Source organism: Puma concolor, chromosome B4 (assembly GCF_028749965.1).
Source record: "Puma concolor isolate L17-30 chromosome B4, mPumCon1.1.hap2, whole genome shotgun sequence".
Classification (NCBI taxonomy): Eukaryota; Metazoa; Chordata; class Mammalia; order Carnivora; family Felidae; genus Puma; species Puma concolor.
Genome location: NC_141673.1, coordinates 11185834 through 11254140, shown reverse-complemented (window position 1 = coordinate 11254140; position 68307 = coordinate 11185834). Strand labels below are relative to the sequence as shown.

The 68307-nt window shown below is 54.3% G+C and overlaps 3 protein-coding genes and 2 long non-coding RNA genes across 7 annotated transcripts; 2 read left to right on the top strand and 3 right to left on the bottom strand.

Annotated features, from left to right (window-relative positions):
• Positions 1-17531: 17531 nt before the first annotated feature.
• Positions 17532-23211, bottom strand: LOC147578912 (uncharacterized). The gene is made up of 2 exons (XR_015253329.1): positions 21867-23211; positions 17532-19255 (listed from the first exon to the last, which is right to left on the bottom strand). It is a non-coding gene; the product is annotated as an uncharacterized LOC147578912 (long non-coding RNA).
• A 501-nt stretch (positions 23212-23712) lies between these two features.
• CIMIP4 (ciliary microtubule inner protein 4) lies at positions 23713-37151 on the bottom strand. Its single transcript, XM_025926990.2, has 6 exons — positions 37039-37151; positions 33592-33651; positions 30098-30540; positions 28088-28232; positions 24084-24194; positions 23713-23882 (listed from the first exon to the last, which is right to left on the bottom strand). Exons 2-6 carry the CDS (start codon positions 33611-33613, stop codon positions 23785-23787), a joined length of 819 nt encoding a protein of 272 aa, XP_025782775.2. The 5' UTR covers positions 33614-33651; positions 37039-37151; the 3' UTR covers positions 23713-23784.
• A 3029-nt stretch (positions 37152-40180) lies between these two features.
• On the bottom strand, positions 40181-52721 carry TST (thiosulfate sulfurtransferase). 2 transcript variants are annotated; one of them, XM_086712361.1, is made up of 3 exons: positions 52573-52721; positions 51289-51904; positions 40181-40644 (listed from the first exon to the last, which is right to left on the bottom strand). In XM_086712361.1, exons 1-3 carry the CDS (start codon positions 52666-52668, stop codon positions 40346-40348), a joined length of 1011 nt encoding a protein of 336 aa, XP_086568487.1. In that variant the 5' UTR covers positions 52669-52721; the 3' UTR covers positions 40181-40345. The 2 variants fall into 2 exon arrangements, with proteins under 2 accessions (XP_086568487.1, XP_086568486.1); XM_086712360.1 differs by lacking the exon at positions 52573-52721 and having other exon boundaries at positions 51289-52570.
• A 213-nt stretch (positions 52722-52934) lies between these two features.
• Positions 52935-61517, top strand: MPST (mercaptopyruvate sulfurtransferase). 2 transcript variants are annotated; one of them, XM_086712362.1, is made up of 3 exons: positions 52935-53045; positions 56514-57141; positions 60947-61517. In XM_086712362.1, exons 1-3 carry the CDS (start codon positions 53010-53012, stop codon positions 61243-61245), a joined length of 963 nt encoding a protein of 320 aa, XP_086568488.1. In that variant the 5' UTR covers positions 52935-53009; the 3' UTR covers positions 61246-61517. The 2 variants fall into 2 exon arrangements, with proteins under 2 accessions (XP_086568488.1, XP_086568489.1); XM_086712363.1 differs by having other exon boundaries at positions 52955-53235.
• Positions 61518-64011: 2494 nt separating this feature from the next.
• LOC147578911 (uncharacterized) lies at positions 64012-67601 on the top strand. The gene is made up of 2 exons (XR_015253328.1): positions 64012-64845; positions 65731-67601. It is a non-coding gene; the product is annotated as an uncharacterized LOC147578911 (long non-coding RNA).
• Positions 67602-68307: the final 706 nt, after the last annotated feature.

Below are 68307 nucleotides of genomic sequence, written 5' to 3'. Positions count from 1 at the left end.
TCCTGGGTGCCGTGGGGCTGGCCGTGGTTGGGAACGCCTGCCCTCTCTGGACTTTGATTCTTGGTGATCTCCATGAACTTGCAGCAGTTACCCAACACCAAAAAACTGGGATCGAGCAAAGAATGTTCCTCCTCATTTCCCATTTGTTATGTTGCCAGGCATGATCCAGGCACCCCGGCGCCATTCCCAGTCTTCTGCTCGAAGGTGGGGTTCTCCAACCTCTGGGGAAGCCTGGCTTTACACCCCTTCTCCTGGGGATGGTGGCAGCACCAGTGGGATTCGCCCGTGTCCCGGGAGACCCCCTGCGACAGCCAGATGGAGCAGTTCTCGGGGCCCGTGTGACAGGCAATCACAAGCTCCTTTCGTCTCACTTGGGTAATGATGCAATCACTTTTCTCTAATTCTTAAGGGACACATATGCATATCTAATGAGCAAGCAGGCGGGATTCCAAGCACAGAGGGTTTTAAACATAATTTTGAGAGAGCAGCTCTGAACAGGGAACCCATAGATATGATGTCATGCCTCCTTATTAGAGATAAGCAAGCTTTCCTTGGAAGGATGTGGAGCCCTGGGCAGGGGCTGCTTAAGAAAAGCAGACAACAGTTGAAAGAAGGACAGAAGGACAAAAAGGAAGGGAGAGAGGGAGAGAGATTGGCCTCTTCCCACCAGAAGAGAATGTCTTGATACTTTGGTATCCTGAGGTCTTAGGTTCCATGTAGAGGTTTCCCAAGAGAACCTGATAATGACCCACCAGGGTGGAATGTTAATGTGGATAAAGTCATGGCTAGCACTCTTTTCGCTTCCAGATTAGAGAACTCTTCATCACTCCCCTCGTCTCGACTAAACCCTAGACCGGCTTCTTCTTGACTCTAGGCTCTCGCCTTCCTTTCCTTAGAGAGTTTTCTCTAGAAAACGTGGAAATTCTTTCTCTGCCCCTTTGAGATATATGTAGATCTTTTTAAAAAGACTCCAGTTTTTCAGCATAGAACTGTCTTTCTTAAGGGCCTGGGAGATTATGCCTTGAAGGGTAATCATCAAGGAAGATGGCGTCTCACTCTCACCATCTCTGTTGAAGGTAGGAGCCTACCTTGGGCGGGCGCCTTGCTCTGAGTTGTAATACCACTTCCTGCCATCAAGATAGAAGCAAGTCTGCTTTTCCTTTGGGTAAAGCCAATTGGCAAGCACAGATGACCTAATGGTCTCCCTCTCCCACCAGCACTAATACACAGCCCCCCCCCCCCCCCCATCTACCACCACTCTTGGTTCAATAGAGTCCAGTGCTGACTCAGTGTTAGTCCCTCCTCCCTATTACAACAATCTTGAATAAAGCCTCCCGTGTCTGTTTAACTTCGCCCGGTACAATTTTTGCTTTGACAATTCCCAGCTTGGTGACGTGGGAGCCACAGTGGGGTGGGACAGTCCCTCAGAACCCCAAACCCACCAGGGAGACGACGGCCCTGGATTAGGGGCTGACTTCTAGTGTCACAGGACTCACCTGGGTCCCTGCTTTAATTTTTCGTGCTGATTGATTTCTGATGGGCACTGTCAACTGCTTTATTGGAATGAATCCTGCTCGGTCAGATATTCCTTTAAAACATTTCTATACCTGATCTGCCGATATGTTATTGATGATTTTGTGTCTGCATTGATAAGTGAGGCTAATCTACAGATCTCTTTCTGTGCTGGCTTTATCAGAGTCCGGGGACATGGAAGAAAAAGTTTTAAAGGATAGTAATGAACAAGCATGGCTTTAAACTTTGGATTTCGGCATTTAAAAACGCTGTCAAATAGCACGTAGTTTAAAATTCTGTGGCAGGAGAAAGAGAATGGAGGGATGCCTCCCTTAATGCTGCAATCATCCTCTGAGGCTCCATAGTCTCTGCATCTCGTGCTTCTTTAAGAAATTTGCTGAGCCTGCAGTTGAATCCTTTATGCCTACCGACATAATTGTTGAATCACCATCAATTTTCAGGAATTATATAATTTAGCCTGAGCAATGTTTCACCAGCATCAGAAACAGTGAAATTATTCAGAGGGGCTGAATATGAAGAACAAAGAGTAAACGAACATGCTTCTTGGCATCAGAGGCTCTCGTTTGTTCCTGGGAGGCAGGACTGAGTTCAGGGAGAGCAAAAATGGCTTTGAGGGTTTTTCCTTGGTTTTAAACCCTGGCCTGTCAGCCTGTTCTTGATGAACGGTTAACAGACCTGCATTCTGAAACGGATCTTCCCCCATCTGAGGTGTGGTGTCCAAAGTGGGGCCTGTATGGTCTCTCCCCACATTTTAGGAATGTGATAGTTTCTCCGAATGAATGGGGATGCGTTCGTTCTATCTTTGCCCCTTTCTCCAGGATCAGCTAAATAATATAAGGATCAACCATTGCTTACAAGTGACTTGCCTTAAACGAACTTAAAAACGCAAATGAACTTGGGTGTTGAAGTGTCTGGGCTGATGGGTTTATACGTGGTTCATTATTAAGTGTGCTTTTCCCTTTTTTTCTACCATGATTCTGGTTTTTAGTACCTTACCATTTAAAAGGAGATGTTGGTTTTTGAAAAATACTTTTTTTTTGAGAGAGAGAGAGACAGAGAGACAGAGAGAGAGAGAGAGAGAGAGAATCTTAAGCAGGCTCCAACCTCAGCACTGAACCCAACACGGGGCTTGATCCCACAACCCTGAGATCATGACCTGAAGCGAAATCAAGAGCCGGACGCTCAAGGGGCGCCTGGGTGGCTCAGTCGGTTCAGCGTCTGACTTCGGCTCAGGTCATGATCTCACGGTTCATGGGTTCGAGCCCCACGCTGGCTCTGTGCCGACAGCTCAGAGCCTGGAGGCTGCTTCTGATTCTGTATCTCCCTCCCTCTGTCTGTCCCTCCCCTGCTTGTGTTCTCTCTCTCTCTCTCTCAAAAGTAAATACGTAAACATTAAAAAAAAAACTAAAAAAAAAAAAGAGAGAGTTGGATGTTCAATTGACAGAGCCACCCAGGTGCCTCAAAAATACGTTCTTTCCCTGAATGACACCTGGCATTCACGTCTCAAGTATCTGTGTCCAGAGCAAAAGCTGTGCCTGTCTTCTGTGGCAGAGTATTAACGTTTCCTGCTTCTGCAACAGAGTATGAATTCAAGCATCTAGTGAAAACAAGCATCAGAAAGATTTTTCTTTTCTCTTTTCTCTTTTCCACCAGCATTTCTATTTCTCCTTGAATTGGTTGTGGTATATTTTATTTTTCAAAAATTGTTTTTTTATGTTTATTTATTTTTGAGACAGAGAGAAACAGAGCATGAGTGGGGGAGGGGCAGAGAGAGAGGGAGACACAGAATCCAAAGCAGGCTCCAGGCTCTGGGCTGTCGGCACAGTGCCCGACACGGGGCTCGAACCCACGAACCGTGAGATCATGACCTGAGCCCAAAGTCGGACGCTTAACAGACTGAGCCACCCAAGCGCCCTTGGTTGTGGCATATTTTACACGATAGCTGTGTCTTTCGGCGAGATTTTCCAAACTATTGGCATAAATTTGCACATAATATTTCTTATAATTCTATTAATTTTCTCTCTATCTATCCCCATGATGACATCTACTTTTCTCATTTGGACATTAGATGCTGTTGTTTTCTCTTTTAAAAACGTGAAATGGGGGGCGCCTGGGTGGCGCAGTCAGTTAAGCGTCCGGCTTCAGCCAGGTCACGATCTTGCGGTCCGTGAGTTCGAGCCCCGTGTCAGGCTCTGGGCTGATGGCTCGGAGCCTGGAGCCTGTTTCCGATTCTGTGTCTCCCTCTCTCTCTGCCCCTCCCCCGTTCATGCTCTGTCTCTCTCTGTCCCAAAATAAATAAAAAACGTTGAAAAAAAAAAAAACGTGAAATGGGCAAGATCAGCACGAAAGCTCCTAAACACTCGGGATAAAATGATTGATATAATCTTTATGTAATACATGAAATCATTCATATCCTCAGTGCAAAATGTTGTCTAAGATGGAAGCCGAAAGAGTCCTAGTTACGACTTCATCCACATTAACATTCCATCTTGTGGATCATTTCCAGGTTTTCTTGGGAAAACTCTCTGCATAGAACCTAAGAAGACTTCATGATACCGAAGTATCAGGACTCTGTTCTTCTGGTGGGAAGAGGTGAATCCTTCTTCCTTCCAAGGCAAGACAGTTGGTTCCCGGACGTATTTTGAAACAGAACTATAGTTGTGTTGGTTGCATTATTAACCTACCTCCATGTTGTGTTTTGTTCCCTACTTATGTTTTTTTTTTAAGATTTTTTTATAGGTTATTTTTATAATCGGACGCTCAACTGACTGAGCCACCCAGGTGCCCCTTTCCCCAGTTTTCCCCAGTTTTAAGAAGATATAATTGACACACTTCACCGTGTAAGTTTAAGGTGAAAGACAGGATGGCTTGATTTACATATAGCGTGAAACGATCACCATGGTAGTAGGGTCGGGGAACACCCATTTCTTATACAGATACAATAAGAAGGAAGAAGGAAAGAAACAAGGGGGGAAATTCTCCTTGTGATGAGAACTCTTAGGATCTCCTCTCTTAACTTTCTTATACCGCTCATGGTTAGGAGAAGCATACACATATAGAAACAGCAAGTAAGCAGAATTCCAACCACAGAGAGTCTCTTGAAACATCATTTTGAGAAAACAACTGTGAGCAACTTGCAGACAGGATGTAACAACTCCTTCTTTGGAAATGAGCAAGCTTTTCCTGGAAGAACGCGAAGCCCGTGGCGTCGGCCGCTTAAGAAAAACAGACAACGGCTAAAGAAAGAAAAGCAAAGGAAGGAAGGGAAGGGAAGAAGGAAGGGTCACAGAACTCAGACGTGCAGGAAGCCAATAGCTGAGACACCTGTTTCGAAGCAAAGAAAGCTTTATTACCCGAAGGGCCGCCCAGTGAGAAGCTGCCTTGCCCTGTTGAACCGAGGGACAGCTTATGTATGTTTGGGGAGGGAGGTGACTACTCAAGAGGAGGGTTTCTTGAAACTCCGGTGGGGGGGCTTGAAATAGTCTGGATGTAAGTATTCTTCCAGACAGTGAGGCGCTATTGGGGACCTGCTAGGATCCAATAGATCAAGACAAATGTTACGGCCCTGTCCCCATTAGGTTTCTACCAGCAGTGGGCAAACAGAAAGTAAGGCTAAAAAGGCAAAGTTAATGATTGATCGTGCATGAGGGTAAGAGGGCACATAAAACATAATTAAGTAGGGGGGCGCCTGGGTGGCTCAGGCAGATGGGCATCCGACTTCGGCTCAGGTCATGATCTCACGGTTCGTGGGTTCGAGCCCCGCGTCGGGCTCTGTGCTGACAGTTCGGAGCCTGGAGGCCGCTTCTGATTCTGTATCTCCCTCTCTCTGCCCCTCCTTTGCTCATGCTCTGTCTCTTTCGCTCTCTCAAAAATAAATAAACTTAAAAAAAAATTTTTTTTTAAAAACTGGGGAAAAAAGCACAAGGGAAGTGCTGACGTTATTATCTCAAGTGAGATGGCAGAAACTTGTGATTGCCTGTCACATGGGGCCTGGGAACCGCGCCATCTGGCTGTCTCAGGGGGGTCTCCTGGGCCCACCCCAGGTGCTGCCATCATCCCAAGGAGAAGGGGTACAAAGTCAGGCTCTAAGACTGCCCCGGATATTGAAGAACCCCCCCCCTTAGAGCAGAGGACAGGGGACAGTCTGGGGATGTCTGGCTTATGACAGCGTTATTTGTTATCTCATGGTGTCGGAGTCAGACCAGATATGGCTCAGCCAGACTCTCCAGCTCAGGCAAGATCACAGTCAAGCGTCAGCTGGGGTCACAGTCACCTTAAGATTCAACCGAGCCAGGATTTCCTTCAAAGTCACTCAGTGGTTGCTGGTGGAATTCAGCTCCCCGCGGACTGTTGGACCCAGAGCCCCCGTTCCTGCCGGACTATTGGCCAGAACCCGGCCACCCGGCCACCTATTCGTTTCTTAGCCAGCTTCACCAAAGTTATCAAGTTGAGAGAGAACAAGAGAGAGCCGGTGGGAGGAAGTCGCAGACTTTTATCACCTAATCTCGGAAGGGACACCCTGTCCACTTGTGCAGTGTTCTGTGGGTGGGAAGCAAGTCCCCAGGCCCCGCCCAGCCTCCAGGGGAAGGGGTCACACAAGGGCAGGAACAGCAGGAGGCAGGCATCCCGGGGAACCGTTTTAGAAGGCCACCTCCCACCAGAGTCTGGAATAGAACCAGGCGTATGTGGGGAGTGACTATAAGACAATGAATGTCATTTCATATCCTAGTGAAAAGACCGATTGTACACACACACAAATTGTTGAGATGGTCAGCTCTCATTTGGAAGTTAGGTTTCCTACCTCAGCAGCCACAAAAATAATTTCCAAATCGGCTAAAAATCTAAAAATATGGAACCCCATGAAAATACTAGAAGAAAATACAGACAACTGTTTTTAATTTTTTTTTAATTTTTAATCTTTACTTATCTTTTAGAGAGAGAGCGCGTGCAAGAGCGTCAGAGAGAGAGGGAGACCCAGAATCGGAAGCAGGATCCAGGCTCCGAGCTGTCCGCCAGAAGCCCGACGCGGGGCTCGAACTCACGAACCCCGAGACCATGACCTGAGCTGAAGTCAGACGCTTCACCGACCGGGCCACCCAGGCGCCCCTGGGCAACTGTTTTTATAACCTCCGATTGGGGATGTCCTTCTAAATATGACTGGTGTGTCCAGTTCACGAGGGAAGGGAATCCGTGTGGGGGTGTTATATGATTGTATCCCAGTGCTAGAAACTCTCTCCGACATGTTGCGAATGGTTAAATAATGCTTGTTGAAAAAAGGCTGAAGGAAAAAAAAAAACCCAAACCCTAAGAGAAAATAGCTTTGGGCCAGATTTGCCCCAACGCGATCGTGTGTCGTGGGGGAGGACACTGAGAAGGAAGTTAAAACAAAACCAAAAAGCAAAGGCAGCATGCAGAACCCGGACAAGTGGAGAGCAAAACGTTAGCCTCGCGAAGGACCGGAAGCTGGTCAATAACGCAAATGGAAAAACTTCTGATGACACACTGTAGGTAGAAAGGGAGGTCTAGTCGTCTCTTTCCCTGAACCCGGACTCTGTACCGCGTGAACAGATCCCTGGGGGAGTTGGGGCTTCAGGTGTCCCCAGGGAACTGGAGGCCCCCGTGGGCTCCCCTGAACTTTGTGTCGTTTCTTCCCCAGGGAAAAAGAGCGAATGGAGGGAGATGATGGGGAGAGGGGTTAGGATTCCTCTCCTCCAGGGACATCAGGGAGTGTATATGTGTGAGCGAGATGTGTGTGAGACAGCGAGTGAGTGTGCGAGTGAGTGTGAGGGGACAAGAGCGAGTGTGTGAGCATGAGAGTGAATTAGAGTGTGCGAGAGAGTGACAGTAAGTGTGTGAATGAAGGTGAGTGTGCCTGAGTGGATGAGTGTGGGTGTGAGTGTGTCAGTGGATGAGAGCAGGTGTGTGAGAGGGTGGGTGTGCGTGTGTGTGTGTTGGGGGAGGGGGATCCCCCTTCCCGATGTTCCACGATAGATGTGGCCCACAAAAGATCACAATTACGTTATCGAAAGGATCCCCACAAAACAATAAAGGAGCAATATAAAATTAAAAAGGAAAAACATCAGGGAGCCCGAGTGGCTCCGTTGGTTAAGCGTCTGACTCCTGACTTCCTGCTCAGGTCACGATCTCACGGTTTCTGAGTTCGAGCCCTGCACCGGGCTCTGTATCGACAATGCGGAACTTGCTTGGGATTCTGTCTCCCTCTCTCTCTGCCCTTCCCTACCTCTCTCTCTCTCTCTCTCTCTCACTCTCTCAAAATAAATAAATAAGGTTAAAAATGTCTTAATAAAAGAACACAAAATAAATTTAAAAACAAAAGGGAAAAAAAATCTAGGAGCGCCCGGCTGGCTCAGTGGGTAGAGCGAATGACTCTTGATCTCAGGGATCTGAATTCGAGCCCTGAGTTGCGCGTAGAGATTACTTAAAAATAAAATCTTTTTTTTTTTAAGGGCAAAAATCTAAAAGACAATAGATGAGCAGGCAACTTACAGAAGAAATACAAAAGGCTGATAAAAACGTAGCAGATCGAGAGGTTTTTTGTTTTTTTTTCCCCTGCCTCCACCTTCTTTCCTTGACCACCTCACTGCTGGAGAGGAGAAGATTTGCAGCCAAAGAATATCTTTAGCAAAGGGGCACCTGGGTGGCTCAGTCGGTTAAGTATCAGACTTCGGCTCAGGTCACGGTCTCATAGTTCATGGGTTCGAGCCCCGCATCGGGCTCTGTGCTGATGGCTCGGAATGTGGAGCCTGCTTCTGAGTCTGTGTCTCCCTCTCTCTCTGCCCCTCCCCTGCTCTCACTCTGTCTCTTTCTCTCTCTCTCTCAAAAATAAATAAAACATTTAAAAAAAAACTTGAAAAAAAAAGATTATCTTTAGCATAAAAGCACACGAAGTTATGCTATAGTAGGTATTCAGTACGAGCAAGCTTTCCGGGGTCCAGTCAGGAAAATGGAACCCAAAATATGCATTTTGAGCGTGAAAGATTAAATACAAGAATTGGAGGCTTTTATACTTTATGCAAGAGCAGAGACAGCGATGGTCACAGAATCTATAACCGAAGATCCCAGCCTCAAACACCAAGGGGATGGCTTCTGAAGAGTTCTCCCGGAAACTGTGACTCACATCTGCTTCCAAAGAGCAAGGCCTTGTCTTCAATCTCGTGTGGCTCAGGGGCAAACGTTAATCCTGGACCCCGCCCCCCGAGAAAGGGATTCTGGGAGTTGTAGTTCCTGACCTCTCTAGCCAGAGCAAGACACCTCAGTGGCATTGGAGGTGACGCCAAGGTGATTCAGACGGCCGGGCACAGTCCGCCTGGTTCCACACATATCCTTTTTACCCGTGTTTCACTTCCAAAAACAGGCAGTGAGGACGTCATGCCTCCACGTACCAGGAGCCAACGGTCTGTCAATCCAACGGAGCCGCGCTCACTCTCTCCCCCAAAGTCCCATTTATCCCGGATCCTTTCTTAGCTCAGTCACAACTCCCTTAAATATCCAATCACATAAATGTGGGATCAAAAATACTTTGTGTTAGACAGAGGGGAGCGGAAAAAAGGAAAGTTTTTTTTTTTTTTTTTTTTTTTTTTAAGAGAAAAACACTTCCAACAGCAAGGCAACAGTGTTTTAAGAGCCGCCTCCCCCTGAACGAGGCAAGTGTTTCGTTGGAACTGAAGCTGTCTCTGGGGAATCCCTTAAAAAGAAATGCATGTCAATCAAAACTGACTTGCATTTGTGCCTGCAGGTGCGTCAGAACACTGTCTTAGTATTTCCATGAGCAATAAAATGAAGTATCGTTTCCTTTAAAAAGGGGGGAGGGGGGACTGAAAAACGGCTGCACAGTCCTCCTTTCTGCAACTGGCCATGTGAGCATAACGGGAATTAGTAATGTCTGTTTGCTTTTCCATCACCCATTCTGTGTTTTCCTTGCTCTCAGCCAGCCCTTTGGGCACACGGTTCTTCACCTAGCAGGGTGACCTCTTTTTTTAAAATTTTTTAACGTTTATTTATTATTGAGAGACAGAGAGAGACAGAGCGTGAGCAGGGAGGGGCAGAGAGAGAGGGAGACACAGAATCGGAAACAGGCTCCAGGCTCCGAGCCGTCAGCCCAGAGCCCGACGCGGGGCTCGAACTCACAGACCGTGAGATTGTGACCTGAGCCGAAGTCGGACACTTAACCGACTGAGCCACTCTGGGTGTGTAACATTGAGGGGCATTGCGGACAATACCCTGGGTCCCTCCCCTTCCGGTCTGCATTGTGTGATAACAATCTTCTTCCCCCTGATATCACCACCAATCACTCCGAAGGGACAGTGCCTGCCTTCTTGCCTGTGGGTTCAGTTGGTGTGAGAGTCCCCCCGAAAGGCCAGGTGGCAGTCTCCGCTTCCGGGTCGACAGAACCCCTGTTTGATTTCCCGTTAGAACCATTCTTCTCCTGGGAACTACGATCTCTAAGCCAGCAAAGCCCAACGTTGCAGGGACAGGAACGCAATTTTGGGGCCAGTACGACAGGGCAGCCCCAACTGTAGCCTTGTTTCTGGAGCAGGTAACCTTCAGAATGTTTGGGTACCTCTCTTTCCCCAGCACACAGTGCCTGTGGAGAAGGCAAGGAAAAGCTCTCACCATATGCATTTTTGGCAATGTGGCAGAGTCCTTGCTCGAGGGGCTCTGGGTCCGTGAGCTGGCTCGCTTCTAGGAACTGGTCAAAGGAGCAGGACCTCCTAGAGACGTGGCCCACGTGCCATCTCTGTCCGCTAAGAATTTTGTCACTTATGCAGACGAAAACCCTGAGAGTCGCCCAGTCCTAAGTGCACCATTAACTCCTGCTAAAGATCGCTTAGGCCACGCCTTGCTCTTTTCATGTTTCATCTCCGCTTCCCATCGTGCTGTTCTCTCGGCCTCCACTGCACCTGAGTCCCACCGTCCCTCCCCGCCCCCACCCCTACTGAATGCAGGGAGCGTATCTCCAAGACGGCATCTTCCACTGTGGTCCCCGGCCTGCAGAGAAGAACCACTGCGGAGCCTTTCAAGGAGGCTGGGGTCCCTCTCACCACCAAAGCAGGAATGACATTTCCAGGGGTCTCTACAGCACGTGCTTTGTTTGATGGAAAACGACAGAGACAGACGAAAGAGAACAAGGGGTTCTGGGGCTGCTGATGCCAAGCGTCTCGTAGCTTCTGTCCTCCAACGGTGAATTGCACCTGCCCCTGCCCCCCCCCCCCCAGCATCTCTACGGAGGTCGCGGGAGGTGGGGGGGGAGGGGTCACCTGAAAGCTCCAGCTGGTGTTGTCAGTTCCCAAGCGCGGCACATCATCGCAAATTACGTCCTGTTAGGAACTTGTTCTAAAGACGTCTCCTCTCTGAGCACTCTGCGTGCTCATGAGATAATATTTTCGTCTTGTGCAGCTGCACATCCGCGCTACAGCTCCGTGCCCCCAGATGACTGCCGGGAGCGGGCTTTTCCATCCTCAGGAAGCCTCGCCGCGTCTCATCACACCAACGTCTGCGTCCTGCCCCAGCTTTATTAACCTGTGACTGACAAATAAGAAACGCACCGCATCAGCTTGCACACGGTGGTCTTTAAGGTGTGCAAATACTGAGACTTCAATATGTGTGCCCATGATGGAATGATCACCACAATCGGGTTCGTTAACACATCCGTGGCCTCGTGTAGTTTCTGTGTGTGGGTGCGCCCACCTGTGGTGAGAACACTGTGATTTATGCTCTTAGCAAATTTCAGGTCTACAAGAAAGTGTTACTAACTACAATCACCATGCTATTCATTGGGTGCCCAGACCTTAGTCCTCTTCTAACTGAAAGTTTGTACTCTTTGACAAGTTTGTATCTCTCTTCGTTCCCCCCCCCCCCACTCCCCGCCCTGACCCCTCAGCTCCTGGCCACCGCTCTCCCCTCTGGTTCTAGAAGTTCCGCTCTTGTAGACTCCACGTATGAGCAAGATCATAGAATTCTTGTCTTTCTGCATCTTCTGGCTTATGTCGCATAGCATAATGTCCTCCTGGCAGCATAATCCCTGCTGTCAAAAATGGCAGAATTTCCTTCTTTTTGTTTCCTTCTTTTTCCTTTTCACACACACTCACATGTATAATTACTTATTGGAACATATATGGAGTGAAATCTATATATTGGTTTTTGTTATGTATATTGGGTTATTTGGGGGGGAGGGTGTTTTGGTTTTTTGTTTGTTTGACTTTGCTCCCGAGTTGTAACAGTTCCTTATATATGTTGGATATTAGTTCCCTATCAGCTACAAAATTTGCAAACATCCTCTCCCATTTGTGGGTTGTGTTTTCATTCTGTTGATGGTTTCCTTTGCTGTGCAGAAGCTTTTCGGTTTGATGTAGTCCCACCTGTTTATTTTTATTTATTTTATTTTGTATTTATTTTATTTTAGAGAGAGCGCACGAGAGGGGGAGAGGGAGAGAAGCAGAGAGAGAGAGAGAGAGAGAGAGAGGGAATCTGAAGCAGCCTCTATGCTCAGTGGGGTGAGATCGCCTCTATGCTCAGTGGGGTGACATCATGACCTGAGTCAGGCTCTCAACCAACTGAGACCCCCGGGCACCTCCCCCCCCCCCGTTTAGTTTTGCTTCTGTTTCCTGTGCTTCTGGTATCAGATCCAAAAAATGATCGCCACAACCGACGTCAAGCGCTTTTCCTTTATGTTTTCTTCCAGTTTTCTAATTTCAGGTCTCACGTTTAAATCTTCAGTCTGTTTCAAGTTGACTCTCGTATATGATCCCATCTCGTTCCCCCAAATGTAGACAGAGAGATATCAAGGACCCCACATCCGAAAAGAGTCACCAGCGATGGCGGCCAGATGTCCTCTCTGGGTTCTGCAACTCCTAATCATCCGCGACGCGACGCACTCTGGCATCCCCTCCCCCGCCTGCCGCTCTCATCCCAGAAACGCGGGGGGGGGGGGGGGGGGAGAGATGGAAAGATCATCATGGGGGGAGTGCTTGGCCACCTGGAAAAGCTGTGGTTCTTCCCCCGCTCTCCCTGTGGGGAAGGGGGGTTGCTCCCCACCACCGCAAGCCGGCTGAGGATGCCTCCAGGAGAGCCACTGATTGGCTGGGGGTGCCTGCGGGACAGGGAGACTGATGTGTCGCACCCCAGTTAGATGGTGGGGACCTTGCGGCTCTGCCTTCTGAACCGCCAACAAGGAGGAAAGAGAACCAGAGACGGTGGTGGGTGCAGTGGGGCTGTCTGTACCCCCCGTCTGGTGGATAACATCCACCTAGACTCTAGGAAGGGATTGAGGTGGCCACCCAGAACCCACCCATGGGGGCAGACCACTGGGTGAGGACGCCCCCAGCAGGCAGAGGCCCTGGGGTATTCTAAGAGAGAGGACGGGACCAGAGGTGGGATGGGGACTCACTGAGTCCCTTGTATCCTCTCGGCGGGACCCCGTGTCGTGGAGATGTACCCACAGAGCATGCACCCCTTCTCCAAGCGAGGGCCCCGACAGCGGGTCAGAGCCGGCCCGAAAAGCAGCCACGAGTCCCAGAGACCAACCATCCGTCTGTATACCCCAGACACCGGTAAAGAGGTACACCCTTCTCCGGCCCTCCCACCCTAAGAGGTCAGAGAAGCTAGAAGCATGAGGAGAGCGGTGAGGGGAACCAAGGGACCAAGACCCTCCCTGTCTGGTTCTCCCTGCAAGGGTTCGAGCCTTCAGGGAGCAAGAATAAGACTGGGCAGACGTGGCCTTTAAATAACAGACAGCGAGGGGCGCCTGGGTGGCTCAGTCGGCTGGGCGTCCGACTTCGGCTCAGGTCATGATCTCGCGGTCCGTGAGTTCAAGCCCCGCGTCGGGCCCTGTGCTGACAGCTCGGAGCCTGGAGCCTGTTTCAGATTCTGTGTCTCCCTCTCTCTCTGCCCCTCCCCTGCTCATGCTCTGTCTCTCTCTCTGTCTCAAAAATAAACGTTAAAAAATTTTTTTAAATGACAGAGGTCTAGAGAATTTGCCCAAGACATCGTTAAGGGATGTGAAAGGGAGAGACCACATAGCTCATGAGGATGCCACCATGGGAGAAAATAAATCCGCCTCATGGGGCCCCCCGGTAGCTCAGTGGGTTAAGGGTCCGACTAGTGCTTTCGGCTCAGGCCACGATCTCACAGGTTATGAGTTACTGTCACTTCCTTTCACAGCCTTAAAACAGGAAGAACCAAAGGGTTTCAGGCTATGCGTGATGTTTGCTTTTGCGTGTGTGTTATTTTCTGTAATAAAACGTGTTGCATTTGTAATCAGAAAGTTTTGAGGGACCACAAAAAAAGAAAAAAAAATCTTTACAATCAAGGGGAAGACGTGAATTGGATGAAAATATGGGTTGCTTCGGGAACTGTCCGTGCTCTCTGTAGAAGGGCAGATGTTGGGAGCGTCCCCAGGGACACCCCGCTCCCTTGCTGTCCCCACCACCCCCACGCAGACACCTCTTCCTTCCTGACAGCTCGGTGCTGCCACCCTGAGGCCAATGACGGACATCACCTCAACCCAGATCTGCGGGGACGGCCCCTCCAGCTTCAGTGTTCGGGTTTCATTTTATGACAACTGGTTTCGGGGCTGAGGATGGAACTTTGTGGGAAATTCCTGTGAAAAGACCAGACCGGAGGACGGAGCAAGACAGAACGCCTGTGTGTGCATTGGTAAAGCGTTTCAAAACCAGACCCGTGGAGCCCTACCCCAGGGGTAGGGCCCTTCCGATTCTAGGTTGTGTCCCCAAGAAGCTACCCCTGCTTGCACACTTGTATTTGGATGTGCGCATGTTAGCGATGCTTTCGTATGCCGTACATTTGCGTGTGTGTGTTCACAACTATGTGTATTTGCACTATGCGTCGTGTTGATGGGTACCTGCCTGTACAAGCGTGTGTGTGATGCGAGTATGCGTTTTCTTAGGTGATTCTGTGTATGTTTGAGCATGGTGTGTGTGTGTGTGTGTGTGACAGAGAGAGAGAGAGAGAGCAGGATTTTGTGTTCTGGGTCACGAGAGCCTCAGGTCTCCAGCTGAGGCTGCCGGGGCAATATGGCAAATGGCATCCATGACACGACCCCTAACAGGTGTTCTAGAACGGAAAGAACTCGCAGCATATAACAACTCCATCCAAACCCCTGCACTAGGAGACCTGACCAAGCTCTCACGTGGCTAATAGCAGCATCAGTCCGTGTCCCCAGGATGAGCCCAGGCTCCCACCGAAATGCCAGCCCGGGCAGGCTCAGGGCCGTCAGAACTTACTGTTCTAGCCAACACCTGACCACAGGGCCCTCCGCTCATTTTCTCGGGGCATTCACTAAAAAGAACTTGGACTTGTAGATCTTTCTGTGGCCCCTTGGATACCTCTCTGGATCTCTTATGGCCCAAGAGTGTTTTTCTCTGGGACCTGAAAGCCATTCCTTTGAAATGCAGTCATCTGGAAGGAGAAGCCTCTGTCCCCCGAGTCTCTGTGGGAGGACCGGATCCCATCTTCCCAGCAGACAAGCTGGCCTGGTGGCATTTACGCTGACCAGCCCTTTGTAACTTGTCACTTGAGCTCTTCCCCTACACCCCGATCTCCCTTTCAAAGTCTGTGTTTTCCCCTGTTAACCGATGTCTGGCTTTGTTCACCTCTGATGCCACACCCCCACCCCCTTCCCCATTCCGGGCCCTTGACCCGACTTCCGCCCCCAGGTCTTCGTGGCCTCCCAGGGACCTGCTGAAGGCTGCAAGTGCCAGGGAGCCTGCGCCCTGGGAGGGACTCCCATCCCACGACCTCTGGTGGGATGATTCTGACGTCTGGGGTCCACACGGCATCCAGAGCTCCTTGGGGAGAACGAAGCTCCTTCCAGTCGTCGGAGCCGTAACTTACCAGATAACATACACTTCGTTCACTGGCTTCCTTCTCTCTCCCTTCCCCACCGGCCTCTCCCGGGAAGGGGCTTCGTAGGATCCTCGCCCCAAACTCTGAGGCCACCTCCAAGGCTCATGCCCGCCATCAGGGCTCTGCTCCCAGGGACTGTTCTTGAGGTGTTTTGTGCTGGGTTTTTTGTTTGTTTCAATGTCTCTCTGCTCGGCCAGCTGACGACGGACGAGGACTGCCCGGTATGTGGGTAATGTGTTTATGTGTCTCCTGCAGGCAAAGCCTGGCTCACACTCCAGGGAAAGGGGGCCTGGGGATCCGATTTCTGACCCTACGGGCATCCTTCCCGTCCTCTCTCTCGGCTTTTTTGCTTCCCAACTGAAAGGGTTTCTTCCTTTTCTCCTTTCTTTGCTTCTTTCTTTTTTTAAAAAAAAAATTTTTTAATGTTTCTTTATTTTTGAGAGAGAGACAGAGACAGAGGGTGAGCAGGGGAGGGGCAGAGAGAGAGGGAGACACAGAATCTGAAACAGGCTCCAGGCTCCGAGCTGTCAGCACAGGGCCCGACGCAGGGCTCGAAGCCACGGACCGCGGGATCATGACCTGAGCTGGAGTCAGATGCCTAACCGACCGAGCCACCCAGGGGCCCCGCTTCTTTCGTCTTTAATGATTTCTGGGGAGCAAGGGCATGTGGGCAAGAATAAGACAACAACAGCATTTATCGGGCGCCTCCTCTGTGCCAGGCGCGACCACAGGGCGCCACACTCAGGGACACTTCTGGCCCTTACAGCCGCCCTGGGCGGGAGGCTGTCTGTCCCATCACAGATGAGGACCCCAAGGCCGGGAGCAGGTTTAAGTAGCTTGCCCAGCACCTCACAGCCATTCAGTGGCTGAGCCGGCACCTGGAGGGAGACCCCTGAGACCCGGGTCCCAGCGCTGCCAGACCCGAGCCGAGCGGGCAAGAGTCACGAGGTCACTGAGATACCACTTCACTGGTTATTGTGTGCCTCAGTTTCCCCATGCGTTAAATAAGAAGGCACGGGGTCCCTCGACGGCTTCCAGACTTCGTGCCCCGTGCTCTTGTTTAGGGAGGGAGCCCGTGATCTAGAGACTCCCAGTTCACAGTCTGGTCACCCCCAAACGCCCCCCCGGGGTGAGTTTTCTTCGCACACACTGCCTGGCGCTCGCTCAAACCAAAGGCTCTTCAGGTTTTCCTCCTCCTTCCCCAGCTTTAAAACATCGCTGGCGCGTCACCGTCGGGAAGAATTTAGAGACCAGCAGCAAATACTGAAAATCTCTGCGTGAACTTCCTCGTCTGGATTCCTTATACGCACACTCTGGAAGCCTCGTATTCATTCTGAGAAAGCCACTGTTGACCCTTGCTCAGAACAGCGAGTCGGGCCCTGTGCCCTAGTGGCCAAGGGCATCGACTTCAGGCTTAGACCACCCAGATTCAAATCTCAGCTCTGGCACTTACTCGCTGTGTGACCTGGGGCGAATTACTGGACCTCTCTGTGCCTCCACTTCTGGATCTGTAAAATGGGGACAGTAAAGGCCCCTATGTAGGCTGCAGGGGTGCCGTGAGGGAGTCAACACAAGGAAAGCCATCAGTGCTGGTTACTATTCCCAGTGGAGCCCCCTGCGGTGTGAGTCTCCAGTCGGGGGAGATACGGTCTCCCCAGTGACTCAACTTCTCTGTGCTGGACATTTGCAAAGGGGCCGGGGAATGGGGAGTTACCCTGGGTACTGGGGTGAAACAGACCCAACTGAAAGGCAAAACAGAACCTAGGGGAAATCCGTTAGGAGCCAAAGGTGGAGAGAAAGCCAAGGAAGAACCGTACAATCACAAGGGCTTGAGAGCCTAGAGAACCAGAGGGAACGAGCTCTGGGACTGAGCTGGGGCCTGTTAAAAAACAAAATGAGGGGCGCCTGGATGGCTCAGCCAGGTAAGCGTCCGAAGAGGTCATGCTCTCACGGTTCGTGAGTTCAAGCCCCGCGTTGGACTCTGTGCTGACAGCCCGGAGCCCGCTTCAGATCCTCTGTCTCCCTCTCTCTCTCTCTGCCCCTCCCCTGCTCTCTCTCTCTCTCTTCCTATCTCTCAAAAATAAATAAATAAACCTCACAAAATTTCAGCTGAGTAAATCTCAAGATCTCATTGGCTTTATTCACAGATCAGCCGGCATCCCGGATGGAGGGGAGCTCTGGCGAGCTGTACAAAACGGAAGGGCTTTATAGGCGGAAACAGGGCGGGGGCAATTAGCAAAAGAGAAAGAAATGTTCAGACAAGGTCACCTTCCCTGAGGGAGCAGAGCAGGTGCGCAGATGACATCTTCCTCCCGGGAGATGGAGAGGCCCTATGACTGATGACCTCATCAGTGCTGACCAGAAGAGCCCCCGGGGGAGGCTGGAAAGGCATTAGGTGAAGTATGAAGCGTCCCCTCCCCCCACCCCCCCTTGGTGACTTGGCGTAAGTGACTCCATTTTGGGCCTGGGGTTTTCTTTTTAACAGGGGCAAATAAGCAGCAGTGGAACCCTTCACTTCGGACCTCCGCAAGGCCGGCAGTCACAAATCCCCTTCCCTCAGATCTGGAATGTTCTGCCCCACCAGGACCCTCACCCCCTCCTCCAGGGCTCCAGCGATATTCACCCTAAGTGTCCTGTGGCCTGGAGCAGGACATCACAGCTCCTGGGGGCCTGCTCGTGCTGCGCCTTCTCCCCTCGTTCTGTCCTGACCCTCTCCCTCCCTGCTGATAGGTTCATCTGTGTCCCCCATTATCACACCTCAGCCTGGGAGCCCTCTGCACAAAGGACAACTCATAGCCATTTCTCCCATGGTGCCACACACCTGGCACATAGTAGGTGTTCAGCAAATACCAGCCCACTGGAAGGAGATTGGGAATAGGAGAGGCCCAGGCCATTGCCTGCGGTGGACCATCCTTTTCCTTATAAACCAGGGAAGGTAGCAATACAGACCAGTGAGCAGAAGGCTGGGATAGCCCTCACTCAGCCGCCTTGTGCAGCACCGGTTGTAAAACTCGTCCCCCTTGTCCCGAGGACAGGCTCACTCTGATTACCTGATGACAGGTCGGATGTCTGCAAGGTTGGCCAGACGGAACAGGCGGCCAGGCCCTTCGGCGGCCACAGTTCTCCAGGAACCTTGACAATGAGCGTCTCGGTTCACACATCGGTCCATTTACCGCCACCACCACCCCCAAAACAGGGTTACTCTTCCCGGGCTGACTTCCCGGGTTTCTGAACCTGCAATTTTAATAAAATCATTATTATCGTCACGGGTGTCAGTGGCTTGCTCCTTCTGTGCCAGGCACCAGGGGGAACAGGGAACCCTGCCTGCAGTAATTTGGAGCGACGCAATGAATTCTAGAGCATTCCAGGTTCTAAGAAGTCTTGCACAAAAGAAACCTGTTTAGCCTTATTTAAATCAGCATAACCCAAACTCATGTGACAAGGGGACACTTTTTACAGAACACCTATCAGCATGGTGCTGTGTTCCCCAAAACCTGAACCTGATGGAAAGAAAGGAGCGAGCATTGATTACGCGCCACATCCTGGGCGTGCATTTTCTCGGGTGATCCTTACACAGACCTCGGCTGCAAAGTCTCTTGTCACCTCTGGACTACAAACCCGCATTTGGATTTTCCTCTGCATTTGCCGCAGTCCCTGCTGGCTCCTCCTTTACCGCAGAGGCCGTGAATCCCGGAGGGAGAAAGGGAAAGTTTCTGTCTGCCACCCCGCGCCGCCTCTGACGGTTTGGATTTGCAAAGCTGGCCACATGGACGGCTCGCTTTCAGATTGGACATATATCCACCCAACGGGGCCTCAGTTTCCTCATCTGCAAATGGAGCTGTGGGTAGGGGCAAAAGAGGCGTGGTTAGAAAGATGGAAGGAACCTGACGATCTCTAGGTTCCTGGATTTATGAAGCCTAAGGACTCGGCTTGCAATTTAGAGAAACTGCCACCAGGGGGCGGGCGGGACTAAGAAAATAGCTCTACGAGGTCTTGGACTGGCTCTGGAGTGAAGAGCCTCAGAATTTGCTTTTTTAGGTCCTCCTTCAGGTTGTACTTGGATAGAACAGAAATTATGAAGATGGTTCTGAATCCCTCTGAGCAAATGAGATGGCAAGGATTAGAGAATGGATAACTTTTCCGCCATGTGAATTAATGCAATGTAAGTCCTGGTCCCCGTGCCTCCTTGAAACTTAAGAATCATTGTGAATGGGGGGGCACTGGGTGGCTCAGTCAGTTAAGCATCCGACTTCACTCGGGTCATGATCTCACAGTTCATGGGTTCGAGCCCCGCGTCGGGCTCTGTGCTGAGAGCTCAGAGCTGGAGCCTGCTTTGGATTCTGTGTCTCCCTCTCTCTCTGCCCCTCCCCCCTCATGCTCCGTCTCTCTCAAAAAATAAATAAACATTTAAAAAAATTCTTTTTTAAAGAATCACTGTGAATTCCACCATCTAGGGGCCTCAGAAGCACAAAGAGCAGTGTTGGAAACAGCACCAGTGGGATATACGCCTTAGGTAAAAAATAAATTTTTAAAAAATTAAGAAAACCCATGCATGTCTGATCTTGCCGGTATTACAGCTTCTCTGTCTCCAGAATATTCCATGTTTAATTTCAAAGAGTTCCTCTTCCTGATCTGAGGTGAAATCTTTAACTGAGGCTAAATCATGAAATCTGTTACAATGTCTCGCTTGTATCCAAACTGAAATTGCCAGCTTGACTTTAAATCAGCTCCCCAGCATTCAGTTACTCCACCACCCTTTCTAGCGTGTGCGTTCTCTTGGAGGGTGTCTCTTGCAATTACAGAAGGCAAAACTGGGTGCCTGGCCGGCTCAGTTGGAAGGGCACCCGACCCTTGATCTCAGGGTTGTGAGTTCGAGCCCCATCTCAGGGGTCGAGATTACTGAAAAATAAGCTTAAAAAATGTTAAGCTATCCAGAAAGCGAAGCATCTGAAAAGCGCTGAATCAATACCATGTGAAGCTAAAGTCGCATCATCCTTCCAACCCACCTCCCCTGCTCTTCGCTGAGTCCGTCAGCAAGGACTCACACGGTTCCGCGTGTACCTTTTGAAGGTCGCACAAATGATGTATGTCATACTGAAGGGCTCGTCCTGCAGACCGTCGTTTCCAAAACCCACAGAGACATACTGGGAGATCTTTCCACACTGGTGTATGACGACCTGGGTCATGTCTTTCCCCTGCTATAGATCCCCCCATCTGTCCATTTCTCCTGCTGGCGGATGTGTAACGTGCACACAACGCAGCGATGGGTGTCTTTGTGTGGGGCTCCTTGTGTGCATGTAAGAGCTTCTCCAGGCTACACAGAAATGGGAGTTTCTAGGCTGTAAGATAGAACGTCAATGTTGCTAAATTCTTCCTTGCTGTTCTGTGCTCACAATTCATTGCGTGTATGAGGGGTCCCACCCCACCTACACTTGCTTTTTATTTTATTTTATTTTATTTTATTTTATTTATTTATGGGAGAGAGAGAGAGAGAGAGAGAGAATCTTAAGCAGGCTCCACACTCAGTGTGGCGCCCAATGCGGGGCTCAATCCCACAACCCTGGGATCATGACCTGGGCCCAAATCAAGAGTCAGTCGGTCACTCAACCAACCGAGACACCCAGGCACCCCTACACTTGCTTTTTAATATTTGCCAACCCAAGGACTTTTTGTGCGTATCTCTCTGATCCCTGGCAATATTCTTCTGTCTGGTTTCTTCAGTCATTATTAACCCTTCTGACCTGGCTAGACTGTGAGGTAATGGAGGAAGGGGCTGGGTCTCACATCTGAGCCCCCCTCCCCCCAGGGCGCAACCCCATCCGGGCACAGATTTCTCCGTCTGCCTTTCCCATCTGGCCTCTGTGCCCCACCTTGGGAGCCCTACCGTCCAAGGTTAATAAGACACCCAGGGTGTGTGGGCGACCCAGTACGCCGTGCTGGGTTTCTATTCACACTGTGCCGTCCGTCTCGAACCCTGTGGTTCTTCCAGTCCACCTTTTTTTATTTAAAAAAAAATTTTTAATGTTTATTTTTGAGAGAGACAGACAGACGGACAGACAGAACATGAGTGGGGGAGGGGCAGAGAGAGAGAGAGGAAGACACAGAATGCGAAGCAGGCTCCAGGCTCCAAGCTGTCAGCACAGAGCCCAACGCCAGGCTCGAACTCACAAACCACAAGATCATGACCTGAGCGGAAGTCAGCCGCCCAACCGACTGAGCCATCCAGGCGCCCCTCTTCCAGTCCACCTTAACGTACCTGTTCACGTGCCAAGACTCAAGAGCTACCTCCTCTGTGAAGCCCTCCGTGACCACCAGCCCCATCCCATCCCAAGCTCTCCTTTGTGCTTCCTCTGCCCCGTATGGACTTCTTGCTGCCCTGTGTAAAACTGCTAAGCGTCCATATACTAACGTGTCTGTCTCCAGCTTCCTGTTGAGCTCAGACAATATACTTGGCCTCTCCAAGCCTCCTTTTTTCATAAAGATGATCGCTCTGAGGACTGGTGTCGGGATGAAAAAGATCATGTGTGTAAAACACTTGACATATAATCATAGGCACCCGGCACGTCATAATTTCTCTGTCAAAATCGTATGGGGTCCGTTATCGTCGCAACACTCGGGATGGCTCGTATTTTTCTGCTGCCACATGTGGTGGGCAGATAGTCGCGACTCAGTAAAAACGAAGTCTGGTTTTCCAGCACGAGAGCAGTGCCTTGTAGAAATTCGGTACCCGGCAAAGAGGTTGAGCCAAACCCAGCACCGCGCACATCATTAGGTACCCAATCGATATTAAATCAAGTCAAGTTCACTTCCGGTACAACACCTTGGTCCAATCTGATCTTGAAGAAGTCTCTCCCTTTTGCGGCCCCGCTCCTCCTGGCAGGGATCTGCTTTGCATTCGTCCAAAGCATGACGATCACTGAGGCAGTCTGGTATCGTGGTGAATCCCCCTGAACCTCTCCTGTCTATACCAATACTCCTGCACAGTCTCCTACTACGAGTCTGGGCTGGACCATATGTCCTTTTGACCACAGGGACCTTAACAAGCCTGTGCAAGACACGATAAGCTCTTACACATCAGGGTCTTGTCTTCTTGGAAGGCTGCTGCTTGGAACGCAGTCACCATGTCAAGAGGAAGCCGAAGCTGGCCACAAGGACGGTGGCCCCCAGCGACGGCGCCCATGGCCCCAGGCTCGTGAGAGAAACCGCCATCTCGCAGCAGGTGCCACGCGGAGCAGAAATGAACCAAACTGCACAATCCCAAGCAAACAGATGAGCCTTGTCGTTTTAAGCCTCTAGGTTTGAGGGTGGTCTGGAACACAGCAAGTAATGGCCCAGTGGGACAGGTGTAGAGAGTGCACGTCAGTGGCATGCGGGGTGGGGTGAGCTGCTGGCTTGGGGACCCACCAGGTAAAAAAAAAAAAAAAAAACAAAAACAAACAAACAAAAAACAAAAAGAACTTCAGGATCAGCTGGTAGACGTGACTGTCTAACCTGCAACCCCATCTCGGGGGGGGGACTCTTCCCTGGGAACCCAATTCCCAGGTCCTCCGGGGATCGTGACTGGTTAAGGATGACTTCGGCTTAAACAATGCAAAGTTGCCCAGGCTCCAACGATAAGAAGCCCAGAGGCGGCGGCTTCCGGCCAGGGGGATGGGGCAGCTCAGCGAGGTCGCGGACAACCCACATTGTGCCGCGGCGTCTTCGATTCCCCCCTACCCCGCTCCCAGACTCTCTGCCAGCTGCGGTCTGCTCTGAGTCTTCCTCCCTCTACACAGCTGCGTGAGAGAGGGATGCTCCCCCAGCTCTCCCGGGGCGGAGAAAAGAATTTCCCAGAGGGCTCCGCGCGCTCCCACCTCTCCTTGCTTCTCATTGGCCCAAACTGAGTCATATGCCCATTTCTGAACCAATCAGTTTGTGGGGGGGGGGGAGGGGTAAAACTTACCCTGAGACCAATCAAACCCACCCCTGCCTCGGAGGAGGGGCATGTCTGATTCTTCTCAAGTCCAGGGGCTCCTGGGGGAGGAATGGGTGTCTGGAAGTAATCGGGGTTCAGCTAGGGAAGGCATCCAAGGTTCAGTTCCCGCAGGGACCACTGTGAGGCCCCTCCCACAGGGTATGGGTGCCTACCGCTCAGCTCCCACATCCTGCCCGGGAATTATGAGGGAAGGGGTGCGTGCCTAAGGGGAAGGTCTGGGGTGAGTTTGGGCCCTCCGGGCTTCTCTCCTCCCTCAGCTGGCCTCTCCAGCACCGCACATCAGCCCCCACCCCAACATGAAAGGGAGGCATCACAAAGAGAACATTCAGACGGGTGCCTTTCTTTATTCTTTGCCATTTCTCGGAGTGGAAGGCACCTCTTCTCGGTCGTATCTAGTACTTTGAGCTTCTGCTTTTGCCCTTCTCTCCGTATTTCTCATCCAGTGCTTTCTGTAAGTTCATATTCATAGCATTTTTCTGGTGCCACCGGCCTGCAGAGAGCAGGGAAGGAGCCAGCTCAGATCATCCAGAGGATCTCTGGAGTGCCCCGGGGCCCCAGCGGTGATCCATGCCTCTTCCAGGCCCGCCCCAGAGCTCTACCTGTTGCTGTGGCTTCTCTCCCAACCTTGGGGCCAACACACCCTGCCCAGGTAGGGGAGCGCCCGCCTCCCTCACCGCAGCCCCGAACATACCCAGATCATCCGTCTTCCTGCCATGCCAGTGATCTATGTCCCTCACTGATTTCTCAATCACCTCTGGGGTGTAGGAGGCCTTCATAAGGCTCATCGTCTCCTCGGAGGCCCCTGTGGAACCCCATAAAGAAATCCCCGGAAGCCTCAAGTCAACGGAGGTCAGGCACTCAGGGTTTCATACCTGGATGTCAGTTTCCCCAATGGATGGTGGACTGTGGAAGGTAGGGGTGTGAGGAGGCGGGCCTGGGTTCAAACACCAGCTCTGCCATTCATGGAGTGTGACTTCAGGCCAGTGTTTAACCTCTCAGAGCTTTGGCCTCTTCCTCTATCCAAAGGAATAACATTTTCTTGCAAGATTGGGAAGATCACATTACTGGAGATTCATTGGAGCATCTGGCATGGGACAATCAATATGTCCATTTTTCAGAAAATGTATTTCTATGCGTACAGTTAAACCACACACACACACAAAAGAAATAAGTTACCATGATCAAAAGTCAGCAGAAACACCAAACAGAGGACCAAATCCCCAAAGATAGCAAGGATTCAAATGATCGGTCACAGGATGGGAAATACATGAATTTAATGTTTCAAGTCACGAGAGACAAAAAGAATAAGCAAAGAATAAGAAACTACCCAGAAAGAATAGATTAAGAAAAGAAGCAAATGGGACCTCAGAAAATGAAACATATAGTAATTGAAAATTAAGTTCAGGGGCGCCTGGGTGGCTCAGTCGGTTAAGCGGCCGACTTCAGCTCAGGTCATGATCTCGCGGCCCCTGAGTTCGAGCCCCACGTCAGGCTCTGTGCTGACCGCTCAGAGCCTGGAGCCTGTTTCGGATTCTGTGTCTCCCTCTCCCTCTGATCCTCCCCCATTCATGCTCTGTCTCTCTCTGTCTCAAAAATAAATAAACGTTAAAAAAAATTTAATAAAAAAAAATTAAGTTCAGTGGATGACAAGAGGTCTGGGATTATCTTTGAAATAACGCAGGGCAGGCTGATGGGTGGGTGGGAGAAACAATGGAACAAGATTGGCCACGTGTTAAGAATTGTCAAAGCTGGGTTATGAGTGTGACATGTAGCCATTTCATTGTTCTCTCTTCTTCTAAGTTTGAAAATTAGCATCTGAATGTTTAAAGGCACATTCAGGGGACAGGGAAAATAGTAGATTAAATGCAGCTAAGTCAAAATGGCCAGGGGGAAGATATAGACAAGGAAATTAACTAAAATGCAGCACAGAGAGGGGGAACCTTATCATAAAGCAGATGATTGCCCCTAATTTGAGGCTATAGATTCGACATACTTCCAGCTAAGATCTCAAAAGGGCTTTTGTTTTGTTTGTTTTTTGTAGAAATAGACAAGCTGCTTCTAAAATCTCTGTGGAGGAATCAAGGACCTAGACTAGCCAAGGCTTTAATGCTGGTAGTCGTGATGGAGAGGGGGGCTGATACCTGCCCAACCAGATACCGGACTACCTCTCATCCTTGGTCATTAAAAGCATAACATTGGACAGTGGGCAGGACGGAGGACCTGGAAACTGACCCCTGCACATGTGGAAGCTTGGTGGACACCAGTGGAACCACTGTGGGTCACTGGGGGGGAAAGGCGGGACTATTCGGTAAAAGGTATTGGGAGACTTGGTAGTCCACATAAAGGAAGAATTAAGCAGGAATCCCTACTTCTCACTGACAACAGAAATCAACTCCAGGGGGATTAGGGACCCAAGTGTGAAAAGCAAAACTAAATATTTTAGAAGACTCTGTAAGAGATTTTCTTTAAGACTCACACGGGGTAGGATGTCTTCAACCCAGTCTTTCTGGGACTCTATCTCTCAGGAAATAGTAATTCCATCCTCCCGGCTTTTCAGATCAAAAACCTTGGAATCCACCTTCATTCCTCTCTCCTACACCCCAAATCCATTTATTGACATATTCCGCGTGCTCTAGCTTGCACAGATACCCAGGCACCTAGTACATCAGGCCACCTTCAGCCTGGCCTCCCTGGGCCGCCATATTGCACAATGGTGCCTCCCAAGTTGTGCAGGGTCCCAGCCCTACTCCCTCGACCAAGCCACCATCATCTGCCCCACCTGGATCTTTATAGTCAATTCCTCACCGGTCTCCCTGTTTCTGCCCCAGCAACCCTGCCACAGTTCTCAACGGCAACTAGAATGGTCCTTCAACCTAAGTCAAAAACATGCCATTCTCCTGCTTGAGACCTTCCCAACCCCTCAAGAGGAAAGACTTTCTGGCGGCCTTCCCCACCCAGCTCTTTGCCTTTCTGACGTCCTCTCTCTCTCTCTCTCTCTCTCTCTCAAGTTTATTTATTTATTTTGAGAGAGAAAGCATGAGTGGTGGAGGGACAGAGAGAGAGAATCCCAAGCAGGCTCCTCACGGTCGGCACAGAGCTCGATGCGGGGCTCGAACCCACGAACCGTGAGATCATGACCTGAGCTGAAATCAAGAGCCGGGCGCTTAACTGAACGAGCCAGCCGGGCGCCCCCTCCTCTCCCTCGCTCTTGTTCAACCACAACCTGGAACAGCTAGCGTAAGGCAGACAGAGTGAGTGGAAACGAAAGGGACACACGGGCAAAGCTCACCGGGAGTTGGTGCTGAAGGTGAAGCCCAACTGGACGGCCCTAGCCAATTTCCGGAGTATAGATAAATAAAATAGTAAAATAGCACTGCGATGCCAATCAGTTAAGGGAAATTTAACAAGGGACTCTTGTGAGCTGGTGCAAGCTGGTGGGAGCGGCTCCAGCACAAGCCCTGCCAAGGCTGTGTCTCTCAGGCTGGTGATGGGCGCCCAGAGGCTTTTGATACTATTCTTTTCCCTCTGTGTGGACATTACCCCACAAGGGTGTGTGTGCCGATGGGTGATTATTGTTACAGAGACGAATGGAAGGCAGGGACCCTGAGATCTGGAGCAGAGGACAAGCTGAGCTGTATTCTCTCTCCCTCCCCCAGCACCACCCCTCCTCCAGGCTCAAAGAAAAAGCCAGGAAGGCTTCCAGTGGCTGTCTGGTTCCTTGGGTGACAGGGATCGGAGCCAAGTGAGGAGGTCTGCCAGGCCCTGGGGACGCTGGAGAGGGCCTGGCGTGACAGAGGGAGGAAAGAAGAGGGCCAGACAGAGGTCATATGTGGCAGTGAGGCCGAACTCAAACGTGGGGGCAGAGAGAAGCCCCCTGCACGATGGCCGCGGAGCGGACCCTCGTCTGAGCAATCCGTTAGCCCTTGGGAACAGGGTCCCGGTGGGGAGGGGACCTGAAAGACTGGGGCTTTGGAGGCAGAAGAAAACCGTGGGTGTGAGCTCTGATCTACCTCCTGTTACTGAGAGGTCTTGGGCAAACTTTCAGATGCACCTGTGAAATGAGCTAATAGTTCTTGCCCCCCAACAGACATGACTGTGGCTGTCCCTTAGCAGCCCTGTAAGATGTCCGGATCTCCAACCGGCCCTGTCCCCCTGGTGCTGCCACCACCCGTGCTGGGAAGGAAAACTAATGGTCCGCCAGCTACTCACTTGGAGCCCCAGGCCAAGCGGCTTCACGCGGCACTTCAGAATCCTGTCACTGACCCACTGAGGGCCACAGCATCATTATTATCCCCACGGTGCCAAAGAGGTGACCGAGGCCGAGAGAGGTGAAGGATCTTGCCTGAGGCCACACCCAGGGAGTGGCAGAGCTGAGCTTTGAACCTAGGAAGCCCGATATTGTCGGCACTGTGACCAGATTAGGACACAGGATGCGTCAGAGGGAGTGAGGGACTGTTTGCCAACTGGGATGGGTCGTCTGCATGGGGAGGACAGATGTGCCTGGAGCCTGGACATTCCCAGCACGCGGCACGGGGCCTGGCCCGGAGAGGGCCCTTGGTGGCTGTGAAATGAGTGTCCCTGGGACTGAGTCCTAGGTCTCAGAGCCCATAGGCGTCCGGGAAGGGGTGAATACCCCAAAGGTGAATACCCCTGCCACTATGCCTGGCAACCTCCACCCTTGCCCTTTGACCTGACCTTGAAACAAGTTGGACCGCATGTTGTAGCCCAGATCATAGTAGTCTGAGAAGATGGCGTTGATTCCCATGGGACTCTGGGTCCTGCTGGGCCACGAGTTGGCCCTCTTCTGGCCCTCAGAGCCTTCACCGATGGCCCTTTGAGCCTGCGTGGCGAGTGAGGAAGAGACCAGGGAAGCAGGGTCAGCCCCCTAGTTCCCCTCCAACTCCTCCTCCCTCTCACCCTGCCCTCGCCACCTCCTACCCCACCCCTACCCTGCAGCCTTCAACCGGGCCCGGGGCCAGGGACTGGGAGACCTGAAGGCCCTCCACCACTCACACGTCCCCACGTGCCACACGGGCATCGGAGACGGTAATGATCATAGAGCCTCTTCCCTGCTTTGAGCACCTAATGTATACACCGTCAGGAGAGGTCTTCATAAGGTAATGTTCTTCCTGCCCTTTTATACATGAGGAACTCGAGCCTCGGGGCAGGACTCGCCCTGCTGTCACAGTTGGTGAACCACAGAGCCCCCAGAACCAAGGCATCACCCAGGTCAGCTCTGGGTGGCCCCTTAGATTTCATCAGGGCCAGCCCCCTCCTGTAGTGCGGAACCGAGGCTCAGACTGGCTGAGGAACCAGGAAACCGGGGTGGGAGTCCCAGTTCCGCCATAGCCCAGCTGCTGACATCGGGCGAGTCTCTGCCCCTCTCCGGGCCTCAGTTTCCCTACTTGTAAAAAATGGGAGTGGGGGCCAAACTGGATGGTCATTGAAGTAGCTTCCAGCTCTGATATTTGCTGGCTCAGTGACATCTGTGATGTGTCAAAGCTAGACAGAAAAGCCAGGTCCCTATTCAGGCCCAGGACAATGATGACCAAAGGGCGAAGTGATGCCTTTCCGAGGCCGAGAGGGGCAGTGACAGGTAGTGATCATAGAGCCAACCTCAGGTGGGGGCAAGGTCCTCAAGACGTTTGGGATTGTGACTTCCCAGACTAGCAGGTGGGTGTGGGTACCACACTTTGTGATGACAAAGCAGAGGGGGCCCGGCCCACAGCCTTTGTGATCCTTGTAACTCTGCTTGCTGATTGTGACCCCAAGTGGCTCACGGCACCTCCCTGAACTTCTCTTGTACCATCTGCTCAAAAAAGAAGCCATAACTCGCACCATGTGAGGTTCGAGATGATGGCTTTGAAAAATATCTCTCAAGGGACGCCTGGGTGGCTCAGTCGGTGAAGCGTCCGACTTCGGCTCAGGTCATGATCTCACGGTCCGTGAGTTCGAGCCCCGCCTCGGGCTCTGTGCTGATGGCTCAAAGCCTGGACCCTGCTTTGGATTCTGTGTCTCCCTCTCTCTCTGACCCTCCCCCCTTCATGCTCCGTCTCTCTCTCTCTCTCTGTCTCAAAAATAAACGTTAAAAAAAAGAAAAGAAAATATCTCTCAAAACGCCAGACCAGGAGAGCTCTTAGCGTTTGACCAGAAAGAGCAGTTTTATGTCAACTTTTCAATTGATCAGTAGGGACTCCACTGAATGACCTATCAGGTGGGGAACAGTGCCAGCATCGACTAGCGATGTCTGCCTTGTGCAGGATAGGAACCGTGCGGTATGCGTGTTACGTGTTTGCCAGCCCGATGTCGTCCAGCTGCCTCCCTTTACAGATGCAGGGACCGGAGCCCCGAGAGGGGAAGTAACTTGTCCAAAGTCACCCAGGAAGTAACCTTGTCCAAAGTCACCCAGCATTCAGGGGCAGAGCCAGGGCTCAAGCCCAAATCTTCTGAGTCCCAGCCAGTGCTCTCCATCCACTCAACGCAGTCTCCTTCAGGAGACTGGTCCCAGTTAAAAGCATCTAATCCGAACACCAGACTTAACGCTGAAAAGTCCATAAGGGCCAGAACAGGCAAGTGCACAGCCAGCACTCGTTAATGATATTATTGTAGAGACTCTGTACTTGAGGGCAGGCTCCTTGGGGGTCCCCCTAAGTCTCCATGCTGAACCCACCTGCCACCCTCAGCCTCCTGTGCCTGCTCTGATACCTGTTCCTCAGAGACCAGCTCGTCCACCATGTTGCTCCCAAACTTGTGACAGATGTTGTCAGGAATGACGCTGCTCTTCTGGTCCTGGGCTCCCGCGTTGGGACCTTCCTTCAGTCCCTGGCACAGCAGATCCCCCTCTCGGATAGAAGCCCTGCTCTCCCTCGAAGAGGGTCTGTAATCTGCCTTCCTCGGAGACCCACACTGTGGGTCCAACCCCGAGGACAGAGAGTCCCTACTGATGGCCGTTGGGGGTGGAGGCCGGACCTCCTCCAAGTGGATCTGCCTTAGGGGGCTGCCTCCCCGGTACAGGCTCTGCTGTGGGGAGACTGGAGCCTGGTACTTGAACTTGGAGGTGCCCACAGGGCTGCAGGCAGTTGTCCAGGGGTCCGTGTCCTGCTGGCCTCCCTCGTTGTTCAGATGGACCCTGGTCAAAGTGGTGGTACCTGAACAGGGGGAGTGAGGGAGGGGAGGGAGGGAAGGAGACAGATAAATGCAGAGTGGGGGACAGGGAGGGAGACGGCAATGGGGCAATGACACTCCCTCTCCTCTCCTTTCTGAGCCTCCCGGACACTCTGTCTGCCTCTGCATCTCTCTCTCTGCATCTTCAATAAACTCTGCTCTCACTTCCTCTTGGCTTGCGTTTCATTTCCATCCTGTGAAGAGCCAAGGGCCCTCTTAGCTGGTCCGGCGGGACCTCTCCGGGTCCTCGGACCTAGCCAGCCCGCGTCAAAGGGACGGTCAAAGGGACGGGGACAGAGAGCGGTCACAGCAACCAGCGGAAGCACAGGTGAGAAATCAGGAGAGACCAAGGAAGACGGTGGCTCCGTTGGCCAGGCCTCCCACGGGACAGGATCAACCCACACTGGTTTTGACAACAGGAGCTGCAGCCCTGAGGCCTGGCCGCGTGTGACCTTGACCTCTCCGCGCTTTGGTGAACCTAGCTCCGTTTGATTAGTTCTCTTCCCGGCTTTGAACCCCACAGCGATCCAGTGAAGAAAGCCAGCAGCTTGGCAGAGGGAAGTTGGCAGAGGGCTTCCTTGGCTTGGCCCAGTCATGGAGCTGGAGGGGCCAGGTCCTTGCTCCCCATTCAGAGCTGCCCCCCCAACCCCCACTTCCTTCTGCTGTTTTCACTCTGCAGGTGGCATCACCCCAGCCATTTCAGGCTCTCCCACCAGCAGCCGCACATTCTGGCCCGGACTTCTAGTCCCAGCCCGCCGGCCGCATTCTCTTCACCCACCCCTGGCTCCCACCAAACGGCGGCCCCTGTCCCACCCCCACCTTGTGATACCCCACCGCCCAGCCCCCGCCCCCCCTCGGGCTGGTTCCACCACCTGGAAGGCCTGCCCTTCCTTCTCCCGGAGTCAAAACCCTACCCTTCGATTCCTTCAAATGCTGTCTCACCAAGAATCCTCCCTGACACCCACCCCAGGCTGGCCTGGCCGCAGGCTGCACACATGTCTCACCACCCTGGGCTTTTCCCTTTCTCCACACAGCCTCAGCCTCACCCCTGCTCCCCAGTCTTCAATCCCAGGTTCCGGCTGCAAATGGTGCGGGGAGCTTCCCTCCAAAGCATTCTAGACAGCTCCTCCAGCCCTCCTAAGGATACATAGTTTTGCTTCGCTTTTGTTTACAAAGGAGACCGGATTCTCCCTGTTGCTTTGTAACTTGCTGGTAAAAAACGCACCACTGGGCCTCGGGGATTGACTTACGGCGGCAGACACAGACCTAACTGGGCAGGACTTCGCAGCTGCCCCGCGGGTGGGCATTCAGAATGTTCCAGGCTTCTTTTCCAGAGAAGGCCGCTGGACAGCAGCGGGTTTTGACCCCCGGTCACTGGGGGTTTCATTTCACTCTCGCGGGGCGCCGTCACCAAGGGGCGGTGCTGCTCTGTGTAAGTCCCTCTCGCCCCCACCATGAGGAGCTGTAGACCCTTCCCCGGGGCCGGGGGAAGGGGGGGAGGGGGGGGCAGCGCCTTTAGAAAAAGCTTGCCTTCCTTCCTGCCCCCCACTGGTGAAATCAGATGCCCTTCCATTCTTGCTCCTTTGTCATCCACACAAAAGGCAGAGGGAGAACCTGTTCCTGAGGCCGGACCAGATGGCCTTCCCTCCATCCAGTCCTGCCTGCTTCCGCCCCAGCGAACAAATGGGCGCGCCTCTGGGGACGGCCAAGGATGGGGACGGGCACCCTTCTCAACAGAGCGGAGGCAGAGTATGGGGTGCGCTCAGCGCCCACCTCATCAACCACGGCCCCTCCTCCTGCCCGTGGGGGGCCTGGGGCTGAGCACAGGATGCTGAGCTCAGGACTCAAGGGGCAGGGCTCCCCGTTTCTCCCAGGATGAGCCCCTGACTGCCTCATCTATCCGCAAGTTACAGCGGAACTGCCCGCCCACCCTCTGCCAGCGTTTTGGGGTGACAAGAGCTTCACTCGCCGGACACCGGTTCAGAGAGCCGGTATTCACTAACCATCCACCGAGGGAGCACGGACCGCGTTGGGTGCTAGGTCAGGCGCTGGGGACACAGCAGTGAACTAAAGGGCCAACCCCTGTCCTCTTGGAGCTACGTATTTGTGGAATGAATGAATGAACGAATGAACGAATGAACAAATGAATGAACGAAGGAACGAATGAATGTCGCTGGCATTTCAGGGACCTCACTGCAACTCTACCAGCCTTCCATCCCTTCAGCTGTAAAATGGGCAGAGTAAGGGTCAAATGGTCAGTGGTTCGTTTCCCCAGCTTGGCCCTCGATCAGAATCGCGCCCCCGCTTGTTACACATCTGCGGATTCCAGGGCCCTCCAGGCGCCTGCATCAGAACCTCGCTGGGAGAGGCTGGAATCCGAGCCAGACTGAACAAGGCCGGGGTCCTTGGATTTTTGGAGACAGCTTCCAGCAGGTGGGTCCTCCCCGATCTCGCTGGAAGGCCACTCACCATGGGGCGCCTCTCAGAGCTGACCCGACCCAGTCACGCCTGCATTGAAAGCCCTCCTCTTGTCCTGAGGGCAGAGCCCCCAATGCAGGGGTCAGGCCCCCACTCAGCCTCTCCAGCCATATCGACTTCTCTGGGTTCCACCAAAGCACCAGGTCTCTGACTTCTAGACTTTTGCCCACACTGTTCGCCATGCCTGGATACTCCCTTCTCGCCTCCTTGGGCCACACCACTCCCTGGACGGGGCTCGCTCAGGACCTCCATGTACTTTCCGGACACCCGACCAGGCCCCTGCTGGGTTGTCCCTCAGCCCTGCCCTCGGGCGCACGCTTCCCCCTGAGCCCTGCAGACAGGACACGGCAGAGAGGTGGATGGGAGGGGCCAGCGATATTCCTCCCCCTGCCTTTGATTTCTGTCTTCAAACAGAATGCAGGGGGAGTCAGGGCCCCACAGTGGGTCTGGAGACCCAAGCAAGACAGAGACCCAGACCCAGAGAGGGGGAGGAGGGGCTGTTCCCTGCTGCCCCCGGGGTGTCCGAGTGGAACTCATCCCAGGCCAGCCTGTCTTACCTGCTCGGCGGCTCAGGTCCATGGACTCTTGTTCTGGGACAAGTAATTCCAAGCTTCGTCCTGTTGACCAAGAAACACATGTGGTCGTCTCAGATGACACACAGTCTCTGCAGAGGTGGGTGAGCTGGAGCCGAACACGAAGGCCCGCGGCTGTCTGTCTGGCCCCCACCCAGGGGCCCCTCCATGCTGTCTCCAATTCTCTCTGGTACTCAGCGAGCCCCCCATCCCCCCTGGCCTGCCTCTTGGACCCCTGCCCACTCTGCCCTCTCTGGAAAGCCCGGTCACGTCCAATGCCGGGGCCCCAAAGACGTTTCTCGAAGAGCCTGGAGGCCCTGAGCCTTGCTCTTGCCTTTTGCTGCCTTTTCCTTCACTTCTCCCCGGTCTGCAGCACCCTGTGCTCCCCTGGGAGCCCCCAGCGGGCCCCTGGTTGCGGGGTGACTTGCCCCAGGCCCCCCATCCTGGTGACCATCTGCCTCCCTACAACGTGTCCATTTTAACAGCCGGTCGCTCAAGCCTGAGCGAAGGGAACCGGCTTGGCCAACACAGGAGAGCCGAGAGCAGGTAGATTAATGCCTTCTGTCTTTTATTTTTTTAATGTTTATTTCTTTTTGACAGAGAGAGAGAGAGAGAGAGAGAGAGAGAGAGAGAGACAGAGACAGAGCATGAGTGGGGGAGGGGCAGAGACAGAGGGAGACACAGAATCCGAAGCAGGCTCCAGGCTCCGAGCCATCCGCACAGAGCCCGAGGCGGGGCTCGAACTCACAGACCGTGAGATCGTGACCTGAGCCAAAGTCGGACACTCAACAGACTGGGCCACCCAGGTGCCCCTAGTGTTTTCTGTCTTGTTCACACACTCTCTCTGGCTCTTCTCGACTTCCTTGCTCTGCTGCAAACAGCTACTATGTTTTGAGCTGCCCCAGGGAGAGGCCAACAGCTCATGAGGAATGGAGACCCTTGGTCCAATGGTCCTCAAAGAACCACCTGACCCTTCACCCGAATGAGCATGGCCGTGAATCCTTCCCTGGTTGAGCCTTCATATGAGAACACAGCCCAGCGGACACGTTCATTATAGCTCGTGGGAGACCCTGAGCCAGAGGCCCCAGTCTGGCCACACTCAGGATCCAGACCCCCAGAAGCTGTGAGAGAATAAATTTGTACTTTTGTCAAGCACACAGTCTTAAGTGACTACGCCTTGTGGTCATTTGTCACGCAGCAATAGATAGCCAGCATGGATTCCGGTACCGAGAATGGGCCGCTGCTGTAACAAATAACCTAAAACTGTGGGAGTGGCTTCGGAACCAAGCGGTGGTTGGGGCATGGGTAGAGTTTGAGGAACGGGATGGAAAAAGGCCTCAATTGCCTGAAATGGATAATGAGTAGAAACCTGGGCTTGGAGGATGTACGAAAGGATGTGAGGAACGTGTTCTTCGAACCTGGAGGAAGACGTGTCCTCGTTAGGTAGCAAAGGAAACTTAGGGACACTGTCCTTGACAGTTAGGTGGAAAGCGGGACATGTGACTGATGCACCAGGAGAGGTAGCAAGGGAGATTTCCAAGCAAAGGCACGGAAGGTGCCTCCCGGTTTCTTCCTGTTGCTTCCAGTGAAGTATCACAGGGGGAAGAAACACTGAAGGAACCACCGTTAAACACAAAAGAGGCAGAACTTGATGGTTTTGCAAAACCTCATCCTCTTCAGGTGCCAAAATTCAGAAGACACCTGGGTGGCTCAGCCGGTGAAGCGTCCGACTTCGGCTCAGGTCACGACCTCGCGGTGCGTGGGTTCGAGCCCACGTGTCGGGCTCTGTGCGGACAGCTCAGAGCCCGGAGCCCGTTTCGGATTCTGGGTCTCCCTCTCTGTCTGCCCCTCCCCCACTCGCACTCGGTCTCTCTCTGTCTCAAAAATAAATAGGGGCGCCTGGGTGGCGCAGTCGGTTAAGCGTCCGACTTCAGCCAGGTCACGATCTCGCGGTCCGTGAGTTCGAGCCCCGCGTCAGGCTCTGAGCTGATGGCCCAGAGCCTGGAGCCTGTTTCCGATTCTGTGTCTCCCTCTCTCTCTGCCCCTCCCCCGTTCATGCTCTGTCTCTCTCTGTCCCAAAAATAAATAAACAATGAAAAAAAAAATCACTAAAAAAAATAAATAAATAAATAAACATTAAAAAGAAAATTTTTTTAAAAGAAGGTATGTATATTATTGGGGCCTGGAGGGGCCACTGAGGTAGGCAGTCCACATGGCTCTGGGGGACCCTGTCCCTGGGTATTCACACTCTTGTATAATTCCTCCCCTAGCACGTGGGCTGGGCCTGTTGACCCGCTTCTAACCAATAGAATAGTGGATGGGATGCCACTCGGAGAGTGAACGTAGAAGATTGGGACTCCGTCTTGTCCACACTCCGTCAGGCTCTTGGCTCGCTCACTCTGACAGAAGCAGCAGCCATGTTGTGAGCTAACCTCAGGAGAGGCCCCCCTGGCAAGGATCTGAAGGAGGCCTGTTCAAGAATCCATGAGCAACTGAGCCCTACCATATGAGTAGCTCTGGAAAGGGGTCCTCCTCTAGTTGAACTTTGATTATATACCGTGAATGACCTTGAGAGATGGCCGCCATGGGAGTGCATCTGCATTTCTGACCCAAAGGAGTTGTGAGATTAAAAACAAAAATGTTCTTGGGGTGCCTGGGTGGTTCAGTCCGTTAAGCGTCTGACAGGGGCTCAGGTCATGATCTCACGGCTCGTGAGTTCGAGCCCCGCGTCGGGCTCTGTGCTGACGGCTCAGAGCCTGGAGCCTGCTTCGGATTCTGTGTCTCCCTCTCTCTCTGCCCCTCCCCTGCTCGTGCTCTGTCCCTCTCTGTCTCTCAACAATAAATAAATGTTAAAAAAAAAAAAAGTTTTGTAAAAAAAATGTTCTTAAGCCACTAAGTTTTGGGGTGATTTGTTACACAGCAAGGGATAACTAATACAGCTCATCTGTTACGCACTCTTACATTTAGTAGATTAATCGTCTTCATAAGGAAGCAGGTGTTCAGAGAAAGTATTAACTCACCCTCTTTCACAGATGGAGACACTGGGGCTCAGAAAAGAAATAGGACCTCAGCCAAGTGGTACCGAACCCAAGCCTGACCTCTTCTGCCTATTTCGAGTGAGCCGTCTGCTCCCGTCCCCACCCCCCCATCCCAGTCCCCCCCTGCCCATGTGCCCACAGCAGTGTCCTATCTGCCCCAGTGACACTCCCAGTCCATAGCAGCCTGGACCGGCTGGAACAGAAGTGTGGACTCCCTGCCAGTTTCTGATCTGGAAAGAAAGGTCCCAAGAGATGTCAGTCAAGGAGGACGGGGAAGGAGGTCTGGTTGGGCCCGGGGAACTCTTCCCTCACGAGCGGCCCTGAATAGAGAGAGGGACGGCGAAATCCTGGGTCCCGGGAGACCCCCAGCCCACCTCACGGGCACCTGCCTCACCTCTCCGCTCTCTCTCATGTCAGCTGAAGTCCAGGAGCGCAGATTCACACGGCAGACCCGCTCCTGAAGACCATTGGCTGGGTGCCAGGGTGCCCCCCTCCCCCACTGTTCACTGGAGTCGCCATGGTGACCGCTATACATAGGGCTCTGTTACCTCAGAGGGCCTGCACCCCCCACCCCCCTGCACCCCCACCGGGGAACAGAGGCCGGGGGGAAGCCGGTACTGAAGGGGAAGGAGGGGCCTTCAAGCATTGCTCTGTCTCCACTCAAAATGTTTCCCGAGCCCCGCACATGTGACACACGGAGGGCTCGGATGCCATCAGGTGGAAAGAAAGTTCTTGGAGCCACAGCGGATTAAGTAGAGCGATCAGTGTTTTCTGGAGAAAGGAGTCAGGGTTCTCGGAGGGGCCATCTGAGCTGGCCTCTGAGGGATGTATAGGAGTTTGACAGTTTAGAAGGGACTTGAATACTAAAGGCGTGAATGTGGGGCGCCTGGGTGGCTCCGTTGGTTGAGCGTCCGACTTCAGCTCAGGTCATGATCTCCGTGAGTTCAAGCCCCACGTCGGGCTCTGTGCTGACCGCTCCGAGCCTGGAGCCTGCCTCGGATTCTGTGTCTCCCTCTCTTTCTCTCTCGGCCCCTCCCCCGCCCATGCTCTGTCTCTCTCTGTCTCTCTCTCAAAAATAAATAATACATATTAAAAAGAGAAAAAAAAAGAGCGTGACTTTGGTCAAGTTCTTTGGCTGAACTTTCCTCGCGTGTGAAACAGAGACAGCTCACCACCAAGGGCAAGGGTGAGGATTGAGCGAAGTCGCTTTCGGGAAATGCCTGGCGCATTGCCCGCCACAGAGAGACGTCGCCCGTAGCCCGGTGCTAACCTCATAAGCCACTTGTCAGCAAGGCCTTCCAAGTACACCAGACTCGCACGCCCTTAGCCACCTCCACATCTCTCCCTGCCCCAGTCCAGACCTCTTGCCTCCTCCCTCGCCTCCTGGGTTTGCTCTCCTGCCTGTATTAATTTTCTCTTCTTTTTTTATTTAATGTTATTTTTGAGAGAGAGAGACAGGGAGCGCAGGCAGGAGAGGGGCTGAGAGAGAGAGACGCACACAGAATCCGAAGCAGGCTCCAGGCTCTGAGCATGACCCGGGGCTCGAACTCACGAACGGTGAGATCATGACCTGAGCCGAAGTCGGTGGCTCCACCGACTGAGGCTGCATAACGGTATTATCACAAACTTAGCCGCTTCGCACACATTTATTATGGCAGCTGCTGTGGGTCAGGGCACCTGCCATGGCTTAGCTGGATTCTCTGGTCACTCGAGGCTCCAATGAAGGACCCAAAGCTAGCATGACAAGGACGACAGCATGGAGGGGGGAGGGGTCAGTCCCAGCCCTCTTCTGCGCAGACTCCGTAGGCATCCGGCCTGACCCAGCGTGACACCCCAGTGTCCTCAGCGTTTACCGAGCACCCACCTGCCTCAACGTCAGGCTAGGGGCTGGGGTAGGTCACTGACAGACTCGGTCCCCTGGCCCTCCATGACCCTGTCTTTGCCCAGGAAGGCTGCACAGTGGCAGCAGGGAACCTCCAGGAGGTGAGGCCTAGGCTCATGAGGCTGTGAGGAGAAAACAGACCTCCTGTGGCTTGGTCGGTTAAGTGTCGGACTCTTGATCTCAGCTCAGGTCCTGATCTCAGGGTTGTGAGTTCAAGCCCCATGCTGGGCTCTGCACTGGGTATGAAGCCTACTTAGAAAGAAAGAAAGAAAGAAAGAAAGAAAGAAAGAAAGAAAGAAAAGAAGGAAGGAAGGGAGGGGGGGAAGGAAGGGAGGAATAAAGGAAGAAAGAAAGGAAGAAGGGAGGGAAGGAAGGAAGGAAGGAAGGAAGGAAGGAAGGAAAGAAAGGAAGGAAGAAAGAGGAAGGGAGGGAAGGAAGGAAGGAAGGAAGGAAGGAAGGAAGGAAGAAAGAAAGAAAGAAAGAAAGAAAGAAAGAAAGAAAGAAAGAAAGAAAGAAAGAGGAAGGAAGGAAGGAAGGAGGAAACAGCCACCCTGAGGCACTACCAAGACAGTAAGACAGCTGACACTATGACAGCCCTCCTCACAGCTGGAGTCTGGACATTTAGATAAGGACCTGAGCTTAGGATTCCCGTGTCAAATTCCGCCTTTGCCTTTCCCGGGGCACATATTGAAATAACCACTTAGAGCTGAGCCCGTGAAAAGTGAGGCCCCTCCGCCCCAACCACCCTGTGAGTTAATGGGAACTCGCTGCCCTGCTCCGTCTCTCCTGCCCACGCAGGACCTGGGACAGAGGACCGCCCTTCCCCTGGCTCATCACCGCCCCCACCCAACCCTTGGCTGGGATCTGGAAGTAATCAATCTTGCGACTTGATTTCCTCTGTGTGGATGCGCTGAAACCGCCTTTAGTCAAAAGGACCACAGGGTTTTCTTTCACTTTTCCAAGAGGGGGCTCAGACGCCAAGGGGGCTACCGGTTGACCTTGTGGGGGTGGCCTGTGCCCCCCTCGTTCAGCAAGTCTGATTATTCTTTTAATTTTTTAATGTGTATTTATTAGCGTCAGCAGGGGAGGGGCAGAGAGAGAGGGAGACACAGAATCCGAGGCAGGCTCCAGGCTCCGAGCCGTCCGCACAGAGCCCGACGCGGGACTCGAACTCACAAACTCACAAACCGTGACATCATAACCTGAGCCAAAGTTGGACGCTCAACCCACTGAGCCACCCAGGCGCCCCTGAGCATCGCCTCCTCTGAGAGGCCCCAGGGCCTGTGTTGTGTGACGCCCATTCGATCCCTTCTTTGGAAGGCCAGATGCCCCCTCCACCATTCCTCCCCCCACCCCCCGGAGGGCTGGGCCTACACCGGGAGGGGGAGGGGGCTGGGGCCCAGCTGTCCTTGCTTTCACTGCTCTCCACCTCCTGGGGCCCCTTCCCAGTGGGTCCCCGCGTGCTCCACCGGACATGGGACGACAACAGGCGACTTCTTCTGCCAGAACTAAATAATAGAGTGGCACCCTCAGGGCGGCCTCCCCAGCTAGGGGCTGCTCGGGAGGTTTCTTGCCCCGACGGGCTCTAGGGAGTCCGGAGGAGACGGGCATAGGGGGCCGGGGTGGAAGCCAGAGAGAGGCAGGCAAACACGGCTCCTCAGAAAAAGCGGTTTATTCCAGTGTCTGGGAGGAAAGGAGAGAGCTTTGCCCGGCAGTTCTCAAACCTAGTCGGTCTCCTTTGCCGACGAGGTACGCGCTGTGTGTCAGACTGCGGTCACTGAACAGACGGGAGCTTCTGGCCACTGAGGAGGCCCACCGCTCAGGCCTTCCCGCGCTGCCACTGGGACACGCGGGTCTCCGGGGGGGCCCGGTGGAACCACTCGAACCAGGAGCCGTCGTAGACGGCCACGTCGGGCTTGCCGCAGAGGTAGGCGGCCAGGGCAATGTGGCAGGCGGTGACTCCCTTCCGGCAGGTGGCAATGAGGGGCTGGGCCAGATTCACCTTCTTGGCCTCGAACAGAGCACGCAGCTCCTCTGGGCTCTTCTCGAAGCCGTCCTCGGTCAAGAAGTCCACGAACGGCATGTTGACTGAGCCTCGGATGTGGCCCGGATCCAGTCCTGGGCGCAGCAGAAGGCAAAGGGGGGGAAGGACAGGGTTAAGGGCGGCCTGGGGGCCCAAACCCGCTGAGGCTATAAGGATAGGAGCTACACGAAGGAACGTAAGGCCTTTGCCCTTCTTGGAGCTCAATTTCCTCCTGGCCCAACCTACAGTCAATGCTTGAGACAGAAGCCAAAGGGCGCTCTCCCCCCAAACCCTGCCTTGAAGCAGGGATGTCCGAAGTCATACCTGCTTGAGGGGACAGGGGTGAGTCTCACCTCTGCCGCTCACCAACCTTTACGCTACCGTTTTACCTGGGACAACGCTTCACTTCTCTGAATCGGTTTGCTCGTCTGTAAAATGGGCCCAATGGCACACAGCTGTCTCGTAGGGTTGCTGAGAAGCGAACGCTACGATCTGTGCTGATGGCGAAGAACACAGCGGTGGGAGAGATGGGCCGGCTCTCGGGGAGATCACAGCCAGGCGGGGAAGACAGACGCTAAACGGATAACCCCGTGATTCGTTACACGTAATGTCGCTCCATTTTACAGATGAATATGCTGAGGCTTGGCCACGCGGAATGGCTCAGCTGAGGCCACACAGAGAGGCAAAGGCAGACCCGGGATTCCACCGGGTCCCCTGAGGTTCCCGTTAAGCACCAGTATGGGAAGCACATGTGACCTGGTGCTAGACGTACACTTGAATCCCAGCTCTGCCACTTACCAGCAGGGTGACCCCTTAAGTGTCACTTCTCTGGGCCCCAGTTTCCCCCAGGGCTTGAACGGGAATGAGAGTACTCACGGGCAGGGGCTGTTGTCAGGGGTAAGGCGCTGACTACTGAGGCCGGCCCACCCACCCTCAGAGGCCGATGCTCTCGCCACCTCACCGCCTCCCTTGGGGGCAGGTGAGGACAGCGAGGGGTGGTCCCTGCAGGGCTGTCCTAGCAACCCTGAGAGGCTTGGCTAGGAGCAGAGTGGGAGGTTTGAGCTGGTCCAGGTCCCTTCCGGAACAGTCTCCCCTCCCAGTGAGTCTGAGACCAAATGTGGTTTCAGAATAGCCAGCAAGTGGGACAAAGGGATCAGGGCGGAGGCCTTGGTCCCACCCTTAGAGTGCCAAAGGTCACTCCTCTCTTCCTCAAGCACCCCACACCCTGGCAGTCTTTGGATGCTGGGAGCGGGGCCCAAGGCAGGTCTGGGCGCCTCTTGGAGCTCCCTTTCCTCCAAAATCCCCCACCCCACCCCCTTAACCTGGACCGTGGGACAGAGCAGGACCAAGGTGGGCAGCAGGGGGAGGGAGGGGACTGGACGAAGACACACACTGGGGCAGGGTGCAGCCAGGAGGCCCTGCATCCCTAAGCCTCAGCCTCCCCACCCGTGAAATGGACAGATAACCCCGCCTACGTCACAGGCCTATGGGGAAGATTAGCCACTGTAGGCAGAAGCCCCTAGTGACCCTGGGCACACAGTAGGTGCACAGTCATGCCAGCAATGCCCCAACCCCCATCCCCTGAAGCCAGAGAAGATTCCAAAAATTCACCGGCATGAGTCAGGGGTTCCTTTGACTGAATAGAGGTCTCCACTTATACATTCCGGGGAGTCTTTCCTGTGGGAATTTTATCTTTTCGTCTGGAAATTTTCATCGGAGGCTGGACGCCTGCCGCCCCTACCAGGGAGAAGCCATTGGATCTGTTGGCTTCAAGGGCCTCCCGTGCCAAGAAATCCAACTTAGAAATCTTTGGGCATCCAGGCAGTGGGCTGAACGAAGTGCATTTCAAAGCGCGAGTGTCTGTGGAGTTCTGAATGCCGTCTTGTTTCTTTCCTCTGGTCCCCGATGCCAACAGCGCCCCTGCTTTCTTGGTTGCATAAAAGGCACCTCTTGGGAGTAGAGAAGTCTGGGGGTTTCCGTGACTCTGGCTTCCCAAACTGGGCCAGCCCCAGGAGGCGGGGGTCCCCCTCGTCTCTGCCAGCGACGGCTCAGGGCCTGTCCGAGGAATTTAAATGAGCAGGTGCTGACCGCCTGTGCATGGCAAGGGCCGGGACGAACCCAGCCCAGAGAGCCTTGGAGAACAGCCGGCAGAAGGACCCAGAGGCAGGGGCCTTTTCTCCTAAGCCTAGCTTCCACTGCAGGCCCGTGGCTTTCCTCCCCCCAGCGGGCCTGCCGCCAGGCCGACACCTCTGGCCCCAGGCGTCAGGCAGTGGGTTCGCTCCAGAACTTCCCGAATCCTCACAAAGCCAGGAGATGATGGGGAGCCCAGGCTCAGAGAGGTGAGGTGGCTTGCCTCAGGACACACAGGCCTGTGGAGTCAGGCGGGTCCGACCCTAAAAACCTGTGTTCTGGGACCACCCTGAACCTTTCTTGGAAAGGGAGAGGAGGCAGGGGGAAAGGTGAGATGACCCCTCATATTCCTCAGCTGCTCAGAGGCCTGGGACTTTGGGTTCCACCTTTGGCCAGGAGGAGGCCAGTCACTGGGGGAGGCCATCAAGAGGGTGTGACCGCTGGTTGCCCCACGAGCTGGACCCTGGCCCTCGGACGCCCCTCGTCCCCACCCCTGCGCTGGGAATGTGCATTCTGCTTGCCTTCCCTGCTCCCAGAAGCTGCCCCAAGGACATGGCCTGGAGATAGTCATGTGGCGTTGAGACCAGCTGCATGACGTGTATGGGACTCAACCCAGTCAAGGGACTCAACCCAGTCAAGGCCTCCGTATAAACTTTTAAGGCTTGGCAGGTGCATGCAGAAATCTACTCATCTTGCGGCCGGTCAAGACAAGCCTTGTAAGTAAGTTCCCTTGCTTCTTAAACCTGCCACCCACATATCTGGAGCCGTCTGCCCCTTTCTTCAGTCTCCCCCTGCCCTCTGCATCTGGGGCTGGTTTCGGATTACCCCGGGACCTTCCCGAGGAGGCCGTAAACTAAAAGCTGGCAAGCCGGCCAGGAGACTGAAGAAACGGGCCTTGGGAAAAGGCAATGGCAAAGAGGCATCGGCGGGGGCGACCCTACGTTGGGCCGCGACCTCTATGGGGGGAGGGGGTGGCGTGAACGTTGGGTACTCGCGGACCTCGGCACGGGTACAGGGAGGTCCCGAAAACACCTGCTGCCTTAATGCGCTCGCTTGAGGGGCTATGCGCAGAGAAATGAAACGGATGGCTGTCACAGTGCACTGGCCTCCACTGCGGCCAGTTCGTCCGGACACTGAGGCCCGGCTAGAGGCTGAAAGTCAAGTTGGAAAGTGGGAAGAGCTGAGGTTTGAGAAGGACAAGGGGACGTCTCCTACCCTGCTGGCTTTGGGGCCAGCAGCCAAGGTGGGAGAGCAGGGCAGTCCGTCGGAGGTGTTAGCGTGCCCTTGTGCAAGGTGAGGAAGGCATGAGATGCTGTGGATTGAGATTCAGGAGCCGGTGACAAAGCCTGATGAGGGCGCTGAGAGGGGAATCCTTGAGCAAGCGACCAGAATCGAGGATGTTGCGGTGGAGGAGAAAGTGGAAATGCCCCCATGCCTTCCCACCCCGAATGCAAAGCAGAATCTTAAATAGCAGTTGTGGGGCGCCTGGGTGGCTCAGTCGGTTAAGCGTCTGACTCTTGACTTCGGCTCAGGTCACGATCTCCAGGTTCGTGAGTTCAAGCCCCATGTCTGGCTCTGTGCTGACAGCGCGGAGCCTGCTTGGGATTCTCTCTCTCCCTCTCTCCCGGCCCCTCCCCTGCTTGCTCTCTCTCTCTCAAAAATAGAGAAATAAGCATTTTTTAATTAATTAATTAATTAATTAATTAATAGCAATTGCCCCCAAACCTGGGGGATAATCGACATTCTTTCTCTGGAAAGTCACAGTTGCAAATTTTATCACGTCTTTGATACGTAAACACCCCAGGAGTTAACCAAAACACTATCCACAGAGACTGAAGGAAAAAATCTGGGGGAGGGCGAGGGGAAGCGTACAGATTGCTCTAGAATAGAAGTTTCCTTGTCCAAAGCCTGGCCCACAGCCTTCCTAAGATTACTCATCAAAGGCTAAGTTACAGGGTCTCTGCCTGTTTCTACGTTTACATATGTCTATGGATATGGGCTAAGTATACATGCTTTTCTACCTTCTGAAGGTATTACCAAAATTAATTTGTACAAGAGCTCTATTTAATCAGCTTAAAAGTAAGCTATATATCAAAGTGCACTTAGGTAAAATTGAAATTTCATTTGCTCTCACCGCCATAAAGGATAACAGTTTCTTGAACTATCAGTCCATTCTTGATGGGATGGTCAAACAAAGATACTGTGTTTTATTGAAATAATTTCAGGGCATCTGGGTAGCTGAGTTGGTGAAGTGTCCGACTTCGGCTCAAGTCATGATCTCACAGTTCATGAGTTCGAGCCCTGCGTCGGGGTCTATGCAGACAGCTCAGAGCCTGGCGCCTGCTTTGGATTCTGTGTCTCCCTCTTTCTCTGCCCCTCCCCTGCTCTGCTTCTCTCTCTCTCTCTCTCTCTCTCTCTCTCTCTCTCAAAAATAAACATTTAAAAAACAATAAAATAATAATTTCCTATACTTCATATAGTCTTGATCAGGTCTTTGATTACTTAAGAAAAAAGCAGAGTCTTCTCTATTAAAAGAGCTATGTTTTTGGTTTTTAGTTTTGTTTCTGTTTTTGTTTTTTTTCTACAAGCATGCAATTTCTATACTTGCCTTTGAGGCCTTTAATTGTCATTTTGGTTAAATGGATAACTGAATATTGTTTCACGACGACCCGCGATCCTATGCGACCGTGTATTTTAAAACCTTTTGACTGAAGTCTATATTTTATTCACATTTCCTTACTTTTTTTTTTTATTTTTTTTTTTTTTAATTTTTTTTTCAACGTTTTTTTTTTATTTATTTTTGGGACAGAGAGAAACAGAGCATGAACAGGGGGAGGGGCAGAGAGAGAGGGAGACACAGCATCGGAAACAGGCTCCAAGCTCCGAGCCATCAGCCCAGAGCCTGACGCGGGGCTCGAACTCACGGACCGCGAGATCGTGACCTGGCTGAAGTCGGAGGCTTAACCGACTGCGCCACCCAGGCGCCCCACATTTCCTTACTTTTTATGAAATGCCTTTTCTGTTCCAGGACCCCATCTAGGAGACCACATTATATTTAATCTTCCTGTCTCCTTAGAATTCTTTTGGCTCTGACTTTTTTTATATATTAAATGAATGGATGTACTGTACCTATATTCATTAACTGCAACAAATGTTCCATACTAATTAATATAAGATGTTAATAATACGGGAAACTGGGTGTGGGCGTATATGGGAACTGTCCTTTCTTTGCAATTCTTTCTGCAAATCTAAAACTGTTCTATATAAATCTACGAACTAATATAAATAAATAAATAAATAAATAAATAAATAAATAAATAAATAAAACCTTTTGATATTTTAGACAAAATTCCCGTAAATCAAATTCTCAATGAAACCTTACCTACCCTGAACTAATTTGGGGATTTTCCTGGACCATCTCAAAAGATTTGGGTTTTTTCCTCCTTGGAAAAGAGAAATATGAAACCAATGAGACTCATTTCACATGTTAAATTACATGGGAAGTCAAGTAGGAAGAAATGCTAACTACACTTTCCTTAGGAAATATGTATATGGAAGCTATTGATAGAAGTGTTCCAGAAAGTATATAAAATTCCTAAAAACAGGGAGCGCCTGGGTGGCTCAGTCGGTTAAACGTCCAACTTCTGCTCAGGTCATGATCTGGCAGTTCACGGGTTGGAGCCCCGCGTCAGGCTCTGAGCTGTCAGCCAGAGCCTGGAGCCTGCTTCGGATTCTGGGTCTCCCTCGCTCTCTGCCCCTCCCCCGCTTGTACTGTCTCTCCCTCTCAAAATAAAATGAAAAAAAACCCTAAAACGTATTCCTAAAACTCTGGTATGTCGTGGTATAATAGCATCAATTGATCACAACCTTGGTTATTACTTTAAAATATATACCCCCAAAATAACCGAATCCCCTTGTCAATTGCATTAGCATGAACTCTTACCCGGAATTACTGCTTCACTTCGGATGCTTTTGCAAAAGTGTTCCTTCCCCCTCAGGTGTTCCACCTTCGGGGAGATTCACGGAAAAGACGGAGAAATAGAGGTTTCTGATAACTAAGATCGTACCACTGACCTGGTACAGAGAGAGGCCCCCTAGGATTTTAGTCGCAGCTCTGGAAAGGGGGCAAACCTCTGGTCACCCCCACAGAGCACCAGCTCCTGGCAGTGGGTCCACAGGGCTCCTCCAGATGGAGACTCTCGGGGAGGAGTAAGCCACGGCAGCCAGTGGGCTGCACTCAGAGGGCGGAGAGTCCCCCCCTGCACCCTGGACTTTTGCCCTTTTTGCACCGACAGCTGGCCTATTTTAAAGGGATCAACCCTACTGGGGTTGCGGAGGGGTGGATGACCATGAGTGGGCCCTCATGGGGTCAGGGCATATGAGGGAATATTTGGGCTCGCCTGCAAGAGTCTGAGGCAGTCCTCCCTTCTCCATATCCCGGCTCACGAGGCACTGACACCCCCCTGGCAATCAGGAGGCTGAGGCCCTAGCCCGGGGAACAACCTTCGGCAGATACAGCAGATCGGATGCACGAAGAGAGCGGCCGCCAGCGTGCCCGGGGAAGGCTGGCCTATTGCCAAGGATGCTCGATTGCCCCTGAAATACAGTGATTTGGTTAATCCACTAACAGCATGCCCCGTGTATTGTAAGCAGCACCCAAGGTGACTGGCAAAGGGGCCTGGGGTCATTCACGAGAATTCCCCATTGACGACAGAGGGGCAAATTGGGTATATTGCCTCCTCTCTCCCTCAGTGCAGGTTTTCGCTATGCTTGCTTTGTGTAGACACTGTGTCTGGCCTAGCCCAAGCTTTCCCCGATCACCAAACCAGGCTGCCACCATTAGGGTATTAGAGAAACGAAATGCCATCTTTAGACACCCTCATTAACCAAACAGTGATTGGGGGTCATACTGCAAAAGGGGCCAACAGAGGGGCGCCTGGGTGGCTCAGTCAGTTGAGTAGCCAGCTCTTGATTTCGGCTCAGGTGATGATCTCATGGTTCATGAGCTCGAGCCCGGCCCCCATCGGGTTCCATGCTAACAGGGCCAGACTTGCTTGGGATTCTGTCTCCCTCTCCCCTACTTATGCATGCTCTCTCCTCCCACCTGAAAGCGCTGTTCCCCCCCCCCCCCGTCCCCGCCCCCCGGCCCCTACACGTGGTGCGCACAACCAGACAGAGGTCCTAAAGCTGACAATCTCTGTCCTTGAGGCCAGGTGGGCACATGTCATCTCCCAATGGTACATCACTGGGCTGCTGTCTCGCTCCCCATCCTGGCAGATGTTCTAGCACACGCGCCAGCCCTCACTAAATTCACCCAGCGAGCCTTGAATGATAATCACCAAAACCTGTCCTTGCTGAACGCTGAAATGTCTTTAACGAGAAAAGCTACCCCCCGAAACAGGATGGACTTAGACGGTGGCGCTGCCTTGCAAGGAGGCCATCATCCAAACAGAATGCTGTGTGTTCATATCTGGTGAGCCTGTTAGGCATCACCTTCACTGCATCACGTGAGAATACAAGTAAATGCCCTGAATTATCTGAACCCCAGCCCAGGGGACTTAATAAACCAATGGTTCAGATGATGGCGCTCTTGATGGAAAATGCCATCCCTGACTTGGGGGTTCATGGTCTTAATTCTGTATTTTCTCTTGCATGTGCCTGTATATTGTCGCCATGTCGCCTGCCTCCAATGTAGCCGCATAGCCTCCAAAGGAGCCACCACCAGGCCCCGTGAAACCCCTTGCTGACTCCTCAGGGCACAGTGCATAAGAGGGGGCATGCGTGTGAGGTGGTGAGAGCTGATGTGAGGGGTAGAAAGTCGGGGGAGGTCATGGAGAGCACCAGTTGACCCATGAGCTGGACTGGGACAGCTAGAGATGCCTCTCCCCCTCCCGGCCTTGGGATGTGCGTTCTGCTTGACTTCCGGGCTCCCAGAGGCTGCTCCAAGGACATGGCACTGAGATAGCGATGCGGTGTCGAGACCCAGCTGGACCGTGTGTATGTGACTCAACCCAGTTAATGCCTCTGTATAAACTTTCAAGATTTGGCAGGCGGGTGCGGAAATCTACCCGTCTTGCGGCCGGCCACTCAAGACAAGCCTTGTAAGTAAGTTCCCCTGCTTATGAAAACGGCTACCTACCCATCTGAAGTGGCCTGATCTTTCTTAGGCTTTGCCCTGCCCTCTGCATCTGGGGGTAGGTTTCAGATTACCCCGGGGGTGGGTGGGAGGCTCCCAGCTCCTGAGGAGGCTGTGAACTCACACAGGATCCCATGAAGCAACACTATACCGTGAGGCTGTGACTTCCCCTCCCCCGGCCTCCCCTCTCCCCCAGTCCCTGTGTTTGTTGACACAGCAGTGGCCTTGGGAAACAGCCCCACCCTGAGGCCTGCAGACTGGGGTCAAACCTTGGCCACTCTGCCTCCTTAGAGAACCCACTTCTCCCTTTCCCACCTGTAAACTGGGATCAGTCCTAACCCCCACCTTCCACCAGGAGAGAACATGTATGAAACACTGGGCTGATAAAAATGCCTACTAGGGGGTCGATACCCTCTTCACCCTCACTGCCCTCAAGGTTTATGAAGATAACTGGGCTGGATCGACCGTCCCCCCCTTCCCTGGCTTTCCCGGCGCTCTATAAGGTGAGCCCGTTCCTTTCATTAAGGAGGGAAGGGTTCAGAGGCCAAGGACTCGCATAGGGTATGATGCAAGCTCATGGGGCGTCCAAGGCCCTGCTCCCAGCTCCTGCTTCAGGACCCTCCTTCTGGGTGTTGCATCTGGACCCCGGAGCTCACGGGCTGCCTCCCTGAGCCCACCCCAAGCTGGGGACCGTGAACTCAGGGAGCCTCATGTGCCTTTGTGCCCCCAAACTATGTTGCCTGGGAGGCCAGCAAAGCCTCTTAGGGAATGAGGGAGGGAAGTGCCACTCCATGCTTTCTGGGTGGCCCTGGGCTTTGCAGAGCTCCTCCCCCTTCTCAAAATACCCTTCCAGCCAGGTGGGGAGGGCTGGGCTTTCCTCTTCTCATTTTACAATGAGGGAACCCAGAGAGGCCAAGACATCGGATTGAGATCCCCCCACACAGGGGGGGCTGACCTCTCCTGAGGATCCATGCTCCCTGGGATCTGGAGGCGGTGGGAGGAGGGAGAATGGGGAGGGACTCTTCTCTCAGCCTCAGTGTCCTCATCTCTAAAATGGGAGTGAGGAGATTGGATCTGACACCTCTTTGCTTATTTCCAGCTTGCTTCAGGGCAAGCCCGGAGGCAGCAAGGGAATCAACTCTACCATTCATCTCCCAAGGGGCACCGAAAGTTCTAAGGAGAGAAGCCGTGTGGAACCGAGGCAAGGGTGGGGCTGCTGGAAGGGCCGGGCCAGAAGTCTCTGAATCTTCAAAGTCCAGGACTTTGCCACGAACTGGCCATGTGGCCTTGACCTGCCCCTGCCTCTGTGTGCCTCAGTCTCCCCTCTGTCCCATGAAGTGATCTTTCAGGACCTCCAGCCCGGAGAGTGTCCCAAACTGTTGTCACAGAGTCCTCTCCCCTCAGAGGCACAGAAAGTTAGGAAAAATGTTGCACGGGAGTTAGATTCTGCAGACCCTGCCCGAGGACAGAGCCCAGAGCCAGGAGGTGCCGACCATTCTGAGGGCTCAGGCCAGCCGGGGCCACCAGAGACCCCCAAAGCAGTGAGGTCCCGGCCACCAGAGGTGCCCAGGCAGGGGCCAGAGGAAACCTAGCAGGGTGATGGTGAGACTGCTATGGTTCTCTGTTAGGAGGTTCTAGAACTCAGCATGTCCTCTCCTGAGACTCCCCCCACCTCTGGCAATGTAGAACCCCCCAGGCCTGCCCTTTGTCCGAAGGAGAGGATTCGCGAGCCACCTCCCTGTGGATGCCTGGCTTAGAGCACTGGTTTGAAACCAGTCGGCACTAGGCGGAATTCCTGACTCTGCCATTTAACAGAGCCAGTAACTTAATGTCCTCACTTCTCAGTTTCCCCCTCTCTAAAATGGGGATATTAGGCCTTCTCGGATGAAGGACAGGATGAGATAATGCAATGTGAACTACTCAGCACGAAATGGCAGCTACTCTTAATAGCTCTGCAAACAGGCTGCAGCTGTTTGGAAAGGTCAGGGGGTCCGGGAGGGCTGGAAGGAGGGAGGGGGTGCTGCGGGAAGGGCAGGGTTGATGTCTGTGGGGGGCTTCCGGGGGAAAAGGAGCGGCCCCAACAAGCTAGGTGTCCTTGGGAGCTTTGCACAGAGATGCACGTGTTGGCTCATGGGCATACCTTTGGGCATGTCGGGGGGGAGTGCCTGGGCAGGGACGTGGGTGGAGATGTCACCAGTCACCTCTGCTGATGCCACCCCATGCGGATACCAGGTTGCTAGTTAGCACATGGCTATGGGAACACGTATGTAGGTCCTCATGCATCACAGCTGAAAAAGCTTTTGGATTTGGCTCTATTCTCTCATTTCACAGATGCAGACTGGGGCCCACGTATGGGGGAACTGAGGGCAAAACCTGGAGAGGGTCCCAGACATCCCTGCTCTCCATCATTTCATTGGGCAGTACCCCACCCCCCACCCCCACCCAGGGATCACCCACCCAGCAGGACACGTACCTACTGCATCTGGCTCTGGCTCGGTGCCCAGGTACCGTCCTTGGGACCGGGCATCCACCAACTGGAACCTCTTAGACTCAAGGTTCTCCAGCACCTGCTCGTAGGTCTTGAGCAGGGAGCGGTCCAGTGTGGCTTCGAAGTTAGCCGGCTCTGGGCGTGAGGGCTCAGATGTCACCGGGTGGCCCTCCTTCAGCCAGTTCCGGAAGCCGCCGTTGAGCACCGACACGGTGCGGTGGCCGAACACACGGAACATCCACCAGACCCGCGGCGCATAGAAGGAGCCCAGGTGGTCACCATCGTAAACCACCACGTGGGTCTGGTTGCTGATGCCCAGGCGGCCCACGTAGTGGGCGAAGTCGGCCTCGCTGGGCAGCATCATCTCGTAGGGCGACGCCGCGTTCCGGCACTCCTCTATATCAAAGAAGGAGGCGCCGGGCACATGGCGCTCTAGGTACTCCTTGCGGGCCTCGCGGGTGCCCGGTGAGTACCAGGACGCGTCCAGCACCCGCAGGCCAGGCCCCAGCTTGCCAGCCCGAACCGACTCCGCCAGCCACTTGGTGGAGACCAGCGCCCGGTAGAGCACCTGATGGACCATGGTTTCAGCTCTGCGCATCACCTGGCGCGGGTGGAAACCAGGAAAAGAGAGCAGCGTGTGAGGGCCGTGCGTGCAGGGGAGCGGGACCTGGGAGGAGCTTTTTCCCACCGCGCTCCCCGCAGGGCGGCGTGTTTGCAGAGGCCCAGCCACCATGCAGGGCCCGGGCACCCAGTGGGAAGGTTTGCATTCCCTAAGGAAGGGCTGCTCCGCCCCTCCCTGGGGCCCCCGCGCCGAAGGGGGCGGGGCGAGAGCTCCCCGGAGCCCCACTGGGGGAGCTGGCCCGGAGGGCATCTGGCTCCGGAAGCTACCATACAGGCGTTGGAGATCCTGCCAGAAGAGAGAGGCGAAAAGATGGCCAGGAGGAGGGAGGAGATGACATGTGGAGCGGAGAAGCCCCCTTTGTTGGGAGGGTAGGGGAGTGGGCGCCTGGGGGGAGGGGTCGCTGGAGCCCGCAGAGGCCCTCGCTCGCGCCCCCGGCAAGCGCGCCCGCGGCAAATCTCGGCAGCCTGGGCGGACTCGCCCGCCTCCAGACTCGCCCGGGCTCGGTACCCTAGCTGGGTCGGAGGCTCCCAGGGCACCCCGTCCCGCTTTCGCCAGGGGGACCCTCCCCTGGGTTGCCGGGGCCAGATCGGAGGCCCAATCCCGAGCGGCCGGGGTGCCTGGCCGCCGCCCCACCCGGCCGCACTCACTCGCCCTCGCCGCCGCCCTGGCGCTCGCCCCCGACCGCTGGAGAAGTTGGCCGGTTCAAACCCAGAGCTCACAACTCCCCGGCCGGCCCGCACCATCGCGCCGCCGCCGGAGGGGGGTACGGCGCGCCGCCCGCCACGCCCCCGCCTCGTGCAGTCCCGCCGCGGCCGCCCCCCCCGCGCCGTCCCACCAAGCGCAGCGCCGCTCGGACCCCGGGGACCCGCCGGGAGGGCGCGGGGGGCGCGGGGGCGGCGCGGGGCGGGACGCGGCGGCGCGGGTGTCCCCCTGGCCCAGAGAGTGGAAGGCGCGAGCAGCCTTGGCTCCGAGTGGCCGCGGCTGTGGGCAGTGCTCGAGTCTCCTCCCTTCGGCCAGCGTCAGGTTGGTGGCGGGAGGAGGGGACGACTTCGGGCGCGGGGAGGGGGCGCCCTGCTCTGGGGCCATGACCGAGCCCGGAAGCGCGGAGCCCGAGACCGGGGTAACTGCTGCGGCATCGCGCTTGCCTTTCTCTGGGGGGAAGTGGATCATCGGGGTGCGCGGCGCGGGGCTCCCCCGCGGGGCCAGAGCGGAGTAGGGGGCTGCAGTCTAGGAGGGAAGACGCGCCCCGGAGTTCGCCCTAAGGATGGCTGTCCGCCGCCGCTCGGGGCGGCCTGCTGGGTGACGTCCGAGTGAGTGGCGGGTGGGGAGGTGGGGGGGTAGGGGGGAGGTGGGGGGATAGGGGTGGGGGGGGTCACCTGGTGCCACCATAGAGGGTAAGAGGGAGGGAAGAGGACCAATGAAACCCCACAGAGAGGCCAGGGAGACAAGGCCGAGGCTCCAAGAAGAGAAACTGGCAAAGAACTTGCCGGAGCAAAACGAAACTAACATTGGCCAAGGCCTGCTTGGTGAGATACTTCGCTCCTAGGGCCTTACTGACTTCTCACAACAACCCTACGGAGTAGGCCAGAAACTTTACATTTCGAGAGCAGACAGACAGGCCTAGCTGGTCACCCCACGGGCACACCAAGCAATTGAGGCCCATCGGATCTGCCTCGGTTTACCTGGCTCCACCCCAAAGCCTCATGCTTTTGAAAATAATTGCCTTTGTTTTTAATTAACCTATTTAATTATAAGGTTATAGCGTTTGGTTTTTAACAATGGGCCGTGTTTAACAACCAGGCGACATCATTCCTGAAAAATCTTAACAACTGGTCCTTGCAAGCTGGTGGCTCACCCCTGCTCCTAAGCCGCTTTTGCATTCGTGTTACATATGTCCCGAATGCTTTTTCTCCTCTCCCTTGGAAAGGCTCTTTTTTATTCTGAAATAATGCTAGTCTCACAGGAAGTTGAGACATTCATACTTTGACAAGCATTTGGCCTCCAGAATCTTCCGAACTTTGTGCTTGGCCCTGACGTGCGGGGGGGGGGGGGGGGGGGGTACCAGGAAGGAGCAGACTAGGGGGAAGTCCTCGAGGATAGCCCAGTCTGCCTGGAGCCCCTCTTCTTCCAGGGCCTCCCCCCCAGATGGCAGCCTGGGGCTCACACTTCCCCTAGTGGGTATAGACACTCGTGAGATACAGCTAGGGCTGTCCTGTGGGTCCTGGAGTCCTTCACTCCCAGAGCACCCCCACCCAGAGCACCCCCACCTGAGGTGGTCCAGGCTTGGCAAGCGGGGCCAGGACCTGGGCCCCGCCCTTTGGTGACACACAGCCTGCTCCCCGGACCCTCCCCTGCCTCCTCCTGCAGTCCTTTGTGAGAACTGACCATAAAGCGGGGGGGGGGGGGGGGGGGGGGGGCCAGGCCGGGTGACCCCAGACCCCCAGACCTCCCAAGTCCCACCCAATCCTGAAATTCTTAAGATTCTAGATGTGTTGTTGTTGTTGTTGTTGTTGAAAGGCCACCTATGGGAATAACTTTTCAGAAATCATTGGGTTTTTATTAAGCCGTTTTTAATGATTATTGACACCGGCCATTTGTAGTGCATTGTGATGGCCCCTCGACAGTCATTAACTGTTCATTAATCTCCACTGTAAGAGCTGAAGGTTGGAAGCTCCATTATAAGAAGTGAAAATGGCTGGGGAGCCTACCATGCCCGCCCTCGCACGGCTAGTTAAGGAGCCGAGTGATTCGCACTGACTTGAGGCCGGGGCTCTGATTCCCAGTCCAGGGTTCTTTCTACTCTAAATGGATCCTTGGATAGAAAACCAGGAGGCCCAAGAATCCCAGGGGGCAGGAGCCACTGTGGTTCCCAGATGGGTTCTTTAAGAAGGGACCCACAGCATCCGCCAACACTATTCAGCTGTGGTAGGACCCACGGGCACTGAGATGGCCCCTTAGCCAAAAAAAAAAAGCCACCTCGGGGCAGCCTCCTCATCCTGAAGGTCAAGCCGCAGTTTCCTGGGCCCCTGGAAAAGTCAAATCAGTTTGCACGCACTTCCTCCTCCTCCAGGAAGACTTCCCACTTCCTCTGCTCCCACCCTAGGCTGAGGTATCGGTCCCTGGTGCTTGCACTGAACCCCAGACTTTCTTCAATGATGCTGTCCTTTGGGCAGGCCCGTGGCCTGTCTTTACCCGCCACAGCCCCCCGTCCCCCCGGGGCCTGGCAACGTTAAGAGTTTCTCAGTAGCCAGCACGAGGCCTGGCCTCGTGGGTGGAGTTGAGTTCCTAAAAGCCAGACTGGGAGAGGCCGGGTACAAGGCGTAACACTGTGGACTGATTAGGCCCTGGTCATCACCGACCCGAGGCTGGGGAAGAGGTCCAGCCTCCGGAGCTGACCAGCTGTGTGAGCAAGGCCAAAGCACATCTCTAGTTGCCTCGCGCAGAAGGCAGACATTGTCATATGCCCACCACTAAAGGCCACGGGGCTTAGCGTGTGGCCTGGCCCACGAAGCACCTCTTCTCTCCCCACCCCTTCTCTGTGGCAGGACGGCCTGGTATGGATGGTAAGGCCGTGCCCTGCCAACGGGGTATGGGGGTTGACCTGCGGCTCAGGCTCCACCCACCCAGTCACGTGCCCTGACGGAAGGGGCACCTTTCTCTAACCCGCGCGGAGGCACCTGACGAACTAGGGGCTGTCTGTACAGGTGCCCAACACATTCAGGGCATCCTGGCCCTGGCAGGCTGTGGCCTGCGTGTCATGTTGTGGGCTGTGTGTACTCTCAGTGGCTGGCCCACAGGGGAGTGGAAGGGACGGGGGGGTGGGGGGGGGGGGGTGGGAGGCGCTGTCACTGTTGCGGCTGCTGCCCCGAGTTTCAGAGACTCAGTTCAGGCCCAAGGGACAAAATCTGACCTGGCTGGACCCCCAGGGCCTGCACAGCACTGGCCAGCGAGAGTCAGGATTCTGGTGTCACCGCCACTTTAGCTGTTGACCTTGGCCACTGGAGCCTTTAAACTTCAGCGCCGCCCTCCGTGACCATGAGAATATCCCCTACCAACCTTCCGGAGGCTACTTGTCCGGCGAATAATTGAGAGCCTACTCTGTGTCCTGCAGGGTTCCGAGGTATTGTGAGATGAAATGATACATAGCAAGGAGTCAGTAAATTCAGCTACTATTTCCCGTGAGGCTGCTTATATAAACGTTTGACGAAGAAGTTTACGAATTCCACCAGGGACCTTGGGGAGGGGCTGAGACTTTGCCCCCTGCTTGCCTCCCTGTGCTTGAACCTGTCCCTACCGCCCCCCCCTGACCCCGGCAAGTAGCGATGAAGGGTCCACCTGGCCCCCTCCAAGGGGTCAGGGTCATTCCGTTGCTCTTCCCCGTGTAGGTGTCCTGGGTGGGAGGGGAGGCCCCGGTGACCGAAGTCTGCCCCTGGGGTTGCCTCTGCCGGTTTTCTGTGTTCCCTGGACTCTGCCCTCCTGGGGCTCCACCGCCCCTGCGGGCTAGTGCCAGACCCAGCGGTGCGGGCATCTGCAGCGACCTGGCCGGCCTCTTCCTCGATTCCCTCCTGACATCCTCCCTGTCGCCCAGGCTTGCAGCCCCGGTGTCGCCGCCACCGCCACCATGCCCCCACAGCAGCTCTTCCGCGCGCTCGTGTCGGCGCAGTGGGTGGCCGAGGCGCTGCGGACCCCGCGCGCGGGACAGCCCCTGCAGCTGCTAGACGCCTCCTGGTACCTGCCCAAGCTGGGCCGCGACGCGCGCCGCGAGTTCGAGGAGCGCCACATCCCCGGCGCCGCCTTCTTTGACATCGATCAGTGCAGCGACCGCACGTCCCCCTACGACCACATGCTGCCCAGCGCGGCGCACTTCGCGGAGTACGCGGGCCACCTGGGCGTGGGCGCCGCCACCCACGTCGTGATCTACGACGCCAGCGACCAGGGCCTCTACTCTGCGCCGCGCGTCTGGTGGATGTTCCGCGCCTTCGGCCACCGCACCGTGTCGCTGCTCGACGGCGGCTTGCGCCACTGGCTCCGCCTGGGTCTCCCGCTGAGCTCGGGGAAGAGCCGCCCGGCGCCCGCCGAGTTCCGAGCCTCGCTTGACCCCGCCTTCGTCAAGACGTACGAGGACATGAAGGAGAACCTTGAATCCCGGCGCTTCCAGGTGGTGGACGCCCGCGCCGCCGGCCGGTTCCGCGGCACCGAACCCGAGCCCCGAGACGGTAACAAACACGCGCGAAGGGGCGGGAGGTCACCTGGGGCGCGGGGCCAGGGACGCGCTGAGCGCTGCCTCGGCCTCGCCTTTGAAGGACGCCGCATGGGGCGGGGGCGTGAGATGTGGTTTCCAGTCGTCTCACTCTCTGAGCCTCCCTGGCTTTATTCCTTAAAAGTGGACACGAATACTTGCTTTGCCCCCAGACTCATTGGGAACCCAGGGCGCCCTGTATTAGGGTGAGAAGCCAAACAGCCCCACCCCAATTCTGCGGATGTAGGGCGGTCTCTGCGGAACAGGAGGGGCGGCAGGAAAAGCCCCCAAAGGGATGGGGCCTGATCGGGTGTAGCCACCCCCGCTCTTGATGGAGGCAGACTGGGGGAGGAGGAGGGGGAGGAGTCTGGGGTAGGGGAGTGGATGAAAGGCCCCTAAGAGGGGTCGAGGCTTGCAGAGGGCACGAGAGAGGGGCCGTGCGCGGTATCACCGGCCCCAGGTTGGAGAGAAACTGAATAGAGGTGGCTGCTGGCCTGGGTTAGAGCAGAGCCCTGTGTCTGGGAGCTGAATTCTCCAGGCAAGGAGACCACAGGGAAGCCCTGGATGACGTGGGCAGGGCTCCCTGCAAACGTGTAGGCCAATGGCCACGGTCGTGTGAGCCTTTCAATGACCGCGACAGATGGGTGCTGTCATTGTACCCAGGAGGAAATGGAGTCTCAGAATGGCTACCTTGCTGGAGGTCAGGAAGCAGCCCGGCCAGGCGCTGGGGCGGTACATTTAACTGCAGTGAGCAAGCAGTCATTACCCAGCCTTTTGTCTCTCGTGCCTTTTTCAGGGGGGATGCAAGGAAGTTGCTACTTGGTCTTGGGAGTCTGTCCTTGAATGGCATCCGCCTCCCTACCGCCCCTGAATGAGGGTGGGGCTTCTGTTCAGTGCTTACAAAGCAGCTTGGGCCCCTCCTCTTACTGTTTCACATGGCCCCAGGGTAAGGGTCCACCCTGCTCCCCGTGCATCCCCGAAGACTGACCCAACAGCTGGCATGGGATCAACGTCCCAGAGAGATCTGGGGACTCGAGAAGGACCCCGCTACATGGAACCATGCAGAGCAGTGTTGACCTGAGATCCGACCGTAGGGCACTGCTGATAGCCAGCCATTTTGGGGGCCCGCATAGGTGACAATTTTATGTGGTTCCACCTTGAACCTGTTAGGGCCTTCAGCTCAGCCCTTTGGGGGAGGGGGCGGGGGCAGTGAGCCACTTGGCCGGTCACCTAATCTAATCTCTGAACTGCAGCGTTTGCGCGTGCAAAATAAGAGGAGAAAACACGGCTTGGTAAGGATGCGGTGAGCGTCAAATGTCAAACGAGAAGACATGTATAGAGCGCTCAGCACAAGTAAGGTGCCCTCAAGGAGGGTGACGTAATTCCTGTGTGCTTCGTCCGTGCTTATGGCTCTTTACAGAGGCGCTTAAATGCTCACCTCTCCTGCTTGCTCACCTGTAAAGGAAGAGATGATGGCACACACCTAGCAGGCTTGTTGTAGAGACCGACCGAGCCAGTGCGCATAAAAGCTGGGTCTAGATCAGTGGAGGGCATCACATCGTTGCCGTCGTTCAGCGGGGTGGGGGAAGCCTGCTTTGCTTGGTGGGGTTCGAGGCGCGGGGACAGCCCTGCTCGGACAGCGGCCAACCTGGGCCGAGAGCTTGCTCTCCTTCCTTGCTCCAGTTCGGGTCTCTACGTGATGTCTCTCAGTGAGCCTTTGCTGCACCTAACGGGGGGTGCAGGGCGCATTCCAACCTCACCACGGGCTCAGAGCGCTGGCTGGGTGCTAAGGTCTAGCAATAACTGTCGACACGGGTCCGCAGCTCTCTGTAGGAGTGTCACCCGCTGCAGGGGGAAATCGAGGCAGAAGCCACGAGGCTAGAGCCTCACCCTAGAGTCTGAATGGCCAGGATTTTTGAATCATGGGCTGTGAGGGTTTATTTTGTTGCGAGTCTCAGTCCTTGGTGTGAAAATGGGAATATTACTAACACCTGCCTCGCAGAGGGTGGTGAAACCAAATGACCGGGTTTAGGGCAATGACCCTCTTTATGAACAGCGTTCTAGCCTTGCCCTCTAGGGTTCTTGTGCTAGGATCAAAATGATCTTTTGAAAACGGAAGTCTGGGGGCGCCTGGGTGGCGCAGTCGGTTAAGCGTCCGACTTCAGCCAGGTCACGATCTCGCGGTCCGTGAGTTCGAGCCCCGCGTCAGGCTCTGGGCTGATGGCTCAGAGCCTGGAGCCTGTTTCCGATTCTGTGTCTCCCTCTCTCTCTGCCCCTCGCCCATTCATGCTCTGTCTCTCTCTGTCCCAAAAATAAATAAACGTTGAAAAAAAAAAAATTAAAAAAAAAAAAAAAGAAAAAAGAAAACGGAAGTCTGGTGTCCCCTTGCAGTCAGGTCAAAGCCCTACATCTTTTTTTTTTTTTTTTAATGTTTATTTATTTTTGAGAGAGAGAGAAAGAGACAGAATGTGAGTGGGAGAGGGGCAGAGAGCGGAGACAAAGAATCTGAAGCAGGCTCCAGGCTCTGAGCTGTCAGCACAGAGCCCGACATGGGGCTCGAACCCATGAACTGAGAGATCATGACCTGAGCCGAAGTTAAACGCTCAACCCACTGAGCCACTCGGGTGCCCCAAAGCCCTACATCTTAATCCAGGCCTGTTACGGTGTTCCCGTGCCTCCTGGTTCCTCTTGGGCCTCGACCTCCCCCCATGTCTGGGCTTTGGCCCAATGACTTTTACCCCCTCTAAAGACTCCCTTCCCCAGCCTGGCGTGCCCTCAGCCCCCACTGCCCAGACCTCTCTACCTGATAGAACCCTGCTCACCCTCAGCGCCTTCTCAGAGAAGCTTCCCTGCCCTCGCAGCCTGGTGGTTAACAGCCCCAGCTCTGGGGCCCCTCTGACTCGGGCAAGTTAGTCTGTGTGCCTCACGCTCCTCGTCTGTGTAAAAGGGAGGATGATCATTTCTGTCCCCTAGAGTCTGGGGGGGAGAAAATACAGCAGAGGGGCTCCTCACGGTGCCCGGCACAAAGTAAGCGCTCAGTGACACCAGCTATCATGATTACTGTTTTTTGTTTTTTGGGTTTTTTTTAACGTTTTTATTTATTTTTGAGACAGAGAGAGACAGAGCATGAACGGGGGAGGGTCAGAGAGAGGGAGACACAGAATCCGAAACAGGCTCCAGGCTCTGAGCTGTCAGCACAGAACCCGATGCGGGGCTCGAACACACGGACTGCGAGATCATGACCTGAGCCGAAGTCGGCCGCTTAACCGACTGAGCCACCCAGGCACCCCTCATGATTACTGTTAATACCTCTTATAATATGCCTCCATAACCCCCCCGCAGGGTGTAACACCCTCATACTCGTAATGGCTCAGTTAGGCTCAGTTATTGCCTGTCTGCCCTGCCAGATCAATTTCTGTAGGGCAAGTGCAATGACTCCTGGCCAGGCGGAGGGAGGGCTTACTTATCTTTGTTGCCCCCAGGGCGCACAGGTGATCGGGAAACTGGGGGCAGAGTGAGGCTCTGGTGGGGTCTGAGTCTTGGGTTCCAATTCTAGCCAGCAATTTGCTGGATGCGGGACCTTGGGCAGTACGGAACCTCAGCATCTCTGTCCGTAAAATGGGAATGCCTGTGAATAGCGCCTGGGTTGCCTGGCTATGAGGACTACACGAGATGATGCACATAGAGGGTTAGCGCCGTGGGCGCACGGGAGGCTCTCAGTACCCAGGGGCCATTCATACCCCCTTTGTGTGTGTTCCCTCCTTCCTGCCCTCCTGCTGCAGGCATCGAACCTGGCCACATCCCCGGCACTGTGAACATCCCCTTCACGGACTTCCTGACCCAGGAGGGCCTGGAGAAGAGCCCCGAGGAGATCCGCCGTCTGTTCCAGGAAAAGAAGGTGGATTTGTCCCAGCCACTGGTAGCCACGTGCGGCTCCGGCGTCACAGCCTGCCACGTGGCACTGGGGGCCTACGTCTGCGGCAAGCCCGACGTGGCCATCTATGATGGCTCCTGGGTAGAGTGGTACATGCGTGCCCAGCCAGAGGACGTCATCTCCGAGGGCCGGGGGAAGACCCACTGAGGGCAGGGTCAGGACACGGGAGGCAGCGCCCGGCCTGGTTGTTCTGACTCTGCCTCGACCGAGAGAGTGTTTCTTCCTGCAAGTCAGGTGGCGCAGAGGGCGACATCCCAGAGGCCAGGAGTTCTGTCGACCTGTGGGCTCCCAGCCGAGGCCGGAGAGAAGGTGGTGGTGGGACAGAGGGAGGCAGCGCCCCAGGTGCTGAGCGGGGGTCCTGCCTCCCTTCTGTTTTCCCTGTTGAGGAAATAAAACAGCACAGTGCCAAATGCTTCCAACTGTGGGGCTGCCTGGTTTTCCTAAGGAGCCGGTGGTCCAGAATGCCCAGCAAAGGGAGCTCGGTGGAGCCTGAGGGTCTGGGGGATCCTGCCCCTGCCTTCCGAGCAGGGCTGGAGCCCCAGAGCCCTTCTAGTCCTGTGAGCAGAATGCCCCCAGCCAACCATCCTCCACCCCATAATGCTGGGGGTCTCCCCTTCTGGCTTCTGGGCTATTGAGAGGTGAATCTTGCTGTGATAAGGAAAACCTCTGCCTACCCCCCAAACCCCCCACCCCAGGCCCAAGGGTCGAGGCTCTATCTTCTTCCTTCTGTATTTGTCCTTTGTGCAGAGATGGAAATGGTGTCTGAGAAGGCCCCAGATGGCCCCTGCCTGCAGCCAGGTCACCCCTCCCCGTCTCCAAGCCCCCAAAGAACCCCTCAGTAGTAGACGGGCCGCATCCGTCGGTACTGGGGAAAACCCTAGAAGAATGAAACCAGAGGGGGCATTGACTTACCCAAGGTCACACGATGGATTACAACAGAGCTGGACCAGACCCAGATTTCCCGAACTCCGAACTTACTCTTCTTTGTACCTGCGACCCCCCCCCCCCCGCCCCCCGCCGCCCATCACATTTCCTCTGACACTGAGTCACCTCCCAAGTCCACGGGCAAGAGGGAGCCGATAGGATAGTATCGGGTTTTCTGAATGAGAGCTCTAAATTAAGTCCCAACCTCTCTGAGTCTGTTTCCTCACCTGTAAAAGGGAAATAATGCGTACCTCAGGAGGAGGATGTCAGACAAAGGTTTCGGCATTGCGGAGTCCCATTTCTCGAGCTCAGGGTTTCACAACCTCAGCGCTCCTGACGTTCAGGCGGGATAATTCTTTGTTGCCGAGGCCGTCCTGTGCAATGTAGGACGTTTAGCAGCATGTCTGGCCCCCAGCCAGTAGTACGGACCGGTTGTGACAACCAACAAACGTCTCCAGGCATCACCAAGTATCCCCCGGGAGGCAAAAATCACCCTCAATTGAGAACCACTGCTTTAGGAGCAAATAACAGTTGAGCACAGCAGTCAGAAACAGTGTAGACAAGGACTCCCAACGTGGAGGGGATCCTTCATCACGCCCCCTCCCCCTGGAGGCTGAGTGTAGCCGTCCAGAAAGCTCCTTCCTTTTATACTTCCTTTTTATGCTTCCAAGCCTCATTTTCTCTCCTGGAAACGTCCCCGCCTCTTTGCTTCAGGGAGAGGGCTTCGTCTACAGATGCATGTGAGTTCGGATCTGGCTTCTGTCTCAGCTGCCCCGTACAAGGCTGCCTGACCTTGGACACTGCTGAGCCTCTCTGGGCCTCAGTTTCTTCATCGTTAAAAAGGGAGTCATCATATTTTCCTTGAGAAATACGGGGATTAAATGAGAGAATGCACTGAAACCGCTTAGCTTGGTGCTGGGCACGGAGTAAATATCAAGTGTTCCTGTTATTTTTTTATTTTATTTTATTATTTAAAAAAATTTTTTTAATTTATTTTGAGAGAGCGAGAGCAGGGGAGGGGCAGAGAGAGATGTTGGCAAGGCATCCCACGCAGGCCCCACACCGTCAGCGCAGAGCCCAGCTTGGGGCTCGAACTCACGAACCATAAGATCATGACCTGAGGCGAAATCAAGAGTAGGACGCTTAACTGACTGAGCCACCCAGGTGCCCCCTTGTTTTTGTTTTTTTTTTTTTTTTTAACGTTTATTTTTTTTATTTATTTATTTATTTTTTTTTTTAACGTTTATTTATTTTTGAGACAGGGAGAGACAGAGCATGAACGGGGGAGGGGCAGAGAGAGAGGGAGACACAGAATCAGAAACAGGCTCCAGGATCTGAGCCGTGAGCACAGAGCCCGACGCGGGGCTCGAACTCACAAACCCTGAGCTCTCGACCTGAGCTGAGCCACCCAGGTGCCCCGCCCCCTGTTGGTTTTTTTTTTTTTTTTTTTAAAGGACTTTTACTTACGCGGCATGTTGAGTGCCTCTTGTACGTCTGCGTTCAGGGAGAGGGGACAGTGAATAGGAGAATTATGTTCCTGCCCTGGTAAAGCTTCCCAGCCAGGGAGTAAAACTGGCCGGTGCTACCCTATTTCCAGAAGGAAGGGAGCGGTACCGTGAAGTGATGACAGACTCCTGTTAGAAATGGGAAAAACAAGATCGGAGAGGTTGAGCGATTTGCCCAAGGGCACACAGCTAGTTTGAGAGCAGGGCCTCACCTGCAGTTAGAAATTGCAGGGGTAGGGGCGCCTGGGTGGCGCAGTCGGTTAAGCGTCCGACTTCAGCCAGGTCACGATCTCGCGGTCCGTGAGTTCGAGCCCCGCGTCGGGCTCTGGGCTGATGGCTCAGAGCCTGGAGCCTGTTTCCAATTCTGTGTCTCCCTCTCTCTCTGCCCCTCCCCCGTTCATGCTCTGTCTCTCTCTGTCCCAAAAATAAATAAATGTTGAAAAAAAAAAAAAAATTTTATAAAAAAAAAAAAAAAAAAAGAAATTGCAGGGGAGACGCCCCCCCCCCCCCAGTGGGTCTTGCCCGGGGTGGTTTTCCAGATTTCACGATTAAGGGAGAATGGAGTGTAACGCAGGGTTTGGACACACCAGTGACAAGCTCAGGGAGGACGGCCACGTGTCTCCCAGCTCCGCGAGGAGACCCTCTGAGCGGTGGGGTTCTGAGCCAGGGGTTCAGCTAGGCTCCCCTTCCCTTCCCTGGGTCCTCCTCCCAGCAAGGAACCCAGGCTGATCCGAGCTGAGACTTTTCCTCCTGGGAAGGTCCTGGATGGGTCTGGACAGGTTCAGAGGAGGGCCCAGAGGCAGGAGAAAGGAAATGGAGCCTCGCCTTTCTAGGATTCCCAGAGCCGCCTTTTTGAGGAGTTGGCCGGGCTCCGCCCTCAGCCCCTTCAAGTCTGAACTCCCAGAATAATTAACCACTCGCGGCAGGGTCCTGGCCTCTGCCAGAGCCCATCCTACCCACCGGCTGTGTTCCCGGCAGGAACTTGCCGCCCTGGATAACAAGGATGATGAAATTTTCGTCCGCTTGGCAAATATTTGCCGGAACACCCCTCCTGTGTCAGGGACAGTCAGAAGTTTCCCAGCCTCGTCTAACCGGCTGCACTGGGGCGTGTTCACTCCTTGGATCGTTGACACGAGGGATCAGGGCCCGAAGCCCCCACCCCGCACACGGCAGACTGAATAATGAATCCGTCCCGGGGGCCGTGGAAGCAGGGCTGCACGTGGCCCCTGAGAGGTCTGCCTTCCAGATCCTTCAGGCCGGGGCGGGGCTCAAGTCGCCCAGGCTGAGAAATGAGAGCAAATTCTAGATGTGATGTCAGGTAAGGTAAAGTTCAAAACAATATCAGGTGTCACTCCCGCTGGAATCACCCAGCTACACGAGCACAATAGAGGTTTATTCTTAACTCGTGGGGAATGAGTCATTCAGGAAGAGATGAGATTTTTAGGTTACCGAAGCTTTACCATTTTAAGCACTGAAAGGTCTAACATATTTACCTGTTGGAGGGGGAGCATGCTGTACCGGGGGCATCTGAGCACTCAGCGGCTACTGATACCTTCTGGGGGCGCTTTGCCCCTAAACTAAATGGCCCCAACTGCCGTGTGACTCTCCAGGTCCTTGCAAGTCTGGATTATTCTTGCTGACTGTCCTTCCCGGTTACTGGCATGTTCTCCAGAGTCTCTGCCTGCTTCTAGGTGGGCCCACGCTCTCTGGGTAACAGATAAGCCATTTTGGTGGCTTAACCCACTTTGCTCAACCAGTCGCTCTCAAATCTGGGCCCCCAGCAGCTCGCTGGGCTCGGATCCCTATTTATTTCAGACCCCCGTGTCCGCTGCCTGCTGGTACCCTAACCCTGCTCCCCTGTCCATGTTCCCTGTCTCAGGACGCGAGGCCACCACCCCAGACCTGGCAGTGAGTCTCCAGATTCTACCTCCGTGGGTCTAACCCAGTACCTGCCCCGCAGGATCAGATTTATACAAAGAGCTGGGAACAAAGCCCAGCCCAGGAAGCACCACATAGATGCGTTATTACTGTAACTGACACGCTGTGCTGTCCCTCACTCCTGCCTCCCTGTGACAGCCTATACACCCTCGACGGTGCCTATCTTATGGGCCAGGGTATCAGCGAGGCTTCCCGGGGCTGGTGCGTGGGGATTTATTCCCCCACCGAGGCTGGCTGTGTCTGCTCTTTCCTCTTCCCCTGCCAGCTTCTGCTTCCTGGCACAGACTTTCCCCATTTCTGAACCGTGAAAGGCTTGAAACGCAGTTACAAGCCCGTGAAGAGAACAAATCAAGTAGAGTTCGGTACCAGACCCATGACGGCTCTTCCGACAGCCCGCGGCTACAAACGCGGCGCCTGTGGCTTCACAGGATCCTGGGAGAGGTGAGGTGCGGAATGTGATGGGCAGGGACAGACAGAAACAGCTAGAGACCGCAGTGGGCCAGGCAAGAACTTCCGGCCACCAGGAGCTGCTCTGGGCACCCGCTGGGAGCAGAGCTGGAGACGTCCCCTGGGGAGGTATGTGACCTCTGGCTTGCCCACCCTCACTCCCCGCTGGCTCCTCGCTCCCCTGGCCCTGAGCAACTTCTCAGGTGCCTGGTTGCCCTTCATGGGCCTGGTACTCATGTCCGGCCTCCGCCATCTTGATTCGGCCCTTGGCCTGACTCGCTGTGGGGTCTGCTCTGGCAGCTCCCATCTGACAAGAGAATGCCACTAAGAAATGCAGAAGAGGGGCGCCTGGGTGGTTCAGCTGGTTGAGCGTCCGACTTCAGGTCGGGTCACGATCCCGCGCTTCGTGGGTTCGAGCCCCGCGTCGGGCTCTGTGCGGACCGCTCAGAGCCTGAGGCCTGCTTCGGATTCTGTGTGTGTCTCTCTCTCTCTCTCTCTGCCCCTCCCCTGCTTGTACTCTGTCTCTCTCTCTCTCAAGAATAAATAAAACATCAAAAAAATTTTTTGAGAATATAGAGGAAATGACGGAATTAGAAAAAAAAATCACAATTCGGCCATCTCCATAGTACTTATTATAGCAAGAATCATCAATGGGGGCCCCTGGGTGGCTCAGTCGTTTAAGCGTCCAACTCTTGATTTTGGTTCAGGTCATGATCTTGGGTTCGAGGCCTGCATGTTGGGCTCTGGGCTGACAGCGCAGAGCCTGCTTGGGATTCTCTCTCTCTCTCTCTCTCTGTCCCTCTCTGCCCCTCCCCTGCTTGTGCGCTCTCTCTCTCCAAATAAATAAGTAAACCTAAAAGAAAAAAAGAACCATCCACGAATATTAAAATTAAGGATGAGATAAATGTGTTTGCTGGAAAATAGGATATTAAGAGAGCCTCAGCGTATCTCCCCACCAAGACGCTGAGACACTCAAAGCGCGAGAGAGGAACTGTACCGATCAGCGGCTTGACTGACACCGCGTTAAGTGATCAGTTCACCTTACCAGTGATGGCATAAACTGACAGGTGTACCTCGTGCCGGGGGGGGGGGGGGGGGGGGGGGCGGGGGGGGAGCCTGAGCGCACAGCCTCGCCGCTCTGATATTCCTGCCAAACATGCACACAATGAGGGTAATCGTCAGGAAATCTCAGACAAACCCAAACTGAAGGCATTCTACAAAATACACAGCGTCTTCCCCCCAAAAATGGGAGATGGAGCAAGACCGAGGAATCATTCCACATCAGAAGACTAAAGCGACAGGCCAGCGGAATGGAACCCTTTCTGGAGGGGAGCCTCAAGTACTCCCCGCCCCCCTTTGGCCGCAAAGGACATTAGCAGGACAACTCGTTTCCTGACGCGGGTAATTGTACCTCGGTCACATAAGAGAGAACGTCCCGATCTGTAGATCACCCTGAAGAGTTGAAGAGCGAAAGGCCACTAACGCCATGACTTCCTCACCAACGGTTCAGAAAAACGAGAAAAGGAGGGACAGAGAATGAAAGAGCACATGTAGTAAAAAAAAAAAAAAGAAAGAAAATGTGAACGTTTGGTGACTCTTGAGTGAAGCCTCCGCCAGTCTGGTATTATTTTTGCGGCTTTGCTCAAAGTCTGAGAGTGCCGCAAAAGAAAATGCTATTTTTTAAACGCAGGCTCTTCTGATCCGGTTCCAGCCAGGGCTGCCAACGGCACCCACATTCTAAAACGAGGTGCTAGACCTTCTAAAGCAGCGCTTCCAACCCAGGTGGCTGGGAACTAGTTTTAGAAGCCTCGGGAGACCGTGCCTCCCACCTACGGCGGCGGAGACAGACACCATCGGGAACAGCTGGCAGGCAGAGGGGGGCTCTCTCCACAGGGAGGTGTTGGGGTGCTGTGGGTCTTTACTTCTCCCGCCCCGTGGGGGGGGTGGTGCTCCCCTCCCTGAAGGCTGAGTGAGAGGGTTTTCCACGAGGCCATCTGCAGAGCCTGGCCTTTGTGCCCTGGATTGGGGGTTGGGGGCACAGGCGTGGCGGGGGGGGGGGGGGGGAGGGCACAGGGGTGGCGGTGGCGCTCAGAGGCTAGGCGGGACCCAAGCCTGGGAAAGCCTGCAGGCGGGAAGCGGAGCCGGCAGGCTGGTCCGAGGTGGAACGGGATGTACGGGGTGAACCCCGTCTGGGCCGGGCCTTGGCTTCCAGGGGGCCCGCTGAGGACCTGGGTCAGGAGCCGTGACTTGCTGCTGTGCCCAGAAGAGACTTTATGCAGGGCCAGGACACAAGGGGAGTGGGCAGTGGCACCCGGTGGGAGGTGGTCCTTGAGTAGGGTGTCCCAGAGGAGCCCCTGCCCAGGAAGGAAAGTACAGTGTGAGCCTCTCCTAGCAG

Bases quoted from the DNA above. Each gene is read 5' to 3' on its own strand.
- CIMIP4 (XM_025926990.2), bottom strand. From the start codon at position 33,613: ATGGACCTGAGCCGCCGAGCAG. The intron at 28,233-30,097 runs GTATCAGAGCAG...CTCGCCACGCAG, and splicing joins AGCTGGTCTCTGAGGAACAG to GCTCAAAGGGCCATCGGTGA. The intron at 23,883-24,083 runs GTATGTTCGGGG...TGCTCTCTGCAG, and splicing joins CAGGAAGACGGATGATCTGG to GCCGGTGGCACCAGAAAAAT.
- TST (XM_086712360.1), bottom strand. From the start codon at position 52,174: ATGCCCTCCGGGCCAGCTCCCCCAGTGGGGCTCCGGGGAGCTCTCGCC. The intron at 40,645-51,288 runs GTACGTGTCCTG...TGCTGCGCCCAG, and splicing joins GCCAGAGCCAGATGCAGTAG to GACTGGATCCGGGCCACATC.
- MPST (XM_086712362.1), top strand. From the start codon at position 53,010: ATGACCGAGCCCGGAAGCGCGGAGCCCGAGACCGGG. The intron at 53,046-56,513 runs GTAACTGCTGCG...CCTGTCGCCCAG, and splicing joins GCGCGGAGCCCGAGACCGGG to GCTTGCAGCCCCGGTGTCGC. The intron at 57,142-60,946 runs GTAACAAACACG...CTCCTGCTGCAG, and splicing joins CGAACCCGAGCCCCGAGACG to GCATCGAACCTGGCCACATC.